Consider the following 60,948-nt stretch of genomic DNA (forward strand, 5'->3'; position numbering starts at 1 on the left):
TGCACAGTTACAGCATGTAAGGGAGCACTCCCTGTGCTCATTGTGTCATTGAATTCCACGTGCTTCCACGGAAGGTTGAAGGTTGCAGAGGACCCAGTTTGTCTCTGGAAGGTCCCCATCACTAACCTCCATCAGGGTTTCATACAGGCCACAGTAAACCTCATATGTTCACTCTTCAGGAGGATGGGGAACACCTTAAGGAAGGTCTCCAAATTAAGGGTTCCCCAAAAGTGGATGGGCTCTGGAACAGGCTCCCCAGGGCAGTGGGCACAACACCAAGGCTGACAAAGCTCCAGGAGTGTTTGGACCAATGCTCTCAGCACAGGGTGGGATTGTTGGGGTGTCTGGGCAGGGCTCAGCTGAAGCTCTCCATGACTTCACCAGTCTAGGATCTATCAAGACCTAGTATTAAATAGTATTTGTTTCCATTAAATCTGCCTTTCCTACATCTATCTGACTTTCAACACACAAGATAAATCAGGAGGACTGAATTTTATTCTGTTGCTGCAGTCCAGCAGCAGGAACAGCAAGCCAACCAACCAACCCCACCAATGCTGAAATTCTGGAAGAGTCCAGGGAGAGCTGTTTCTCCCGTGGCTGGCAAGAGCAAGCACTTAATCTTCTAATTTTCAATGCAAAGAACAACAGAGAATTAAACTCTGCAAGTTGATCAAGTTCCCACCAGAGTGGGTAAAACAAACTGCCAAGTGCCATAGAAACAGGATCCCTGCAAAGGAATGCAGGAGTTGAACTCCATGATCCTTGTGGGTCCTTACCAACTGGGATATTCTGTGATCCTGTGATTCTGTGAAAAGTCATCCTGTAGCCGAAGTTCCAGGCAGGACAGCCAACTTACAGACTGCGGAAAGAGCTGAAGAGGAGTTGTCTGCATCCCTCCTTTTTCTGGGAATTCAGATCCCACAGTCCCCCATCACCTGGAGGGACGGGAATTCCAGCAGTCAGAGGGGTGTTAGAGAGAGGGCTGTCACGGGCAGAGGTGCTCTAGGGAATGCTATTCCCACAGCAAATGCCTCATCCTGTCTGGTTGGTGTGGATAATGAGGGACAGGAGCTCCAGCCCCGTGAGGAGCAGGGAATACGGGGGCGGCAGGAGCACAGGGACCCCGGAGTTTTAGCACATTTTGTCCTCGGAGCTGGAGCCAGTCACTGCCTGCAGTTTTATATTTATGAACCTGTGCCAGGGGATTGCTTGAGAGGTCTTTAATTTCCTCTGGTTTGACTCTGAACATGCCTCTCCTGGGACAGCAGGAACATTTCCAGTGTTATTGGATATCGCTTCTGTGCAAACAGAGCAGAGGAAAAATTCTGACAATAACTGGAATATACACGGGGTAGTGGGACTCTGCCTGCTGATTTTTCTCTCATTCTTTTCCCTCAGATGAGAGTTTCAAGGTCAGCTGGCTCCAGAGACACAAACCCGCAGGAACAAACTGTGCAGATGCTCTGGAGCGCGGCACAGGCACGCTGGCACCGTAAACAGCCCTGGCTCCAGTCCAGCTCTGCCAGCCCGACATGCAGGGGGATCATAAAAAGCCACTTTATTACAGAAATATCAGGGTTTATCTTTTCTCTCTCTGCTGCATCATTAAACACAAGTTATCCTCATTTTTTTTGTGGAAAATCCTGGATTCAGCACAATCTCAACGTTTTATTTGGAGGCTGGGGAAGGGTTTTATTGTGAGGCAATATCTGAGCACATAACAGAGGTCCCTCAATGAGTGGTTGGAGTGAAAACAACAAAAAAAAGGTTCTTTTCCTAATTCTGCTGATGATTTATTGTGGAAACAGAGACAAATCTTTCACTGTCATTTTTGCAGTTTTTTATACACTCTCTCCATGCCCTCTTAGATATGTCTCTTTTTTCAGTTATTTGGTGTGAACTAAATATCACCAGCCAGGCAAAAGCTGGGAATATCTTCCTCCAGCAGTCTTAGACTTAAAATATTAATGCATTTATGATGTACTTATTTTTCGTAACTGTCAGTTGTTGCTACCAAGACAGGGAATTCCTTATAAATATTGATGCTGCTGCAAGGCCTGCAAATAAATTCTAGAAATGGTTTTCTCAAGCTCCCCAATGACTGAAAAGCTGCTGAAAATTTTACTAATTTTAGTAATTATGTGAATTCCAAGTTACGTAACTGTTTGTAGAGTTTTCGAATGAAGAGTGATAGTTTTTGAATTTAATGCAAATTATTCACTGAACACAGGACACTTTGGGGAGGAATGGAATGATTGGTTTTGTTCTTAAAACCTCCCTTGAAGGTGTAAATGCAGCTCAGAAATTGGCTTGAAGGTCTGTTGAGTGCAAAGGAATAAACTTACTAAAGAATAAACTGAATTGCAGAGATCCACTGCCCAGACCTAAGTGCTGAAAATGTGATGAGGCAAAAATTCCCCTGGTAGAGTATTTCCAACCCTTGCAGGGGAAAAGAGTGTGCAGGGTCTGCTGTGCCACGTGTGGCCACTGTGCTCCTGTGCTGTGGCAGCAGGAATTCCCAGTTCGGATGGGTGGATCATCCTTCTCCACTCAAAGGATCCCAGTGCAAGGTACAGTGGAGTCTCTTCCTAAAACTGAGCCGTCTATATTGTGAATTTAAGATAAAGATTTTCACCTTCAGCCCTCCAGTTCCAACCCAGCCCAGCTCACCTGGCTGGAGTGTTCAATTCCCAGTGACATCCACCAGGCCCAAAGGGATGAGGCGGGGATCTCCCACACTAATTGTGCCAGAGAAGCCAGGGTTATTGCTGGGGTTATTTCCAGCTCATCCTGCTGGTTCCCTCTCCAACAGGCCCCTCTGGCTCCAGAGCGGCTCTGGATGCACTGGGATGTAGGGAAAGGCAGCTGGGGAGAGTCTGCTCTGTACAGGGCCTGTTTGTGGCTGCAGAGAGGCCGTTGTGACCCAGGGCTGCTGCCACAGGGGATCAAACTGTAATAAAAGGCTGCCCCAGAGTCAGTGGAGGGCATTTTCTGCAGCCAGAGTAGAGCTGAGGAGAATCCTGAGTGATCTGGGAGCAATGGGGGTGTGAGGCCTGCTACAACAGAGGTTGAGTTGCTTTTATTTCCTAAAAGGTGGATTGCAAATAGGATTGAAATGTACCAGTTAAATAAACCATATGTGCTGACGTGCAGTGCCTCAAACTGATCTTCAGGGATCAACTGGTTAGCCCTGTAGATTGTGCTTTCTGCTAAGTGGCCACAGAATGTGTGTGCCAATAATGCCAAGGTCGTGGTTCCATCCCTGTACAGGCCATTCACTGAGGAACAGGACTCAAGGATCCTTGGGATCCCTCCCACTCAGAATATTCAGGAGTCTGGTGAACTGTTGTACACTCTTCCCAGTTGAAAAAATATGCTAGAAGAGGCTGGTTTGTGTTACTCTGCCCTGTGATGTTCAGTGGATGGTTGGTTCCCAGGGAGACTGGAAGGGAGCACACAGGGCTTTGGTTGCGCTCCCACTGCTGCCTCATGCTCATGCAGAAGCTTTGTGGAATCTTTGGAATCAACGTAAATTAACCCGACATAGTTAGATTATAGTTAGAGTAGATATCTTGATAGTCAGATGGAAGATCTTCCTAGTTAAATGAAGTAGTTGCTGGCTCGACCTCATCGTTCCTGGGAAAGCCACAAGCCTTTGGGGGAAAGGTGAGATCCTTTTCAACAAAGGGGTTAATTAGTGGCGGATTTAGACTGTACCTTTCTGGTTATAATCCTATATGCAAACCCATCCATCAAGAAAAGCTCCAAAGGGAAGGCCTGCCTGTTTTTGAGAGGGAAAATCAAGTGCAGTGAGATGCCCACCTGAAAGAACCCAAAGCCTTTGTGTCTGTCAAGAAACCCTTTTGATTGTGACAGCCTAGACAAGGAAATTGTCTCCATAAATTTGCCATCATTAGAGTGTGCTATGACTGGTAGATTTGGCTGTTTCTGAGCTCCCAGGCAGTGAACGAGCTGGAAGCTGGAGTGGTGGTTCATTCCCAGAGGAGATGGCACACGTGTGTCACTTCACACACAGGGTCCCTGGCCTGTGTTTTCCTGCCCTGCAGCTCCCGTGGGCCTCAGTGGGAAGTTTAGTCCCTGGGTGCCCTTCAGCCTTAGATTTTGCTGCTGCACCTGCAGCTTAATTAGTGTTAATTATAACAGCAGTTCAGTAAGAACCGGATTAACCCACTCGCGGGCAATCCAGAAGGGAAGGATCGGGATGTTGTTGGCTCGGGGAACCGGTGCCAGGCTCCAGCCCCGTGGAGCTGCGAGAGAGAGGAGCTGCCTCGTTCCCTGGGTGAGCATCAGCTCCTCATTATCACATCAAAGGCCGTGGCAGAGCTCACTCCTCCACACACCGAGCGGGGGAGTTTATTGCGGAAACTTCTCCTTCCCCTTGTCTGCCTCTGTGCCTACTCCCCAAGGTTCGTTTGGATTCGGAGGGATGAATAAGCCCCAAAACACAAAAGGAAGACGAGACAGAGTGGGTGACTGTCACATCAGGGCTCCCAGAGCCTCAGCTGAAGGCTCAGGGGAGGGTGGAGGTGGAGGAGACAATCTTAGACGCTGTTTCCAGCACTGCCTCTTACAACTCGGATTTCTTCTGGTGGGATGGTCGGTTAATGGTTGACAAACGGGAAGAGACATCTCTCATTCCAGAGATCAAATTGCACAACGAATTAAAACGCTCCCTGAAGGCACTGTTGCTCCCTCTGCTCTCAACACGAGCAGTGACTGCAGAGCAGGCACCCCCGGCCCTGGGCTCTCAGGGGTCACTGTCCTTTTGGGGAATGAGTTATTTGGGTAATAATGAACCCTAACACTGGCCCTGTGGGTAATGAGTGTCAGGCCATCTCTGGTCATCAGGGAGGGGCTCGTTTATGTCCCATGAAATGCCAGGAAAATGGAGGCAATTCCCTGTTTGGTTCATGGCAGCTCAAAAATTGGGCTGCCCTGTTTCATACTTCAGGAGCCTGCAGAAATTCAGACTGTTCATTTTATAAAACTTTTGATATACATTGTGATATAAATCACTCTCTGAGCCAGGTATAATTTGAAATTATAGCAAAATAAGATTAGAATTTGGTCTACCCCACATCTTGTTGTTCTGTTTGTGAATCCAGGAGTTGAGCACTCCACAGTTGCCATAATTCCCCCTGTAAACAGCCCTGTGTATCCTTTGAGCAGAGCAGCACTGCTGTCAGGGCTTGTGAGCATCCCCAGAACATTAAGATGTTGCACTGAAGTGAAATTTGTGTCTCCATGCTGCTGGAACAGATAATTCACCCACTCTAACATAACGGTCTAATTTAGCTGCCTTCGGATACTACCTGTCTCGGCATCAGTTAGAGGGAAATGGGTGTGGCTGTTTGGACTCAGCCCGTCATCCTAAATGGCACGCCTGTGCTGAATCCCATCCTGAACAGAACAGCAATCCCTCTGCATTTCCACGTTTTCCACAGAGTCCAAAGGCACACCAACTGTCCTACCATTTGGTGTTAAAATTCCACCCTCTCCAGGTAGCTGATACCTGCAGCTCTTTAACATTTCCAAACTTTAGAGGCCATTGACAACTTTTGCCCAGCTCAGCAAGGGCACAGTGATGTCACTGACTCCCTGAAGGATGGTTTCCAGCTGGAGAACTGTTTTTTAGGTCTGGCTTGTCTTTAAATCAGCACAGTTTGGAAGATGTCAGTTGAAATAATACATGAAACTAATTTACAGTGTAGGAATGAGGAAGTAAAGTACCAGCAGCCGAGACTCAGAGCCAGGGAGAAGGTGCTGCCTCCCTGGTGAGGCAGATAAATGGCTCCTAAAAGGCCTCTAATGCTGATTGATGTAGGCCTCTCAAGTGCCCTGGTTTTTGTGGCTTTGGAGGTGTCTGGGGCACCAGCCCCTGTGCCAGGGAGAACCACAGCACACAAAACGCCCTCACAGTGTGTGCTGGGTGTGATCTGTGGGTCAGGGCAAAATCGCTGAGCTGGCACTTGGGCAGAGGTGTGGGGCACAACTCTGTGTAATCCCAGAAGGTGGAGAAGGGTCGAATTATCCACCTGGCTCGTTGACAAACGTCCTTAGGGGAGAGGTCTCGTTTTCCAGCTGAAGGAACTGGTGGGAAGTTGGGGAAATGGACTTTCTGCAGCCTCAGGAGGTTAGAGGGGCTGTGAAAAATGCAGCCCCGGCTTTAAAAACCCCTCAGCACACCCCACTCATGTGTGTCTGCAGGGCTTGGTTGGGAGGGGCCGATGCCAGCAGATGGCAGTGCCTGTCAGTTCCACCGTCAGGAAACAGGGAATGTGCTCCAAAAAAAGGGTGTTAATTGGCGCTGCATGAGGCACGGAACCCAGTCCCACGCGGGAGCCGTGGGGCAAACACTGCCCGCAGCAGTGGCCACGCCGTGGAGCCCGCTCTGCTCCCCTGGACCCCTGTCCATGGCTTGACTCGGGATGTGTTGGATAAGTGTGTGTGGGATGTGGGAAGGAAGACTTCTCCTTGCCTTGACCATGACACCCAGCTCTGCAGCCTTCAGAGACTCTGTTCCTCCAGGGTTGCGGCTGGACAGCACGAAAAAGGTCGTTCCCATTTCCCTAAATTCATTCTAAATCTTATTAATGAGATGAAATGGAGGAGGAAGCTTGAGCTGAGGCCGTTCTGAAGGTGGCACTGTCCTTAGTGCTTGCTGGAGCATCATCCAGGGACCTGCTCTGAAAGACAACACTGTGATTTTAGGGGGAACTGACTCTCACAGTGGATGAATTACTGCTTAGAACTTTGTAAGGAAGTTTGAATGATTATTAAAATACCCAACTGTTAATGTACTTCCCCAATTGCACTTTTATAACATTATCATGGACACACGCCTAAAAGGTAAAACGTAATACTGGGCTGCAAAAGGCATCCGTGAGAGCTCGGAGCAGGCAGAAGATTAACATAATTTCAGTGGATTTAATCAGCAGTTTATTAACAGGCTTTTGCTTTCACTGCAAAATGGTTTCACTGCTGATTTGGGTTCAGTCCTTGGAGCTGTTTGCAGCTAATGCTACAACCAGGAGCCAGGCTGGCTGGGCTCATCTCACTGCCCACACCGTGCTGGAGTGGGAAAGACAACTAACAATGGAAAAGCAAAATTACATCTGCAAACCCAACTTTTTAATGGCTAAGCTGGCTCCAGATTCTTGTCCCAGCTGGTCAGATCCAACTTCTGTGGCTGGGGCTCCGTGAACTTGGATGTCATTTTCACCTTAATGATTTTCTGATTCTGTGATTCCACATAAAGATCAGAGAAGAACTCTGATAAAAGGTGTGTTTATGGAGATGGGCTTCTTAACCCAGCCCCTAGGCAATATGATTATTCATAATATTCAAATCTCCTGGTTATTTCCCTCTCTGTCTGTGCATTTCTCCAGTCTAGTTTCCATAATAAGGTGTTAATGTAGCCTAGAATTAACCTGATCAGGAACAGGTTTTATGATCTACAGGAAGCTCCACTAGTTCCATTTTTAACCTGTTCAAAAAAAAGGAATGTAATAATAGTTGCAAAATGTCCACGCAGTAAAACAAAAATGCCATTCCCTGCTGATGTATTTCATTAGTGATAGTGTAATTTAACAAAAAATAAATTGAAAATCATTCAAAGCAGAACGTGGGAAAATAGCTTTAAATTCCAGCTATACCGACACATTCCTTCAGTGCTTTGGGTTTTGAGAAGTTCTCTTTTCTTGACCAGATTAAATCTGTGAAAGCTTTCTGATGGGCTGTATGAATGTGGTCCCGGAGCAGAGATAGGGATGGCAGAGAGGACAGGATCAGGGGAACAGGACACAAAGCCTGGAGGCAAACTGCAGTCACCAGCAGGTCTGGCTCATATCTGCTGCTGGCCTGACATTTGCTTTTCAGAAAAGAAAATATTTTGACTAAGCTGAGGAGACAGTGTTGAGATAGTATCAATTGATAAAAAAAAAAAAAGGAGAAAAAAGAGAAAAAGATAAAAAAATACAGCAAAGCACTGAAGAACTTTGAGAACATTCCCTGGATGAATCCCAGGAAAACACCACAACTCCATCAGCAAACACCACGGCAGGAGCTTGATGGTTGACAGCAAGGGGAGCGTGCTAGAGGAATCATACTGGCCCTCTTTGTCCCCCACTTTCCCAAATTCCTTGGTCCAGCCTGGATGAGAGAGTCCCCCAGTGGCCGATGACTATGGACACACGCGGTCTCTGTGAAATGTGCGGCTTCTTCCTGATTTGGGAACTGCTTTCTGTTTGTGTGATTTTAAAAACACAAGAACACAGCCCCCACCCCCTCAAAACCGATTACCCCCCCAGTAAATCCGGGACAGGAGATCCCAGGAGAGAAGGGAACTCAGCGCTCGGGGGAGTGCGAGGGAGCGCAGCCCCCGCGGGTGGGACCCGAGGATTGCCGGAGGTCTTTCCCAGCCCCAAAGCTCCTGTGATCCCGAGCTCCAGGGCTCGGATTCGCCTCTCCCCCTCCGCACCAGCCCGCCCGCGCTCGGCAGCGCCCAAACCCCTCCTCGCCCTCCCTCCCCACCTCCGCTCCGCTCATTCACAACAGATAAGGCGCCGTCACACGCAGCCTCCCCTCCTCCCCCTCTGCCCCAGCCCTTAAAAGCTTATAATACCGCCAACAATCCCTTGGAACGGAGAGGCGGGAGCAGGGACAGGCAGCAGAGGAGAGGCAAAAGTATCTCCGCAGCAGCGGAGGGTTTGGAGCAGAGCAGTGGAAATCAGGATACCCGTGGACAGGGGCGTGGGCAGCCTCATCCTCAGTGCCACGTAAATGTTCTCTCCTGTCAGGGAAGGAGGCAGAGCAGCGCGGGGACCCGAGGACGAGCCCAGCTCGCCGGTGATGGCATGGACCGGCCCGCTGCTCCAGCCGCGCTTCCCACGCCCCGCTCCCGCCCGGCTGCCCCGAGGGCGCGACACTGATGCGGGAGCCGCTCGTAGCGAGTAAGTCACCGCATTTCCTTTGTTATCCCAGCTCCCTCCTGCGCTCCTCTGGCTGCCAAGGACCGGGAGCACAGCAGGCAGGAGGACTGAGGTGAGGTGTCGGGTCAACCGAGCGCCAGGGCTCCCCAAACCCGCCGGGGTGGGAGCTGGAGCTGTGTGCTGTCCAACTCCCCAGCGCCAGGGAACTCTGTGGGAAGCCAGGAATGGGATGTTGGTCTTGGGCAAAAGCACCGTCAGATCTCAGAAAGGGATTCTGCAGGAATACACGTTAAAAAATCCGACCTGCTCGGGGTAGTGGAGATCACTGGAATGCAAGGGCACCGGGAGACTGATCAGTCAGCAGCCCTGAAATGCATGGAGTGACTTCATAATCTTTATCTGGAGTCAGATTAAATTCTTTCATAATTAGGATACTTGCCCATGAGCTGAGAGTTTAAAGAGCCCTGGCAGCGCAGTCTCCAGCCGATGAAGGGGCATGTTCAGCCCTTGGAGGGGACAGAGAATGTATTGCACTGGGAATCCCTGGGGGGTTCATAGCTCTGGGAGGTAAAATATGACCGATTTTTTATCCATGTCCTGTTGCATCCCTCACAAAGATGCCTGGAGCCCTCCAGTTTGTGTCAGCACATGCTGGGTGGGAGCCCATGCTCACTTTTGTACAGCTCCCTTGGCTTTGACTGGAGAGTTTCAGGAGCCAGTGAAGAACTGGCAGAAAGTGGCCCTGTCCCAAAAAACTCACCATCTGATTTTGATGATTCTGGCATCACGCAGGTCCTTCCTCCTACCTACCTCGTTTAGGTAGACCTTGGTTTGTAGCAGAGCAGCTGAGAGGGAAACCAAAGTGGCTTCTCTCACTTGTGCTCTGACCAGCCCAAACCACCAGCATCTCCTGTGGCAGGTGGGAGAGTGTTTGTGCTGGGGGAATATTCCCATCTCTGGAAAATTTCCAGCCCAATTATTTGCCAAAAAAAAGGCAAACAGAGTTTGGAGTCATATTCTGAGGCAAATCTCCAGACTCTTTATATAAGTCACCCACTTTCTGTTGGTTTGAGGTCAGGAGAGGCCCTTGGACGTGTGGGGTGAGCACTGGCACTGCCCAGCAGTTTGTGTGAGGTTGGTTTGTCTCTCTGTGACCCTTGTCTGCAGTGGGTTGAAGGCCTTGGGGCAAAAAGAGCCTGTGTTTGGTCAGTTCATCTGTGAACTCTTTGGATGCAAGGTACTGGGGAAGTGTGAAGGGGTATAAACAATTTTATTGTATTTTTTTAAGGCAGCTGCCAATTACAGAGTGATTCTCAGGTGCTGTAAATGGTGAATTCCTAAACAGTGGAGAACAGAAATGTTTGTGCTCTTGAGGCAGAATTTGCCTTAAAATCGAGGTTCTGGTTTCCCCAATATTCACAATGTTTGCTGTGTGCAAACAGCAGGAGAGACAGGAGTGTCTTATCAGGACAAAGGTGTCTCTTTTTCTTTGTTCAGTGTTGGTGAAAGACAACAGTCACATTTTCAGTGATGCCATAAGGTGCCTCTAAAAATAGGGACTGGGGTGAGAGGCCAGAGATAGAGAGGCTGCAAAGTGCCTCAGGCATAGTCACCCCCTTGGAGGTGGAAGGATCAAATTGGTTTATTTTCAGGTTTTATTTGTTGGTAGAGAAAATATCTGTTCTAACTTAAGAAAAACACCTAGGAGCATAATAGTGTGATTGCATCCTTTGCACAGGGACTTTTTAATGCAGTGAAGTATAAGATAATTAACTGAGAGTTACCTGGATTTATCCTCCCATCCACCCTATGCAGTTGTGGCACAGCAAGTAGGAGATACCTTTTATCCTGTAGAAACTCCATGTTCTCCAGTCCTTGTGCTGTAACAAGTTGTTAAAGCCTGTACACTGGGATCATTATGACACTCAAAAGGCATTTTCTAATTTTCATCTCTTTTTTTCCGTAAAAAAACCCTACCCCAGTGCATCTTCTCATCATTGAGTTTCTCCAGTCTTTTCTGCATAGGTCTGAAGTTATTATATTTGAGGCAACTGTGAGCTTGTGTTATCTGTGGGATTTTTTATGCTTCAGTCCATAGGTGAGGGAAAAATCTATTTGAAATCTGTAGAGAGAACAGAAACTGTCTTTCTTGGCACTAGAAATAATCTTCCTAGTTATTCATGCTGATAGATCAGGCTGTGTAGGCTCTGCAGAGCAATCTTTAGATACACCTGAAGCAGGCAGGGACTGTATTCACTGCTGCTGGAGTGGGGAAAGGAGAAAAGAGTTTTGCAGTGATTACAGGAAGTCATTAGGGATTTGGAAATGCTAAATTTAATTCCCTGCCCTGCCACAGACTCCTAATATGAGTCTGGAAGAAGCATCTTTGTGACTGACTTCCCCATCTTGAAATATGGGATATAGAGCATTTCCTTATTCCACAGCTCTTGATAAATACATAAATAAAATTTGTAAGCCTGTGATACCTGTGTTGAATACTGGGAACACTTGGATACTCTGGGGTTGGAAGGGTCCCACTGGTACCTCAAAAATGACAATGAAAGGGCTCAGGGATATTAGAGCTGGGACTATCCAGCATTGCTGGGGAGAAGGATGGATTGGGAGGTAATTAGCAGGTAAAACTAAAGTACAAATGCCCATGGACTCTTTCTTTGTGTCATAATAGCTCCCTGGCCAGAGGGAGTTTGTTTGGAAAGACAGAACACCTTCTGTTTGGGTGTTTCTGAGCCAAATGGACTCTGGGTAGACAGGAGCCATCAGCAGCCCAGCTCTGTGACAAGCACAGAGTCCTCCTGCTCCATGAGGACCATCAGTCACCCAGTTTGGCTACTGGGGGGGGGTCTCCCCCAGCCTCAGAGGAACTCCTTTGTGTGATGAAAGCAGTGCCGAGACACCAAAAACCCAGAGGAAATGAGGGCCATCATCCCACCTCAGTGCTGAGTGAGGTTATGAACAGGAAATATTGGGCTGAGGAAGCTTTTGAACCCTGTTTATTAGTGAGTGCCCCAGGTCTCCTTTCCTGTGCAGTCTCTTTCAATCTTTTGCCCTGGTTTTGAACAGCAAACTCATTCTCAGCCTCTCCTCCACCTGTAGATCTCCAGGCACTTCCCAAAGAGACACCACCACAACCTCTGTTAATGTGAAGTCAGAAAACCAAAAGATTACATGATTTACACAAAATTTACCTGCCTTTCTTCTTGCATGTGTCAAAAGGTGTTGGTGGTGTTGACTGTTCTGTCTCAGTTATACACAGGCAGGAAATAAAAGTAAATGAAAGTAAATAAAAGGATAGAGGGAAAGGTGCCTTCCTCAGGGAAATCAAAGCCCCACCTAAGTCACTACCTGTCTAACAGTCATTTATCCTCAGGGTGTCAAAGGCCATTTTTTCCTAAGATTTCTTCTTCTTCCTTCATCTTTCCACCTCCACTCAGTGTTCAGCAGGCAACTCCTTTATTCTCTTTGTGTGCTGCTGCTTTCATTTGCTTTATTCTTCTGCCAGCTTTCCCATATTATCAGTGTCTGCCAATTAAGAACTTCATTCCCTTGCAGCAGTGTAACCCAAAGAAGAATTATGTGGCCCAGAGGAACCTGGGCACAGCAACCTTGTCTTTGTTTGATATGGTGTGGGCCAAAGGGCAGCAAACAACCAGGTCAGATTTTCCAGTAATATCTGTTTAGTATAATTGATTGTTTGTTGAGTAGTACAGGGCTCATTGTCTGGAAAAAAAAAAAGATGACAGAGTTAAGTAAAATTCTGTTTTGGGAAGGTGTGGGAGGTTTGCTAAAGAACAGTTGCTCAATTATTCTCACAATGAGAGAAAACACAGGCACCAGGTTTAAAAGAAACAAAAGAAGACTGTTTTTAATACAAAGTTGATGACAAATTCATGTCTTTAAACTCCTCCTGCCTCCAGTTTAGTCCTCTCCAGCAGCAAATCCTATCCCCAGTTAAACTGGTGTTCACTTCAGCGAGATCAGAGATGGTTAAAAGGGAAAAAGTCACCCCCGTCAGCAGGGAAAAAAAGTTTCTTGCAGACTTTTCATGTTTTACCTTCTGTGATGTCTTCAGCAAATTGCTGGAGCTGTCAGGAGGCACCTCAGCTCTGCCAGGCAGGGCTTGGAGCAGCTCTGCCAGAGGTTCTCCCCTAAGCCCAGCCTGACTCTCCTCAGCAGATCTGAGAGCCCTAAATGTCACCGCCGGCCCCACTCTGTCATCTGGGCAGCGGCTCAACAACAGGCAGGCTGATAAGAGCCTCTCTGCCAGGGTGATAATGCACTGACTCACAGCTCCTTGGGCAGCAGCCTGTCCTCAAGGAAGGCAGCTTTGTAAAAAGTGACATTTTTATTACCCTGGCCTCGTTTAACCAAAGATGGGAAATGCCAGAGGAACAGGACGGGGGGGGGGGGGTGTGACTGGAAAAGGCAATTTGGCCTCCTGGATCTCTGTGTTGAAGGGGCAGGGATTTATAGACTGCAGGCTGAGTCTTTGGGAGATGCTGGCACATATTTCTCATTTTGTGGGAAAGATGTTTATGCTTGGCAGCAGTGGTAGTTTATTACACGGGGAAGGAGTTAACCAAGTCCTTACAGTGCTCCTTTTGGAGCATCTTGTCCTGTGTGCTGAAGTTTCCAGGGCAGTTAAAATAATAATAAAGGAATGACAGCAAATTTCCTTGTGCCTGGGATCTCACAGACTGTTCATGCCCATATCACAAATTTACCATTGGGGAATTAAGGTAGAGGGAAAGCAGTGATTTGCGCAGAATTAGAGAGAAAATGCTTTTGGAGAAAATCATTAGAAACAGAGAGCTGGCTGGTGTGCAGCCACCCAAAGCTGTGCTCAAACTGCTGACCAAGATCATTCTTTTTAAAGAATCTAATGCAAAAATTCAGCTGCTCAATTATTTCCAGTAACCACGTACTGAGGTTACACTTCTCGTACGATGGGAGAGTTTAAGATTCAACATCAGCAGGAATTGTGTTGCCACTGAAGCCGCCAGCGAAGTTCTTACCCAGCAGGAATGTTTCCTGCTTTAATGGATCACTTGTAAGGTGTTCCTGAAGGTTTCCAGAAAGATTTCAGTTGCCCTGTTGCTGGAGATCAGTAGCACTGCAAAAGGGATGTTGCCAGTCCTTTGGACTTTTTAGTCAAAGCAGGTTTCTCTGTACGTTCATTAAGGGGCAGTTCCTCTTGCCTGCTCCACCAGAGTGATATTTCCAGGGATTTAGGCTTTTGGACTGTTTTTATTCTGTTCTTTTAATATGTTTTCAGATCCTTTTGGTCTCTTTGGTATGAACACAGAAGATGAAACCTTACACTAGATTAATGTCTTGAAACTGCTTTTTTCTGTCTTAGTGTCAGTGAAACTCAGCTTCAAACATAACTTTTATAATTAAATTATCTTTAAAGCAGTCCTTTTAAAATTGAAAACATGCTGCACTTGCCTGGTTTTATATTTGGATTGATTAAAAGCTTTTTATCCAAAAGGAGTAATTTTAGATTAATCAATCAATGCAAACATATATCAAGACGGATCTTCACAAGAGGAAAGCAAAGAGGTTCTTCACTACCTGATTCCCTTTCAGGCAGAGGATGGAAGGCTTCTTTTCCTATTAAAGAGGGGTAAAAAAGTGTGTGATTGTTCTGCCACGTGAAGTGAGAGTCAATGTCATTATTGATACTAATTATTTGACAGGTAGTTATTATTTGACAGATAGTTACTGTTTGACAGCCTCTGGCAGGCACTTTACACCTGTGTGGGGACAAACACCGCCATGCAGAGGGGCCAGGAGATTCCCATTGCAACAGGTAGTGAAAAAAGATGTGTCTAAATCCCCCATGAGCCAACTCTGGGGAGTCCTGCCTTCAGGAGGGATGGAAACAGAGGTGGGGGTGAATACTCTGTCCAAATCCTCGGTGTTGCTGTAGGAGAAAGGGAACACCCAGCACTGGGGTTATCCGGGATCACTGCAGTGGGGTGGCAACCTAATCCCTCTTAACTGACCATCCCAGCACCACCGATTCCTATTGTTTCCCCCCTTCCTGTGGCTGCAGAGGCTCAGCCCTGGACCAAAACCTTCTGAGCAGGCAAATGTGCCAGCGGGCAGCAGCTCTGGGGCTGGGCTGGGACAGATGGTTGGGCTCCTGCGAGCAGGGCCAGCGGGGATGGTTCCAGCAACCGGCTCCGGCTGCTTCCTTGGAGTCACGATTGATGGTGACTTATCCAAGGGCTCAGAGTAACTCCTTGCTGTTAACCAGACTTGGCTGCAGCAGAATGGAAGTGGAAATTTGTTGCCTCATTTATTCATCCTGCCTCTGCTTCCTTCCCGCCCACCCTTCGCGCTTTTTAATACCGAAAAGATGAAGCTGCTTTGCTCGGTCTTAAATTGTCTTTCCCAAGATACTCTTAATTGTAGCTCTACACCTTTTCTCATTCACAGGAGCATAAGAAGATTAAAGATAGAGGGAGCAGTAATAGATTTAGTTAGGTTTTAATAGGATTTGCAGAGGACAATGCAGAGAATGAACGCCATAGAAAATATTGCTGCTCTATCTTTGATATCCCTAAGGCTGCTTAGAGAGTCTTTGATGGAGATTTTGTCTGTGCCCTGCATCCAGAGTCAAGATTCTCATTTTTTAAAGGAGTACCTAATCCTCTTAGTAAACAGGATGTTACATTATAACCTGCAAAAATCATTGCAGCCATCATTTTGTGTTATTTATTTGTGTCTCTGCAAGCAGAATTCTGCATGTGGGCAGTGGGATTTTAATAAGTGCCTGTTGATTCTGTGCAATGTCAGGAGTGAGTTCTGAGAGATCCCACTAACAGCAGGCCTGGATCCATCACACCTGCCCATGTGGAATTCCAGATGCTCCATTCAAGGTCTGGTTCACATTTGAAGCCCCGGCTCACAGAATAAACTTTAGAAATCTGAATTATCCCTGGAGACACCTTTCTCTGCTGACTCTGAGGGAAACCTTCATGCATAATTTAGACTTGTGCTGAGGTTTAGGATGACAGTGGTGCTCAGCATTTTCTGTTCATTCCTAAGGTTTCTCTTGATATGCACCCAAAACCTGAGGCATCAAAAAACTCCAGTCCCTCTTGAACAGACATGTTGATGTATCTTGACTTTGTTCCTAGTTCTGATCTCAAGCAAAGTTTGTGTGCAAAAAAAAACCTAAGGACAAAAAAATATCCCAAAAAAAATGTTACAAGGTTTAACTATTTCCTGACTCCCAACCTTGCCCATCACCAGGTTCTCTGAGGTTCCAGGAGTGACTGGCAGCTCATTGATGTTTGAAGAGCCTGTGGATAATAAATCACTATTTAACTTCACGGCATTGTATTGATTTAGATTTAGATTTATTATATTTCACAGAATCAGAGAATATCACAGAATATTCTCTGTTGGATCCACAAGGATCATGAAATCCAGCTCTTAAGTGAATTACACACCCAGGGGAATGAACCCTTGACCTTGGTGTTATTACCACCAAGTTTTAACCCACAAAGCTCATCTCAGGGTCATTATTTATATCCTTACATATATTTATTATATCTGTATATTTGTTATATTCTTTATATAATTATTTATATATTTATATATTTGTCATATTATTTATGTATCATTGTTTATATTTTATATATTCATTATATTTATATATATGTTGTATTATTTATGTAATTATTTGTATATAATTATATATAATTAATTACACATAATACAATTATATATATTATCTATAGATATTATAGATATGATAGATATATATTATCTATATATAATTTATAATCCATATTATAGATAATTATTTTATATAATATAATTATTTGTGTATTTATTATATTTATATATTTGCTGTCTTATTTATTTACATTTATTATATTTAACTTAGCAGCATTATATTTAACTAGTGGCTGTAGGGGGAGAAGAGCTGAACCCTCTCAAAGTGTTTCCCAGAACAAGGTCTAATGGTTCACAAAATGGGGTTTGTCTCAGCAAGTTTCCTTCCATCTTAGACCGCATTTCTTTGTCCTGCAGCCCAGCCATGGCTGGAGATTCCAGGATCTTCATGAACCAGGACATGGACATCGGGGTGACCTCCAGGGAGCCCAAGAAGATTCCCAAGCAGGCTCGGGACGATGTCCCCATCGCCACCGACCGGACCGCCGCCTCATCTCGGCCGAGGGGAAGAAGCCCCGGCAGCGGTACATGGAGAAGAGCGGCAAGTGCAACGTCCACCACGGCAACGTGCAGGAGACCTACCGCTACCTCAGCGACCTCTTCACCACACTCGTGGACCTCAAGTGGCGTTTCAACCTCCTGGTCTTCACCATGGTCTACACCATCACCTGGTTGTTCTTTGGGTTCATATGGTGGCTCATTGCCTACATCCGGGGAGACCTGGACCACCTGGAAGATGAGAACTGGATCCCCTGCGTGGAAAACCTCAGCGGGTTTGTGTCCGCGTTTCTGTTCTCCATCGAGACGGAGACGACGATCGGTTACGGCTACAGGGTGATCACGGAGAAGTGCCCCGAGGGCATCGTGCTGCTCCTCATCCAGGCCATCCTGGGCTCCATTGTCAACGCCTTCATGGTGGGCTGCATGTTCGTCAAGATCAGCCAACCAAAGAAAAGGGCTGAAACCCTCATGTTTTCCAACAACGCCGTGATCTCCATGAGGGACGAGAAGCTCTGTCTCATGTTCCGGGTTGGAGACCTCCGCAATTCCCACATTGTCGAGGCTTCCATTAGAGCCAAACTGATTAAGTCCAAACAGACCAAAGAAGGAGAGTTTATTCCCCTGAACCAAACGGACATCAACGTGGGATTTGACACTGGAGACGACAGGTTGTTCCTGGTGTCCCCTCTGATCATCTCACACGAAATCAATGAGAAAAGCCCCTTCTGGGAGATGTCTCGTACGCAGCTGGAGAAGGAGGAGTTTGAAATTGTGGTCATTCTGGAAGGAATGGTGGAAGCAACAGGTAAGGATCTGTCAACAATCAGTCACAGTTTTGAGGGGGGAAGGGGTAAAAACGAGGTGCAGTTTGGCAGAAAGATTTTACTGCCAGTGTCACCTGGACTGAGAACAGAGTCCTTTGTCCTTCTCAGGTGGGATGTTGTGCTCTGAGATAACCCGTACTGAAAGATGGGTCCTCCAGCTCCTGTTGTAGTGTTTCACACTCCTTTTGTAAGCCTGGGATTCAAGCAAAGGAATCAGTTGTGGAGCTGCCCATAATCACTTAGAATTGATCCATGGGAAAAAGTAATGGATTAAAGGAATTCCTGAGGTCTCTCGTGGTCCTGTTTCCTGTGATCAAAATTCATGGCACAAATCTTTTCCCGTTTCTCCTCTGTATTAATATTGGCTGTAACTGTGCTATTTTAGGTATTGCTGTGGTGTTGCTTTTTAATGGAGGCTGTGAAGTGTCCAAGTCTTACTGTGTCCCATAAACCAGCACGTGCTGGAGCTGAATGACTTGCACGTGGTGCAGGACACATATTCGCAAAAGGAGCTCAAAGAGGAAAAATACAGCAACTGCTGTTGTGCCTCTTGCAGCCCAACAGCTGTTTAACAGCTTAACCAGAGCTGTGTAATGGGCAGATCAGATCTCCTCAGCCCATTCCCAGTTTCCTCCTAGGGGGGTGCTTGTGGCAGGTGATGAAAGAAGGCTGTGTCCATGTACAATAAATCTGGAAAAGCGCTGGGCCTCAGCTTTCCAGAGTGTAGAAAGGTGGGTGAGTGCATGGATGGCCACAGGGGCCTCCAGGCTTCTTCCCACAGGGACCTCCCAAGCTCTGGGGTGGGAGGAGGGTGACTCTAAAAGTCCTGGCATCATGAGGTCATTTCACCTCTTGCAGCCCATTCCTTTGTTCCGGGAGTGAGGAGGAGCTGGCAGCTCTTCCTGCTGCTCTTCCAGCATGGGGAAGGTATTTAAACACCCTGAGATCCTTCAGGGAGTACTTCCAAGCCCGGGGTGCCTCGGTGGAATCAGGGGCTAGAAGGGGAATGTCAGGCAGCTCTGAGGAGGGAAGTGCTGTCTAAAGATGGGGAAACATAAAATCAACAATCAGTCCCAGTTTTGAGGAGAAAAGAGGTAAAATGAGGGCAGTTTGGCAGCGAGATTTTACTGTCCATGTCACCTGGACTGAGAACCTCTTGGGACAACATCCTGTGACTGAGTCAGGTAGGAAGTTGTGGTCTGAGGTAACCAGCAGTGGTAGATGGGTCCGTTAGCTCCTGGGGCAGTGTTTCAAACTCCTTGTACAAGTCTGAGATTCAGGCAAAGGAGTTGGTCATGGAGCTGCCCATAGTCACTTAGAACTGATCCAGGGAAAAAAAAGGAAGCTGCAAAAAGCTTTCATAAGCTGTTTTCCCCCTTGGTGCTTGAGTATTTTAGTTTTGAGGTGGCCCTGTGAACCCAAGGTGGTGCTTGGATTTTTTTTTCCATCTCGATGAGATTCCCTCTGAATGACTAGCAAGGGTTTTCAGCTTGGTACAAGTACTTGGAGGTGTCAGCACCTTGTCTCACAAATTCTGGCCTTTGCTTACTATGAATATTATTCTCTTCTTGAGATTTGTCCTTGTTAGGGTCCTAACAGCCTCAGGAAGGGGAGTCTCTCAAATTCCTGCATCCCAGACTTTGCTTTTAAAGACAGAGAGAGATAATTCAGTGTCCCAGTATCTGGCTTTAGTTAGGAGGTGATTAGGACTTTTCCAGAGAGAGCTGTTGGGAGATGATACAGAGGTTACCCTGCACCAGGGCTGGAGTTTGCTCTGCAGAAATGGAATTTATCTGGCACTGCCAGGCAAATGTTCTCCCCCAGCAGAGCACTGGCAAAAGAAGGGGTGGGTGGAAAAGACTGTCAAAGGCAAAGATTTGTAATGGCAGCTTATCTGGGAGCCTGAACATTTACTAGAGACCAGAACCTCCTAATCTGAGCATGGAATGTTGCTGGTTTGTCCAAAGCCTCTTTCCTCATCACACAGTGACACCATAAATTCTGTTTGAAGCCCTTTGCTCTCAGTGAAGCTCAGCCTGTGTGAGAGGAAGTCATTATCAATAACAACCTCAGAGTTAAAAGCATGGCATAGGAATAACATTGCCTTACAAATGGGCTCCTGTCCCAGAGGGATTGCACATATCTCTGCAAATGAGTTATGCTGGGCTCAGCCAGGCTGGGGAAGGAAAAATTGGAGCTGGAAGAGGCAGTTTGCACTGAACCCAGAGCTGGGTGGACCTCAGGTGATCCCGTGAGCCAGTTCTGAGGCTGGGACGGGCTCTGAGGGCCATATGGCAGCTGGGCAGGGGGGGTTGTCACAAGGAGAGTCTCTTGCAGAGACTGTTTGTGCCTTCTTGCTTCATCCTCACACTTGGGAATACTGATAAAGCACTTTGGGGGATATTAATCCCGACTTTTATACCTTAAAATCTGCTCCAGCAAAATTCTTAGGTTCTTCCCTTCCCATGTCACTGTGCCAGCCCCATCTGCTCCGAGGGATGGTGTCATGTACTCACAGCAGGACTGCTGTTAAATCATGACACTCTTACAGCCTGGGCTGGGTCAGGGCAGTATAAAAATACAGCAGATCATTTGTTTCCTTGGTAACCCCTATGGAAAATCGGGATCCACCACCACAGGGTTCCCTGGTCAGGATATCCAGCTCCATTCATGGGGCACGAGGGGCTGTGAGTCCTGTGTGCTCAGCTCTGCACTTGTGGGCAGGAGTAAAATTAATGGAAACTCAGTCCATGTGTACAGACAACAGCAAATCCCACCATAAATGCAGCCAGTGCTGGGGGCAAACACAGCTGTATTTTTTATAAGGTGTTTTGGAAGCAGGTAAAAATGGTGATTGGCAACATGTAAACGACAAGAAATTTAAGTGTGATGTCTTGACTAAAAGTGTGAATACTTTTCACTGATAATTCGGGACAGCAATTTTATAACTGTTTTCAATAGATTCAACCAACCACACACATATTACAAATGAAATGTATCATCTCTTCTCAAACGAGTAGCTCTATTTACTGACATTTAAGTTTAATTCTGATCCAGTGGAAAGCAAAGACAGTAAATAGTTTCAAATGAAAAGTGTAGAGTAAATTCTGAGGAGTTCACACCCTTCAAGTAATTGGTCTTTTTGTTTGTTTTTTTTACAAAACAAAACATTGTGGTTTAAAAGAATGTTTTTGTTTTCAAGTTGACTTGAATTTTCAAAAACCTGAATAACAACACACTAACAGCAGCACAACAGCCAGGCTAAAATGTGATGTTGTTATTTTGCTGGAAAACACAATAAACATTGTGTTATTGTAGTGAGAGTTCTCCAGGGACACAGGGCTGCTCCCACACAACCAGCTGTGGCACAAAGCCCATGGATGTGGGTCTTTCCCACCAGTATTTGAGTCTGGGTGAGGCATTGGGAGTCCCCAGGAGGATATAAAAGGTCAAAGGGGGGGATAGTTTCTGGGCAGATCTATTGGGATCAGTGCCCAGTAAAAGGGGCACTGTAAAGACAAGCTCAACATCAGTGACCAGTGTTCTGATCCCAGTGCTGCTCCTGGGCAGCAGCACCACTCCCAGAGAATCCTTAATGGGCTGGGCCAGGGATGACTCCAGGGAATTCATTCCCTTTGCCCTGAGCAGAAAGGGACACTTGGCCAGCTCAGCTGCCCCAAATCTGCCCTGCAGTAAAAGGGAGTGAATGGACTCCTGTTGCCACTGCCTGCAAACAAAATCTTGGAGCCATCCTGTGGAAGGAGCAGCTCCAGGTGCTGTCAGCCAGAGCTCTGCCCTTCCCACCTGATCCCAAATGGGACAGGGTGTGCAAAGCAAAGCTGCTGGGACAGGTAAGAGCAGGAGAGATTCAGACCCCCCTCCCTGTGATGCAGAGTCAGCTGGGTTGTGATGGGGAATTTGGCTCATCCAAATAGAGAGTCCAAGTTTTTAGTTATTGTTTTTTTCTATAAGTCATCATGCCATGTGATGACATGCTCTGCAGATCCTACAAGACCTTCCCTTCCCTTCCCAAACCTTCCCTTCCCTTCCCTTCCCTTCCCTTCCCTTCCCTTCCCTTCCCTTCCCTTCCCTTCCCTTCCCTTCCCTTCCCTTCCCTTCCCTTCCCTTCCCTTCCCTTCCCTTCCCTTCCCTTCCCTTCCCAAACCTTCCCTTCCCAAACCTTCCCTTCCCAAACCTTCCCTTCCCAAACCTTCCCTTCCCTTCCCTTCCCTTCCCTTCCCTTCCCTTCCCTTCCCTTCCCTTCCCTTCCCTTCCCTTCCCTTCCCTTCCCTTCCCTTCCCTTCCCTTCCCTTCCCTTCCCTTCCCTTCCCTTCCCAAACCTTCCCTTCCCTTCCCTTCCCTTCCCTTCCCAAACCTTCCCTTCCTTCCCTTCCCTTCCCAAACCTTCCCTTCCCAAACCTTCCCTTCCCTTCCCTTCCCTTCCTTCCCAAACCTTCCCTTCCCTTCCCTTCCCTTCCCAAACCTTCCCTTCCCTTCCCTTCCCAAACCTTCCCTTCCCTTCCCTTCCCTTCCCAAACCTTCCCTTCCCTTCCCAAACCTTCCCTTCCCTTCCCAAACCTTCCCTTCCCAAACCTTCCCTTCCCAAACCTTCCCAAACCTTCCCTTCCCTTCCCTTCCCTTCCCTTCCCTTCCCTTCCCTTCCCTTCCCTTCCCTTCCCTTCCCTTCCCTTCCCTTCCCTTCCCTTCCCTTTCCTTCCCAAACCTTCCCTTCCCAAACCTTCCCTTCCCAAACCTTCCCTTCCCAAACCTTCCCAAACCTTCCCTTTCCTTCCCTTCCTTTCCCTTCCCTTCCCTTCCCTTCCCTTCCCTTCCCTTCCTTCCTTCCCTTCCCTTCCCTTCCCTTCCCTTCCCTTCCCTTCCCTTCCCTTCCCTTCCCTTCCCTTCCCTTCCCTTCCCTTCCCTTCCCTTCCCTTCCCTTCCCTTCCCTTCCCTTCCCTTCCCTTCCCTTCCCTTCCCAAACCTTCCCAAACCTTCCCAAACCTTCCCTTCCCTTCCCAAACCTTCCCTTCCCAAACCTTCCCTTCCCAAACCTTCCCTTCCCAAACCTTCCCTTCCCTTCCCTTCCCAAACCTTCCCTTCCCAACCTTCCCTTCCCTTCCCTTCCCTTCCCTTCCCAAACCTTCCCTTCCCAAACCTTCCCTTCCCTTCCCAAACCTTCCCTTCCCTTCCCTTCCCTTCCCAAACCTTCCCTTCCCTTCCCAAACCTTCCCTTCCCAAACCTTCCCTTCCCTTCCCTTCCCAAACCTTCCCTTCCCTTCCCTTCCCAAACCTTCCCTTCCCAAACCTTCCCTTCCCAAACCTTCCCAAACCTTCCCAAACCTTCCCAAACCTTCCCAAACCTTCCCAAACCTTCCCAAACCTTCCCTTCCCAAACCTTCCCAAACCTTCCCTTCCCTTCCCAAACCTTCCCTTCCCTTCCCAAACCTTCCCTTCCCTTCCCTTCCCTTCCCAAACCTTCCCAAACCTTCCCAAACCTTCCCTTCCCTTCCCTTCCCTTCCCAAACCTTCCCAAACCTTCCCTTCCCTTCCCAAACCTTCCCTTCCCAAACCTTCCCTTCCCAAACCTTCCCAAACCTTCCCTTCCCTTCCCTTCCCTTCCCTTCCCTTCCCTTCCCTTCCCTTCCCTTCCCTTCCCAAACCTTCCCTTCCCAAACCTTCCCTTCCCAAACCTTCCCAAACCTTCCCTTCCCTTCCCAAACCTTCCCAAACCTTCCCAAACCTTCCCAAACCTTCCCTTCCCTTCCCAAACCTTCCCAAACCTTCCCAAACCTTCCCTTCCCAAACCTTCCCTTCCCAAACCTTACCTTCCCTTCCCAAACCTTCCCTTCCCAAACCTTCCCTTCCCTTCCCTTCCCTTCCCAAACCTTCCCAAACCTTCCCAAACCTTCCCTTCCCAAACCTTCCCTTCCCAAACCTTCCCTTCCCAAACCTTCCCTTCCCAAACCTTCCCAAACCTTCCCTTCCCAAACCTTCCCTTCCCAAACCTTCCCTTCCTAAACCTTCCCAAACCTTCCCTTCCCAAACCTTCCCTTCCCAAACCTTCCCTTCCCAAACCTTCCCTTTCCAAACCTTCCCAAACCGTCCCTTCCCAAACCTTCCCAAACCTTCCCTTCCCAAACCTTCCCAAACCTTCCCTTCCCAAACCTTCCCTTCCCAAACCTTCCCAAACCTTCCCTTCCCAAACCTTCCCTTCCCTTCCCAAACCTTCCCAAACCTTCCCTTCCCAAACCTTCCCTTCCCTTCCCTTCCCTTCCCTCCCTTCCCTTCCCTTCCCTTCCCTTCCCTTCCCTTCCCTTCCCTTCCCTTCCCTTCCCTTCCCTTCCCAAACCTTCCCTTCCCAACCTTCCCTTCCCTTCCCAAACCTTCCCTTCCCAAACCTTCCCTTCCCAAACCTTCCCAAACCTTCCCTTCCCTTCCCTTCCCAAACCTCCCTTCCCTTCCCTTCCCTTCCCTTCCCTTCCCTTCCCTTCCCTTCCCTTCCCTTCCCTTCCCTTCCCAAACCTTCCCTTCCCAAACCTTCCCTTCCCAAACCTTCCCTTCCCAAACCTTCCCAAACCTTCCCAAACCTTCCCTTTCCTTCCCTTCCTTTCCCTTCCCAAACCTTCCCTTCCTTTCCTTCCCTTCCCTTCCCTTCCCTTCCCTTCCCTTCCCAACCTTCCCTTCCCAAACCTTCCCTTCCCAAACCTTCCCTTCCCAAACCTTCCCTTCCCTTCCCAAACCTTCCCTTCCCAAACCTTCCCTTCCCAAACCTTCCCTTCCCAAACCTTCCCTTCCCAAACCTTCCCAAACCTTCCCTTCCCAAACCTTCCCAAACCTTCCCTTCCCAAACCTTCCCTTCCCTTCCCAAACCTTCCCTTCCCTTCCCTTCCCTTCCCAAACCTTCCCTTCCCTTCCCAAACCTTCCCTTCCCTTCCCAAACCTTCCCTTCCCAAACCTTCCCTTCCCTTCCCTTCCCAAACCTTCCCTTCCCAAACCTTCCCAAACCTTCCCTTCCCTTCCCTTCCCTTCCCTTCCCTTCCTTCCCTTCCCTTCCCTTCCCTTCCCTTCCCAAACCTTCCCTTCCCAAACCTTCCCTTCCCAAACCTTCCCTTCCCAAACCTTCCCTTCCCAAACCTTCCCAAACCTTCCCTTCCCTTCCCAAACCTTCCCTTCCCTTCCCAAACCTTCCCTTCCCTTCCCTTCCCTTCCCTTCCCTTCCCTTCCCTTCCCTTCCCTTCCCTTCCCTTCCCTTCCCAAACCTTCCCTTCCCTTCCCTTCCCAAACCTTCCCTTCCCTTCCCAAACCTTCCCAAACCTTCCCAAACCTTCCCAAACCTTCCCTTCCCTTCCCAAACCTTCCCAAACCTTCCCAACCTTCCCTTCCCAAACCTTCCCTTCCCAAACCTTACCTTCCCTTCCCAAACCTTCCCTTCCCAAACCTTCCCTTCCCTTCCCAAACCTTCCCTTCCCTTCCCTTCCCTTCCCAAACCTTCCCAAACCTTCCCTTCCCAAACCTTCCCTTCCCAAACCTTCCCTTCCCAACCTTCCCTTCCCAAACCTTCCCTTCCCAAACCTTCCCAAACCTTCCCTTCCCAAACCTTCCCTTCCCAAACCTTCCCTTCCTAAACCTTCCCAAACCTTCCCTTCCCAAACCTTCCCTTCCCAAACCTTCCCTTCCCAAACCTTCCCTTTCCAAACCTTCCCAAACCTTCCCTTCCCAAACCTTCCCAAACCTTCCCTTCCCAAACCTTCCCAAACCTTCCCTTCCCAAACCTTCCCTTCCCAAACCTTCCCAAACCTTCCCTTCCCAAACCTTCCCTTCCCTTCCCAAACCTTCCCAAACCTTCCCTTCCCAAACCTTCCCTTCCCAAACCTTCCCTTCCCTTCCCAAACCTTCCCTTCCCAAACCTTCCCTTCCCAAACCTTCCCAAACCTTCCCTTCCCTTCCCAAAACTTCCCTTCCCAAACCTTCCCTTCCCAAACCTTCCCAAACCTTCCCTTCCCTTCCCTTCCCTTCCCTTCCCTTCCCAAACCTTCCCTTCCCAAACCTTCCCAAACCTTCCCTTCCCTTCCCTTCCCTTCCCTTCCTTTCCCTTCCCTTCCCAAACCTTCCCAAACCTTCCCTTCCCAAACCTTCCCAAACCTTCCCAAACCTTCCCAAACCTTCCCTTCCCAAACCTTCCCTTCCCAAACCTTCCCTTCCCTTCCCTTCCCAAACCTTCCCAAACCTTCCCTTCCCAAACCTTCCCAAACCTTCCCAAACCTTCCCTTCCCAAACCTTCCCTTCCCAAACCTTCCCTTCCCAAACCCTCCCTTCCCAAACCCTCCCTTCCCAAACCCTCCCTTCCCAAACCCTCCCTTCCCAAACCTTCCCTTCCCAAACCTTCCCAAACCTTCCCAAACCTTCCCAAACCTTCCCTTCCCAAACCTTCCCAAACCTTTCCAAACCTTCCCAAACCTTCCCAAACCTTCCCTTCCCTTCCCAAACCTTCCCTTCCCAAACCTTCCCTTCCCAAACCCTCCCTTCCCAAATCTTCCCAATCCTTCCCAAACCCTCCCTTCCCAAACCTTCCCAAACCTTCCCTTCCCAAACCTTCCCTTCCCAAACCTTCCCAATCCTTCCCTTCCCTTCCCAAACCTTCCCTTCCCTTCCCTTCCCAAACCTTCCCTTCCCAAACCTTCCCTTCCCAAACCTTCCCTTCCCAAACCTTCCCAAACCTTCCCAAACCTTCCTAAACCTTCCCTTCCCAAACCTTCCTAAACCTTCCCTTCCCAAACCTTCCTAAACCTTCCCTTCCCAAACCTTCCCAAACCTTCCCAAACCTTCCCTTCCCTTCCTAAACCTTCCCAAACCTTCCCAAACCTTCCCAAACCCTCCCTTCCCAAACCTTCCCTTCCCAAACCTTCCCAAACCTTCCCTTCCCAAACCTTCCCAAACCTTCCAAAATCTTCCCTTCCCAAACCTTCTAAAATCTTCCCTTCCCAAACCTTCCCAAACCTTCCCAAACCTTCCCAAACCTTCCCAAACCCTCCCTTCCCAAACCTTCCCAAACCTTCCCTTCCTAAACCTTCCCAAACCTTCTCAAACCTTCCCTTCCCAAACCTTCCCTTCCCAAACCTTCCCTTCTCAAACCTTCCCTTCCCAAACCTTCCCAAACCTTCCCAAACCTTCCCAAACCTTCCCAAACCTTCCCAAAACTTCCCAAACCTTCCCTTCCCAAACCTTCCCTTCCCAAACCTTCCCTTCCCAAACCTTCCCTTCCCAAACCTTCCCAAACCTAACCTTCCCTTCCCAAACCTTCCCAAACCTAACCTTCCCTTCCCAAACCTTCCCAAACCTAACCTTCCCAAACCTAACCTTCCCAAACCTTCCCAAACCTTCCCAAACCTTCCCAAACCTTCCCAAACCTTCCCAAACCCTCCCTTCCCAAACCTTCCCTTCCCTTTCCAAACCTTCCCAAACCTTCCCTTTCCAAACCTTCCCAAACCTTCCCTTTCCAAACCTTCCCAAACCTTCCCTTCCCAAACCTTCCCAAACCTTCCCTTCCCAAACCTTCCCAAACCTTCCCAAACCTTCCCAAACCTTCCCAAACCTTCCCTTTCCCAAACCTAACCTTCCCAAACCTTCCCAAACCTTCCCAAACCTTCCCTTCCCAAACATTCCCTTCCCTTTCCAAACCTTCCCAAACCTTCCCTTTCCAAACCTTCCCAAACCTTCCCTTCCCAAACCTTCCCAAACCTTCCCTTCCCAAACCTTCCCTTCCCAAACCTTCCCAAACCTTTCCTTCCCTTCCCAAGCCTTCCCTTCCCAAACCTTCCCAAACCTTTCCTTCCCTTCCCAAACCTTTCCTTCCCTTCCCAAACCTTCCCTTCCCAAACCTTCCCAAACCTAATCTTCCCAAACCTTCCCTTCCCATTACCTCTTTTCCCCACCACAATTAAATAAGCCACCAGCGACACTCCAAGTGTCTGATTAGTCCAATCACTAAATAAAGTCTTAATAAACTCTTATGTAAGGAGAGGTATTTATTGTTCTGGCTTAGATCTGTGTGATAAAAGGTGATTTAATGATTAGCAGTAATTAACCCCTCCTGTCCCTGGGAGACTGTGGGCAAACAGCAGGTTTTCCATACCTCAATTTATCCACCTTTACAGAAGACAGAATACAATTTCCTGGCTGTAAATACAGGGCCAAATGGAGAAGTCACAACAGAAGATATGCTGATATTAATCATGATTTTCATGGGAGAACAAAGGAAGGGTGAAATTACTAAATGGAGTTTTTGTGCATTCATCATCTGGTTTAGGTTGTCTTGGATTGTTTTGCATTTTGCATATAAATATGTTTTCTGCAAGAAGGACCTTGCAGAACTGTTAGAGAAACTGCCTAAAACATTATAGGGAAAAGGGAGATGTCTCAAGTCATTCCTTCCACGAGCTGGATTGTCCTCCAGGGGCAGAGGTTTGCAGCCTGGTATCTCAGGAGCCTCTGCAGTCACTATAAACACCTTGTGAGGGGCCTAAAATCCCCTGGAGTGAGCTGGGGCTCCAGCTGTGCCTGGCACAGACACGGCACTTCAATCCAAGGTCTTTGCATCATAAGGTCCTTTTATTTTACTTTTTCCCAGTGCCTGGGAGCTTTGCATGCCTGGAGAGCATCCAGACAAATTAAAATCCTATTACTCTCCTCTGGCATAAAAATCAAAGTGAACGAAGCCCAGCCATGTCCTCTAAAGGAGACAAGCACAAATAATTGGAGGACCATGCTCCTACCTTCTAATATTCCTTTTCAAGTTGGAGGAATATTGACTTTTTGGAGGTTACAGTGTTCCTTGGTCTAATTAACGCAGAGGGGCTAATAAATTTTACAACTTACCATATGCTAATGCAAATTGACAGACATGTATTGCTTAATTACAGCCATAGAACTTAAAATTTGTACGACTTGTCCTATGACTTCCATCACTGTGACTGCACCTCTGAGAACACCAGCTCCCTGTGCTCCTGGGGCAGAACAGCTCCAGAGCAGCCAGTGCAAGGGGAAAAGTCACCCTGGATACAAGAGGGTGTGCAGCCAAGGGCAGAGCAGTGGGATCACTCCCAGCGATATCCGTGTCTGAAGTGCAGAGAGAGCAAGGCTGGCCAGCACACAGTCAGCACCCACATGACATTTTAGCAGCAGATAATCACTGAGCTCCCTGGCATTTAAATGAGCAGAGTTAATTTTAGGCTGATGAAAAATGTTGTCTTGACAGCCCCAGGGGTCGGGATGTCTCTGCCCACTGAGAAAGTTCAGGCCGTGGAGCAGAACTGAAGGTTCAACTCTGCCCTCGATGAGATCCAAATGAACTGTGGTGGCTTCTTGGGTTGGCAGAGCATCCAAGGCCAGGTTGGACGGGGCTTGGAGTGACCTGGGCTAGTGGAAGGTGTCCCTGCCCATGGCAGGGGATAGAATGAGCTGAACTTTAATGTCCTTTCCAGCCCAAACCACTCTGGGATTCTCTGTTCTTTTGGCCTGAAGTTTATTCCAATGAAACACCCAAGTGCCCAAACACCACTTCTCTATAACTGTACCTGCACCACTCAAATCCAAAATGGGGAGTTAGATGTACTCTAGGTAAAGGCATAACAGCCTTTAGGGCCATAAATCCCCTGGCTGAGGGCACTCCTGGGTTCCATCCCTGTATGGGCTGAAGGATTGGACTGGATGATCCTTGTGGGTCCCTTCCAACTCAGAATATCCTGGGAAATAACCTGGGAAATATCCTGTGGTGCCCTTGTGCTCTCCCATGAGACCTCCAGTGAAGGTCCTGGCTGGGATGGGATGTTTGCCATAGATAAGGATCCTCCAACAGCTGGGGAGAGCCTGGTTGTTCATCCCAGATAAGCAAACACCTGAAAACACCAGTAGATTTGGGATAACGGGGTTTGGCTTTAACTGGTATTTTTCCGGGGTGTACAAGCCCTGGGGATGAGGAGCAGTTCCCAGGGGGAGGCTCAGCTCTGCTCCAGTGGCATAGCCTGTGGCATTCCGGGCTCTGCAGCTCCGTGGGCACTCTGAGCACCTCCATTCCCATGCTGAGCCCCCCAGGATCCCAGTTTTGTCAGCAGCATCCACATCCCTGGGCTTTGGGAACACCAGAGCTGCCTGATCCAGCTGATTTTGATGACAGCAAAGGGCCTCATTATGTGCCAGAGTTCCCTGACATGATTTCACACACCGGTGTTTCCTCAGCAACTCTCTGTTCTCAGCTGTAATGAAACACCTGCTTTAATACACTGCCCAATATATTTTGTATCTTTGCATCTGCTGGGAAGCAGAAAGGAGCTATTTAGGAAGGATCTCTGGCTGCCTGAAACGGGAATGTGCCCAGCTCTGTTATTGATCTGTGACTTCAGCCCACAGACAAAAAAATCCCCTTCTTCTGCTATAATGAAATTATCATTAAAACTCTACGAAATGTTTATTGCAGAACCTGAAACCAGGAGACAGTCCCCTGGTCTCCAGCTAAAAAGCCTGGAACTGGTTCCAGCTTTATTGAAAACTTGATGCATCTGCTTATAACTTTGTACAAAAATTTTTTCTGGTTTCAATTAAAATTGAGTTTTGTTTGTAACCCAAAGCTGAGCTGCTGAATTAAGAGATGACAAAGCTGCGACCAGAACTTGACAGCTGAAGATTTCACAAACCATTTCCATTTTCCAAAATTGACAGATTATACACATTTTTTTAAACTAGATTGTTTAGGAGAAAATGAAACTTCTAACGGCCTTGCAATCCAGAAAACATGATACTCTTGAAAAATATAAATCTTTGTGACTTTAAGTTTAAGTAAGTTTTAAAGAAAATCTACTTAGACTAACAAAGGGAAAATGAGGATATAGGGCCATGGAGATGCTCCAAGAGCTGGAGTCCCTCTGCTCTGGAGCCAGGCTGGGAGAGCTGGGAATGTCCAGGCTGGGAGAGCTGGGAATGTCCAGCCTTGAGGAGAGGCGGCTCCAGGAAGACCTGAGAGCCCCTTCCAGGGCCTAAAGGAGGGAGAAGAGCTCTCCAGGAGAGCTGGAGAGGGATTTGGGACAAGGGATGGAGGGACAAGACATAGGGAATGGCTTCCCACTGCCAGAGGGCAGGGTTAGATGGGATATTGGGAAGGAATTGTTCCCTGTGAGGGTGGTGGGGCCCTGGCACAGGTTGCCCAGAGAAGCTGTGGCTGCCCCATCCCTGGAAGTGTCCAAGGCCAGGTTGGATGGGGCTTGGAGCAACCTGGGCTAGTGGAAGGTGTCCCTGCCCATGGCAGGGGGTGGCACTGGATGAGCTTTAATGTCCCTCCCAACCCAAAACCACTCTGGGATTCTGTTTTCTTTTGGCATGAAGCTTATTTAAATGAAACACCCAGGTCACCAAATGCCTCTTCTCTATAACTCTGTGTGTTATGGAGGTAGTTAAATCCACTTTGAGAAAGGATTAACAGCCTTTACCAGGGCCATAAATCCTGTGATTAACTTTGCAAAAAATCTGGGCAGTTTGCAATCTCTCTTGATTTCTCATGCTCCCCAAGGTGTCAGTGCCTCAGGGTTGCACAGGTGCCACTGCAGAGATGTAGACCAGCAGTGTCAAAGTTTTTGTGGTACCCAGGTGTAGTCCTGTTTGCAGCCAGGAGCTGGACTCCACGATCCTTGTGGGTCTCTTCCAGTTCGGGATGGTCTGTGATTCTGCTTTCTATGAAAAGTGACTTCTTACGCCCCAGACACCCCATGGACTCAGATAAATGAGGCTTCTGAAATTAAGCAGGTGATTTTTGCAGAGACACACAGCCAGGTATGAGAGAGCTCAGTTGAGGGAATTGCTGTGCCCCTCTGGAAGCTGGAACTGGGATGTTCTGAGCACGGAGGGCACGGTGCACGTCGTGTGCCAGTGCCAAGTGGCTGCAGCCATGTGTTCTCAATAAAAATAAGGTTTATTGTTTCCACACTTCTTCTGTCATCTTTTTGCAGTTACAGAGGCAATAATTAGCTGGGGACATTACAGATGCATTAATTAACCAGGCTGGAGAGCACAGGGCAGCCTGCAAAGCAGGCACTTATTGGAATTTGAAGCAGAGACAATGCTGTTGTTTATTGGGGAATGTAGGAGTTGCCAAGCACTGTGTCCCCACGCAATTAAAACACCACTGCACATGTGCTAAAAAGGAATATTTGAATGGGATTATGGAGCAATTACAAGTTGTCTTATTGTGCTGGCTCAGTGTACCCCTGGGGTTACAGAAAGCAGCTACTGGAGGAAGCTGGCAGTGTGCAGGATTTGGTCGCTGAAAGCTTTCTATTGTTCCTGCTTTAATTGAATACTTACAGCAGGAGAACTGGGATCGTGTCCCTGGAGCTCAGGTTCACTGTCAGGTACCCCCCCAGGGAATGAGCTATTTCAGGCTGGGATTATAAGGCAGGAGTTTCCTTAGAGTGCCTCAGGCCTCCACATTCACAGGGACACCCCACCTTGGCCTTGGGGATTTCTCCAGGACACTTTGATGCAGCACTTGGAAGGCTGTGATAAGAATGAGCTGGTTCATTCACAGCACTAATCCTGGAGCCTCTGTGGTCTCCTCTCCTGCTTTGCTGGGTTTGGAGAAGACACCTGGAGGTGTTTGGGATTTCTAATGCAAAACCAGCTCTGTTTGAAGGAGAAAGGGTTGGTTTGTTTTAACCATCTCCTCACTGCACATGCATGTGCTGCTGGTTTCCAACCTTCTGGCCTCCCAGCACGAGGCAGCATCAGGAAATGGGATTATCCCTGCAGCCCTGCATCACTGCCCATGCAAACAGCCTGGGAGAAAAGCCCTTGCCCAGGGAGCTCAACAGGGTCAGTGGCACAGATCTCCTGAGAAAACCTGCAGCAGGACTCTGAGATCAGGAGGACACAGAGACCAACAGGACTCAGAGACCAACAGGACTCAGAGCTCAGCAGGACTCCGAGATCCTCAGGACTCCCTGGGCTGCCTGAGTGTTGAGCAGACCCAAAGGAGTGAGGGGTTTAACCTCTTCCTCTCGAGGGCTGAGGAGTCCAGGCAGGAGAGGCTGCACGTTGTGGTGCCACCGCGTCAGGAGTGGGCCCACTCTGGTCTTTAGTTCTAGAGCAACAGCTGAGAGCTCCCTGAAAAGCTTCTGGAAGAGTTTCTCCTTAAGGCAGCACCACCTGGGGTGGTTTTTTTCTCCCCTGATTTTATGTTTCAGAGCAGCCTCTGCACTTCCCGGTTCCTTCCGGCCCAGGAAGCAGAACACTGTGACTAACACTGCACTTGTTGTTCCTGCCCAGAAGCAAATCCTCCTGCAGATCCTGGGGGGGGGAATTGGCTTTTCAGTCTGTGATACAGAGCTGGAGATTTCTCAGTGTGCCACTGTCCCCCTTTTCCCCTTTCAAGAACCAAAAGCAACTAATACATCCTGGCCTGGGAGCTTTAAACTGAGGGAAGCAGTCAGAGACAAGTCAAGCTTTGCAGAGCACTTGCTTGTGTGGGTGTCTTTTAATGGACTGTAGCAATTATGAGAACAAAATATTCATCTTTTTGCCAAGGTGCTTTGTTTTTTTTTAAAGGAAAGGAATTTTCTGATTACTCCGAGATTTCAGTCACTCAGCTGAGCTCACATGGGGGGAATAGATGATCTATTCTGCCCTGAAATATCTGACACTAACATTTTGGTCCCTTTACTTCCCTTTACTTTAGATTTCTGTCTGTGTGCTTGGGGCTGCAGGAATTAAACTTGGAAGTATTGGCCAGGAACTGGGTCAAGTACATGTTTTGAATGTATTCCAGTCAGGCCAATCTCTTACTCTCCACAAGAGAACAGTGGGAAGACTTTGTCAGGTCAGGTTTTCCAAATTTCACCAGAATTAATTCCAAAATCATAACATAATTAGGACAAACCCAAGAAAAGTGTTTGGAAGAAAAGTCAGCCTTGACATTGGCAGGTAATTCCAAGAGGATTTGTTCACAGTTACACTTATCCCTGCTCTGCAAAGCTTCTCTTTAAACTTTTCCAAAGTGAATAAACTCTGATCCCTGGGGCTGAGAAGCAGCTTAACAAGTATCAGTTTCCTGTTGCCCACTGTTCACTCAGCCCAAAATCCATTAAAACCTGGGATTGAACCCTCCAGAGGTATTTAAAAGTCAGTTTGTCCCATCAGTCATGAGGAATTGGAGCCCTGTCAGTTTGGGGCTGAACATCCGGGTGTCTCCACCTGCCATGAACAATTTGGCTCATCCAATTACAGTCCAGTTTTTAAATTATTATTTTTTCTATAAGCCATCACTCCACGTGATGACACGCTCTGCAGATCCTACCAGATCTTCCCTTCCCTTCCCAAACCTTCCCAAACCTTCCCTTCCCAAACCTTCCCTTCCCAAACCTTCCCAAACCTTCCCTTCCCAAACCTTCCCTTCCCAAACCTTCCCTTCCCAAACCTTCCCTTCCCTTCCCTTCCCAAACCTTCCCTTCCCTTCCCTTCCCAAACCTTCCCTTCCCTTCCCTTCCCAAACCTTCCCTTCCCTTCCCAAACCTTCCCTTCCCTTCCCAAACCTTCCCAAACCTTCCCAAACCTTCCCAAACCTTCCCAAACCTTCCCTTCCCAAACCTTCCCTTCCCAAACCTTCCCTTCCCTTCCCAAACCTTCCCTTCCCTTCCCAAACCTTCCCTTCCCTTCCCAAACCTTCCCTTCCCAAACCTTCCCAAACCTTCCCAAACCTTCCCTTCCCAAACCTTCCCTTCCCAAACCTTCCCTTCCCAAACCTTCCCTTCCCAAACCTTCCCAAACCTTCCCTTCCCAAACCTTCCCAAACCTTCCCAAACCTTCCCAAACCTTCCCAAACCTTCCCTTCCCAAACCTTCCCAAACCTTCCCTTCCCAAACCTTCCCTTCCCAAACCTTCCCAAACCTTCCCTAACCTTCCCAAACCTTCCCTTCCCAAACCTTCCCAAACCTTCCCTTCCCAAACCTTCCCAAGCCTTCTGAAGCCTTCCCTTCCCAAACCTCTCCTCCCTCCCCTACCCTCTCCAAACCTTCCCAGACCTTCCCTTCCCAGGGAATTCTGGCCCTGCTGGAGCTGGGGAGGGATGGGGTCGGACCCAGGGGAGGGCAGGGAAGTGGCTCCCCCTGCTCAGGGCTCTGTGGGTCAGGGTTGGGGTGCCCTGGCCGGGCCGGGGGTTGTTCCCGTGCCATTCCCATTCCCATTCCCATTCTCATTCCCATTCCCATTCCCATTCCCTGGCGGTGCCGGCAGCAAAGCACGAGGAGCAGGGAGCGGAGGGCACGGCGAGGAATCCCAGGAATCCGTCCCTTTCCCTGGGCGTGCTCAGCTGTTCGTGGCGGAGGCTTTTTGAGGCTCGTTAAGCGAAGCCGTTCGTGGGTCCCAGAGCAACCAGGGCTGGAAACGACACGAAAGTGCTTTTAGGGGAGCACAGCGGTCGGGCGAGCGCTGAGCCAGCGCTGCATTAACATCCCTCTCTCTCTGCCCAGGGATGACTTGCCAGGCTCGCAGCTCCTACATGGACACCGAGGTGCTGTGGGGACACCGCTTCACCCCCGTGCTCACCCTGGAGAAGGACTTTTACGAGGTGGACTATAACAGCTTCCACAGCACCTACGAGACCAACACCCCCGTGTGCTGTGCCAAGGAACTGGCCGAGTCCCGCCGGGAAGGGCAGCTCCTGGGCCACCTCTGCGGTGCCACCCTGCTCAGCGGGGGCAGGGAGGCAAAGACAGCCCGGGAGGAGGAGGAGGAGGAGGAAGGCAGGGAGCCGGCAGGATTGGATGGAGCCAATGGCACAACAGGAGAGATGCCTGTATAACACCCGACCCACCCACACCCAGTGGGAGACTGGTGTGGAGAGCCGGGAACTGACCGGGAGCCAGAGACTGGGATTGGTGTCCTGAGCTCTGCTCCTGCCGCGCGATCCTGGCGAGCCCAGCACAGCGGTGCCTCGGTTCCCCTCCCTTTCCTCTGTACAGCGAGGTTTTGCTCTCCCCTGCAGAGCTCTCTGATCCTTCTGGACAAGGCTTTGCTCTCCCCTGCAGAGCTTTCTGATCTCTCTGGACGAGGCTTTGCTCTCCCCTGCAAAGCACTTGGATCCCTCTGGACCAGGCTTTGCTCTCCCCTGCAAAGCTCTTTGATCCCTGTGGACGAGGCTCACTCCATCTCACCGCTGGTAAAACTGAAATTCCCACCACTGGTTGTTTCAAAAGGTGTTCGTTGGACATTCAGAACTCTTCTCCTTCCCGGGGGGGGTTCAAAAAGTCCAGAATGGCCCATCTCAGTTTGAAGAATGTGATTTCATACCTTCACTTAATTTGTCAGTCAATGTATTGTAGACATTGTTACAGATAAATTAAAAAAAAAAAAAAAGGGAAAAAAAAGTCTTCTTGTATATAGTGAAGTATTTTGCCTTCATGAATTTTACAAATAGATTTCAGTGTTTTCCTCCAGGATCACAGGCATTGTGATTTATTTGCTGCAAAATCTGATATGAACAGGGCAGCTTTCCCTGCAAACCTTTAGCATATTTATCCAACATTTTGTCTTTTTGCCTTCTCCAACTGAAGTGCTTTGTGTCATCTCTTCACGGAATCTCTGACACCTTTCACAGGCTGCCCATGATCCGAGTAAATTTAGATCTTGCCCCAGTGAAAGTTTTTTTCTGGCCTGGATGTTCCAGTTGCAGTTCCAAGTGATGATTTCAAACAAAGGAAGTAGCTATCTGGGACTTGAAATGTTTTGGACTTTCAGAGTCCCTGGAGTAGTTCGGAAAATTCTTTGCTCTTCTGCAAAGTATGTATTTAAAAAAAAGGTTGAGATACTGATGTTCCTGTAATGGGAACACACACTGACACAACTGAAGCCACCAGTTTTGATCTTTAGAAGGGGCAGAGAACCAGATTTCCCAAAGAGGATTGTCCTGTCCAGAAAAGGAATGAGGAAAAATAGTCTGTGAGATGAAAGATTTCCACAAATTCCAACAACACAGGAAAAAACTGGCCTTGTTGGGGAAAATCTTATCTCTCAAACTTTGGTGGAAAAAATAAGACACCTGCAGAACCAGTTCTTTATTAAATGGAATGAAGAATATATAATATGGAAGAGTTATTTTCCATATAGGAGTGGACTGAAATAAATGTGCATTGTAGTAGGGACGGACTGAGTTGCACACTCGGGATCTGAAATATGGTTTTGCCTCTTGATATTAATGCAAAGTCAAGATAAACTGGAAATATGTCTTATTGACATGGAAACAAAGGGGAGAATATTATCTATAGGGACCAGAGATACTTTAGAAATGGATTGTTAGAATGTAGATAAAAGAGAAATTTGAGTTTATTCTTTTTTTCTGAGGAGGTGAAAGAATGAACACGACATGATTCTGTTGTACTTAATCCCATGTTAAGAACCAGCAGCCAGTTTGGCCTCCAGGATACAGGAATTACCATTATGTTACACAGGAACTTTCCAAGTGAAGTAACTTCATTTGAAACACTAGTCAGTTCTAGAAAGCATCTTGCAGACTGGGAGAGAACAGTGTTTTTCCAAAGATCTCATCTTAGTTTTTCTGCTCAGCTTCCTCTTTTTCCATCCTAAGCCTCAGAGGAACAGGGGGCAAAAAATAGGGAGAAAAAACAGATTCTTAGAAGGGTTTGTTCTTTTTCTGATCTCTTCTCTTCTCCCCCTACCTCTGCAAGATAATTATGTGTCAAAAGCGGTTTTCAGAATTTTTTCACTCCGTAGCTGCAGTGAACTAACGGAGGAGATGGGAGTGGAAAGTTAAACTGCAAAGGATGTGTGCAAGGCAGAGGCAGTTGGAACCCTCAGAGGGATGTTATGTAAGCCCTGCCCAACGAGCTGCCTTGTCCAGCTCAGTGGAAAAGGAGAGGGTTTGATGGGTCCCTCCTGGGAGAGCCTGCAAAGGGCCCTAGATTCCCTCCATACCTTCCCTTTCCTGGCTGGAACCAGAGAGAAGGAGCCACCTCCAAACATCCAAACCCCTCTTTCCTCTGCTCATTGCCCTCGAGACTTCATCACACAAAACTGCTCCTTCCTGGCACTGTCAGCTCTGGGAATTCACAGCCCTGCGCGCCGGGAATTCCGGCTGTGCCACATGGGACACTGCTGGCTGGAGAATTGCTGAGGGCTGGGTTGGGGAGCAAAGTGAAATCCATCCCAGTGCAGGGGATGGGAGACAAGGAGGGTGTTTCTCCCCTCTCAAACAAAGCCCTGGAGCAGCTCTGTGCTCTGATGGCTTCATGGCCTCGTTCTGTGCTTGGAATCTGCAAATCTGGCCAAGTTAAATCAGTGCTTCCAACAGTGGGAGCAGCAGCCACAGAACTTCTCTGGGTCTCTACAATTGGAGACACAGCTCATTCCTCAATGAGCTGGGCAGATCTGGAGGAGGGTGTCCCCCAGAGCTGGGTGCACCCCATGTTTTGTATATTTTTTAAACCATATTTTCAAGTTGTGCAGCCTGGCCATGAGTTTTTTGGGTTTGGTGACGTGATCCAGTCGTATACCCTTTCCAAAGCATGGCAGGTAGGCTCCAGGGTTGTCCTTCTCCTGAAATCTATCCCAAAGAGAGATTTAGGGGGCATATTGAACTTTTCTGAAAGAAAGGGATAGCACCTCTTCCAGAATTGTCATCTCTGGAAATTATATCACTTTATTATATCAGTTTCCCCACTGTTCCAAAGGGACAATAAACCACGGGAATAAAAACATAATAGACCCACTCTCTGCTTTAATGAACATTTAAATACAAGTCTGCATCTCTTATGTGAGTTCAAATAGCTCACACAGATATGTCCACCCACATAAATATCCAATATAAACTAGACCGTCATCAGTGTACTTTAAAAAAATATTAACTAATACTCCACAAGAAACATTAATAACCTGTAAACAAACTATTCATGCACAAATAGCCATTCACACTTCCATAATGCACCCAGTAAACAAGCTAAAAATACATATTCAAAAGACTGAATAATTACATCTGCTTTATGAATGTATCACTGATAAGCCAAATTCACAACAGAATCCATCCACAACTTCTGTAGGAGCCACTTATGCATTTGTACAGAACAGCAGCTCTCAGAGCTGCCTCTGTTGTGTGTGTACACAGAATATACTCCCAAACACAAACATTCCTCCCTGAATCCTGCATTTTAACATACCCCCTGAGGGCTTTATTATTCCTCACGAGTCCAGGTGCCTCCACATACATATAAATTGTCTTCCCAACAGGCAGAACTACACGTTGAGATGATTTTCCAACAGCCCAGAGCTAAACCCCGCCTGGCACACACAGCATGTGTCAGAGTCGGGGCTGGAGGCAGAATAGGATCCCAGGTGTGTTTGTGTCCTGCAGGCATTAATGAGAGGTTTGGAGCAACCAAAAGCTGCGTTTCTGGTGCTTTATTTTCCTCCCTGTGGCAGGAGCTGGAAACACCTCTGTAGCAGGAGAGCTGATGAGCAGGCTCTGCTCCCAGCAAGGCTTCGTGTTCCCCTTGCTTCCATGGGAGGGCTTGGGAATGCAGTGGGAGGGGATCCCTGCACATCCACTGGGTTTATTCCATCCTTTGCTTTCCCAGGCCCAGTATTTGAGCTGTTCTGGTCTTGGGCAGTGCCACTGGTGCTCCTGGATGGCCAAGCTGACCTGTGTGCTATGTGTGCTTCTTTCTCCCAGATGAGTTTTCATATTTATGCTTATTGAGACTCCTTATTTTGACTAAAGGATATTTTTTAGACTGATCTGAAGATATCAGTGCTCTCAGGCACATGGTGTGACTTTTAGAGTGTCCTGTGCAGGGCTGAGGGTTGGACTTGATGATCCTTGTGGGCCCCTTCCAACTCAGCATATTCTGGGATTCTGTGATATCATGAAAAAATCCGTCCCTTCCTTGGCAGTTGGTTCCAGTGGTTAATCAAAGTGGCTGTTTGCACATTTACTTCTCATTTTATTTTGCCTGGAATTAACTTTCACTCATTGCGAGACTCGTCACTCATTTTAGGCTTAAATTTACTGCCTCATTGTTTTGTCTCTCTCGTTATTACAAATATATTTCCATGAGAAAGAGCAGATCATGAAGCTGAGAGAAGAAGGAATGTTATTTATGCTCAAGTAATTAATACCCCATGATAAGCTCTGCTTGTTGCCAGCCATATCTGCTGCAATATATGAGGGGCAGGTTGCCAGGATGTGTTATGCAGCAGTTTGGCAGATGATGGAGAAGATGCTTAATTAAGGTACTGGGAAAGCAGGCAAGCTTTGAGTCCATGCAGAAAAGGGTTTCCATTTCAAGGCTGGTGGAACAGTGATTATCTACTGAAAGTCTGCTTTGAGTGACACTTCATATCCAGAGGTGCCTGGTCATCTAGAAGGCTGTGAGAAGCAGCAGAACTAACTGCTGGCATTTTATTCCGTGAAGAAGTCAAGGCCATATTCTGATTTCATTTTGGGTGATCATTCTCTCTCATAGAAATGTGGAGATGCTTTAGGGAACGGAGGGGAAAGTTGCATTTTCAGATGCTCTTGTGCATAAGAAAACACACACAAAGGCTGTGCTGAACGACTGGGGCTGGTGAATCCCTTCAGCTAAAAAATAAATCCTGACTCTGCAGCTTTGATGGAGGAAGTTTGTTATTTGCCTTGTAGGACTGTTGTGTTGTCCTGCTTAGGGTAGAACCAGGTAGAACAAACATGCAACTACTTTCCCAGGAAGCATGAGATCTAAAGTTCCACTGAAATCTATATTTCATGTGCTGATCTGAATGCAATTCTAGAGCTACTTCAGTTTAACAAGCATTGAATGTCACTGTACAAGCAAGTAGAGGATCCATCTCAGTGGGCTGATCTGAATGAGGGAAAAACCCAACAGCCTGGTTTAATTAACTCCAGTAAAACCAGGAGTAACTCCTCGGAATCAATTCTATATTTTGGTTGGATTAGTGAGATCAGAACCAGGTCATGAAGTATATTCACAAAGTATTTGCCTCCTAGTCCCTCTCTGAGTAGGACAGAGGAGGAACTCAGTGCCCTCTCTGTACCTGGGTGTACAAAGGAGCTCAGCAGTGGTGTTTGCTGCTCCCTTGGTTATCTCTTCAATCCCAAAAGAATAAGAATGGCTTTGTGCTGTTTGCTGCAGTGCCACTATTCCTGATGCAGAGGGGGGCAGGTGTAGCACTGCACAGCAAAAAGCTGAACCTTTAATTTAACACTCAAATACTGTAAATAACAACGAGGAGGGGAAGTGCCTTGAGGCATCTGAACAGGGGGGTTCTGCCCAAGGGGACGACAAGGGGAATGGTTGCCCAAGGGGATGGCTGGTCTATCCCAAGCAGCAAAGGGGCACAGGGAGGTGTTTCCATCTCATGAGGCTCCATCCTTACCCAGTGCATGTGGAGGGGCTGTTGGATTTAACTGAGTCTCATTTCATACCAAATAGGCCAAGTTATTTAAGGAAGGGTGATTCAAAATTGAAACAACTCCATCCTTTCAAGCTTCATCTTGTAATTGAAATATTCATAAAGCTCCTCATTCAGCATAAGACCATTGCAGCAGTATTTTAAGGATTTCATGCCTTTTGCAGTTACAATGTGCAAATTCAGCAACACCAGCCTGCATTTTAGGAGTGCAAATGCATCATATTTTTGACCATCATTCTTTCAATATATTTTCCTTTGTGGGATTTTCATCAGAATAAATGAAACTGGGTTTTTATAGTATACATGAACAGCAACTATGGACTAGGCTGAGAAACCACTGTCCTGGTTGATGAATGTTTTGGGGGTTGATGTCAAAAAATCCTAATCTTGAAATAGGTTCTTCATTAATTTTACCCTGGTCCACAAATCCTGTGTGGGTTTAGAGATGAAAACTGAATGCAAATAGAGCCAAAGGTTAATAAAATAAGTGTTTTCATCCCACAGAGGAAGCAAATGCTTCCACAATTCTACGTTCGTTCCCCAAATACTCAGCAGTGCCTCACATCCCTGTGTGCAGCTCCCTGACCAGGGAAACAGAAACGTCTGTTCCTGCTGCCCAAAAGTGAAAAAAATGCCCTGCAGGAATTCTGAGCCACCTGTCACATAAAACACCTGAGGACAATCGGGATGACAACTCTAACCCTCCACGTTTATGCAGATTTATCCCTGAATGAGAAGAAAAACTCACGGTAAGAGGGAAAATTAATGCCAATAAAAGCTCCTCAGTGTTCACCCCCTACGTTTTCTCCGGGTTGTTCCCTCTTTGTCCATCATTTTCATGCCAAACAAACGAGCACGGAATCCATGTCCCATCTGCTGCCAGGGCCGGAGCAGAGCTCAGCTGTGTCCCTTCCTCCCAGAATAGAACGGGCACAGACAGATGCCAGGTGCAGGCACAGAGAGCCTTCCCTGCTGGACCCTTCCAGGGAGCCCAGGAGGGGTTTGTCCTTCCCCAGATAAACTGTTCTTGCTGCCAAGACAAATAAAGGGACAAACGGTAGCTCAAACAGCCCTTGGAAAAGGAGAGGGAGCAGTGCCAGGACCCCCCATTCTCTGGGGTAGCTGGGACAAGGCTCTGAGTACCTTCGGATAGCAAAGAAAAGCCATTTTTTCCACAGTGAATGTCACAACGTCAGGTTCTGTTGGCTCAGGGCTGTGTTTGCCCTGCACTTCACCCGCCTGGTTTCCCTCCCCATCTGCTGCCCTGAGACATCAGCTCTGTGTTGTGTCTGCGGCTCCTCCTGCAACACCCCCCAAATCACTGAGACCCCAGTGAGTAACTGCACATCACTGTGAGCCCAGTGAGTAACTGCACAGTCCCTGACACCCCAGTGAGTAACTGCACAGTCCCTGAGCCCCCAGTGGCAGCTGGGCCCTGCTGTGCAGACAAGCAGCCAGCCCAGACCCAAGTGCCTGGTTCCTCCCAATGTGGGGAAGGTGTTGGAATTGTGGCTGGGGCAGGGGCTGGCTCAGAGCTCCTTTTGTCCCTGACTTCCCTGCCTCCTGCACAACTCAGGGCTTACACGTGTGGCTTTGTCTGGGGGGTCCGTTCAGCTCTGGTTCAGAAAGACCCACGGGCATGGCCTGAATTTTAAGCTGGTTGGTTTTTAGGGCTGAGGATTTATGACTGTGATTTAGCTGAGGCTGGAGCTGGTTCTTTTTCTGGGTTCATACAAGAGTGAAGTGGGGCACTGTCACAGGGACATCATACAGGCCTTTCAAATTAAGGGTAGGGCATCTTCCCTGGGCTGTGCTCTGATCAGAATGGTCATGGATGTGGAGGATAAGAACCAAGCTTGACTGGGAGAAACTGTGTCCACATGGGGGATCAAACTGGAGGGGAGACTCAGGGGAGGGGGAATCCAAATAGCAGACCATGCAATCATGCGAACTTGGGACATTTCTGACCTTCAAAACCTGCAGGTACACCTGCTTTCCCACGGGGAAGGTGGGGTCCAAAAACCGAATCTACAGTGGGATTTGGGACGTGTCTCCTGACACAAGTGGGAATTGCTCTTCACTCAGGACTGAGCAGTGTCCCTGCACAGTGCAGTCTGCACAAGGGATGGGATCAATTTAAAGCTTGTTTTGGTGGGTGACAGGGGAGTGTGTGGTGTTCAAAGCAAGGACAGTTTCTGTACCTGGAACAACAATTGCTCCATTTACATAAAACAATTCCCATTAATTGCCTGGGTGTCTGTGCTCTACCGACGAGCTCCCTGCCTCCCCAGATCTTGCCTGCTCCAGGCTTTATTTATAGGTTCCCCTGACCTTTTCACCACTCTGAGTCTCTCATGGATCCTGTCCTCTCTATGTTACCACATCACTTTCCCTTGTCCCATTTGACATTTAATTTTTATTAACTGTGGTGTTAGGTAAAGCTGTTTTTCTTTGTTTTCCACTCTGTGTTCTTCTCCTGTTCTCTAGGCCATAGAAAGTCATTCCAGAATCACTGGGGATAATTTTCTTGCTTGACATTTTGAGGTTTTCCAGCAGGACATGGAAAATTAAAACTGGGTTTAAAGTTAATAATGTCTCCTTGAGCCAATGGGAGCTGTAAAGTGGGGACATGAACATGAATCTTACTGCTGACCTAAGTGTGAGGGTCAGTATCTTGTAGCACACCAGGTGTCCACTGGTCACTGGAAACCTCTTAGTTCCCTTGTGCAAAAAGTGGGAGCACATAGTGAGAATTTGGGTCTGATGGAGACACGTCGATATTTTCCATCCATGCTTAACATTTGCCCCACCCCTTGATGACGAATCTCTTGTTGCTACTCATTTAACTGAATAATCACATTAACTCAAACAGTTTAAGCAGAAAACATCCCAGACAGCGGGAATATTTGGGAGATTCTTACTAATTAACAGCAGCTTTCATTCACTCTTAGAAGATGTGTTGTCTCCTGCACTTTACTGACTAATTAAAAAATCCTCCTCTCAAAAAGATGAAATTCTCTCCATCTTTTTGGTGACTCACTGTGGGTGTTTCACTGGGAAGTGACTTCCACTGAATTTATAGTCTCCATTAATCTGTATCCAAACATATTTATACAAACAGTTATTGAAATGGATGCATAGCTCATTTCTGACACTAATGGACAGTAGAGAAGCCCGAGCTAATGCCAAATCTCACTAAAATTAAATACTTTAATTCTGTTCAATAGAGCAACTAAATTTCCAAATGCCAGGAGATCACATCTCAAATGCAGTCACTGAGAAAGTGGCTCCAGTGCCAGCAGGTTCCACAGCTCTAGTGGGGTGCAGTGAGGGGTTCCTGTCCCCAGGGACCCTCAGGGCAGTGCAGGGAGCTGCCAGGAGCCCCCAGCTCGTGTCCCAGCTGGCAGAGCCAGGAGAAGTGGTGGCCATGTCCCCCCAGCTATAAATAAACCCCTGAGGAGCCTCTCACTGCTCTGCCTCAGCAGTGAGGAGGGAAAGGCTTTGGATGGTGTCTGCTTAGACTTTAGTAAAGCTTTTGACACCACTTCCCACAGACTTCTCCTGGGGACAATGGCTGCTCATGGTTCTTTGCTGGGTAAAAAACTGGCTGGATGGCCAGGAGCAGAGAATGCTGAGGACTGAAGTTAAATCCAACTGGGGTTGGGCACCAGTGGTGTTCCCCAAGGCTCAGTACTGGGACCAGTCCTGCTTTAAATCTTTATCAGTGATCTGGATGAGGGGATCAGTGCAGCCTCAGTTTGCAGATGACACCAAGTTGGGTGGGAGTGTGGATCTGCTGGAGGGTAGGAAGGCTCTGCAGAGGGATCTGGGCAGGCTGGATCCATGGGCTGAGGACAATGGGATGAGGTTCCACAAGGCCTAGTGCCAGGTCCTGCTCTCAGGTCACAACAACCTCATAGAACACTCCAGGCTGGGGGAAGAAGGGCTGGAAAGCTGGAAAAGGTCCTGGGGGTGCTGGTGACAGGGGGTGGGCATGAGCCAGGGGGGCAAGAAGCCCGAGGGCACCTGGGTTGTGTCAGCAATGGTGTGGCCACAGCCCCAGGGCAGGGACTGTCCCTGTGCTGAGGGACCTCCAGTCCTGGGGATGGCTCTGGGCCCCTCACAAGAAGAAAGACATGGAGAGGCTGGAGCGTGTCCAGGGAAGGGAATGGAGCTGGGAAGGGGCTGGAGCAGGAGGGGCTGAGGGAGCTGGGGGGGGCTCAGCCTGGAGAAAAGGAGGCTCAGGGGGGACCTTCTGGCTCTGCAACTCCCTGACAGGAGGGGGGAGCCGGGGAAATCGGGCTCTGCTCCCAGGGAACAAGGGACAGGAGGAGAGGGAACAGCCTCAGGCTGTGCCAGGGGAGGGTCAGGTTGGATATTGGAGGAAATTCTCCACTGGAAGGGTTGTCCAGCCCTTCACAGGCTGCCCAGGGCAGTGCTGGAGTCCCTGGAGAGATTTAAAGGTCATGTGAATGTGGCACTTGGGGACATGGGCTCGTGGTGGCCTTGGCAGTGCTGGGGAATGTTGGACTCATTGATATCAGAGGGCTTTTCCAATTCTATGATTCTGAATACAAGTTTTCTATGTGAATATTGATATAGTCTATGTTCCAAAATAATGGAATATTTCACACTCCTTTTAGATTGAAAGTTGAGAACAGATCTCTGAATTTCTCATGGGACACTGGTAATATTTACAGAGCAATAATATTTTGCTACTGTGTGTACAAGGGAATATCAGATTTCTGGAAGGACTAATGAATATTCAAGGAGTTCTGCTTTGCAAGGAGCTTCAGCTGAGAGCTGTGTTCATTCACATACATTTAAGTAAAGCTTAGATTTGCTCGTTTTTCATAAATCTTCTTTTGAAGGGAGGAAAACAATCAGGCTGTGCTTTTATAGAGTGAATTTAAAATTGAAATCAGACATTTAGGTGTCATTTCAGTTGTAAAGTAGCCCTTAGTCCTGATGGTGGGAGCAGGGATTCCAATTATGTTTAATTTGTATGCACAGGGCTTGGTTAGACAAAGTATTAAGGGTTCTTACTTGTTCATAATATTTCTATCGTGTGCAGGGTTTTCAGCACCCTCACTAAATTAGTTCTTGGAAGCCCTTGTTCACTATATTAACAGAATATATCCCACACATAGTAAAACAAACTGGCCTTTCAAATGAGAGGACCCCAATCTTAATAAATATTGAATCATAGAATCCCTGCGTGGGGAACACAAGGTAATCCTTCCCTTTTTTCACCAGCTGGGAGCTGCTCTGTGTGATGTGTGGCACAAACTCACGGGAAAGAGGAGCAAATTGAAACCACCACTCCTGTGGGTTCCCTTATTAGACTTGAAGGGACTGTGAAATTTGCAGGACACAGCTCATTAAAACAGGGCTGCCAGTCTGTGACCTCTGGAGTAGGAAGAGAAGATCCATGCTGGAAAACAGGCTGTTGCTTTGATTGTGGGGTCACTCAGCTAAGGAGGAGAAAAATGTGTGTAGCTGCTTTTTAACCCACTCGGCAACATCGATCCTCACAAAGTGCATCTGCAGGAGGATGGGGAAGCAGTGCCCAGGTTGTCCAGGCCCGGGTGGAAATGAAGGGATGGGATGCCTGAGAGCTGTTGGTGTTCCCCATCACAGCTCCCACCTTCTCAGGGGTGTTGTGCTTCTTGGACACCTCAATGGTCTGGTACATGAGGCACAAGGCAGTGAAAATGTCAGTGGTATCATCCAGTGAAGTGAAACTCAGCACACTACAGGACTGTGACCAGACAGTTGGGTTTTCACTACTAAGATGTTTAAATGGAATTAATTTTAATGGTAATTACAGTGACTCCCCTGACCCTGGTGAGTGTATGAAGAGGAACAAAGTTTCCCAGAATCACAGAATGAGTCAGGCTGGAAGGGACCACAGTGTCCATCTGGTCCCACCTCCCTGCTCCAGCAGGGTCATCCCCTGGCACAGGATTGTGTCCAGAGGGTTCTGGAATATCTCCAGAGAGAAGACTCCACCCCCTCTCTGGTCTCTGTTCAGTGCTGGGTCACTGCCCAGCAAAGAAGTTCTTCCTCCTGTCCAGGGGGAACTTCCTGGGCATCAGTTCCTGCCCGTTCCTGCTGTGCCATTGCTGGGCCCCTGAGCAGAGCCTGGGCCATCCTCTGCCCCCTCCCTGCAGCCTGGGGAGGGCCCCTCTCAGGCTCTGCTCTGGAGGCTGAACAGCCCCAGCTCCCTCAGCCTTTGCTGCTCCCAGAGCTGCTCCATCCCTTGGGCATCTCCGCAGCCTGCGCTGGCCCCGCTGCAGGAGCTCCCTGGCCCTGCTGTGCTGAGGAGCCCGAGCTGGGCCCAGCCCTGCAGATGTGCCTGCCCAGGGCTGGGCAGAGGGGCAGGATCCCCTCCCTGCCCTGCTCCAATGTTCTCCCAGGACACCACTGGCCTTCTTGGCCCCCAGGGCACAGGGCTGGGCAGGGACAGCTTTGTGATATCCTGGGCTCTCCCATGGAATAACAACCTCGGAGCACCTGGTGTTGAATTCCATCCTTTTGGCAGCTCAGCCTTCAGAGCGCTGTGCTTTGTATGTGGCAAACTTCAGCTGCAGGAGGGATTGTCCTGGCTCTGTAAATCAGCACAGCTCCAGAGCTGTCTGCAGCCAGACAGGCCCAGTCTGCAGCAGCCAATCTGACTTGCCCTCAGGCATAAGTCCTTAAAATTCCTGCGACTGTGTTCACTACCTCGGGTGCTTTCAGACCTGCTCTGGTACAGTTTGGTGCTGCATATTCAGTTATAGATTGTTTGCACTGAAGAAAAGAACAGGATAATTTACCACAAACTTAGTCCAGGCTCTAATAAATCCCATTTTCGTGCCACCAGAACCCAGGGAAGAAATAAGGCAAGAATGTGAATGTTTTCTGCTTGAAAAAGCAGCTCTTTTAGTAGTTAAGTTCAATCCCTTAAGTGATCATCTAATTCTAGTCTGACATTTTCTGTAAGTGAATAAACCTGCATCTTAATTCTCTCCCTGTCAAAGATTAAATAATGCAACATCAGCTTTTAACGTGATTGATCCAAATAAAGAGCATGAAAAATGTAGCCTGGTTGGAAACATTCAGTGAAATAATACATTTTGGAGAGGGTTCCCCCCCATCACTGCTGATGTGAAAGAGCTGGATTGTGGGAAAAGAAAAGCTGAGATGAGAACACTTAAACTGATATTGCTCTGCATGAGGGAGAGGAGGGGCTGAATTCAAAAGGGGCTCAATAATTCTGAGATGCATGTTCTGGTGAGCTGGGAAACCCTGTTCTGATGGCTTTGGGAGAGCAAGTCCCCTTGAGCCAGGCCCAGCTGGAACTCCACAATGACCTCGCAGTTACAGAGGAAAATTTGGCTCATCATGGCAGAGGAAGGAACTAAACCCCTTATTTTGGACACTGGTAACTTTGCCTTGGACTTGGACTTTAGGAAGAAGGGGAAGTGGGAGGGCAAGAAACAGGAGTCTTATAAATTTCCCATGCCTTTTGTACCAATCTTACTGTTCTTCTTAGGGAGAATGAAAGATGTAGAGACGTCTGACTTAAAGTAATGGCAAGGAAAGGGCTTTATGATGTTGAACTTCACACTATTGTGGTAGTTGTCCATCATCTGTCTCTGAGTGTCCTGTAGTCTCTGAGCCATTGGGATTTTTATTAGTATTTCAATTGAAAATAGATTCTAAATTCATCCTATTGTAATTCTGACATAAAGAAGCAGCTTTTTCCTCATCCAAATCAATTCAGTGATTCACTTCTTACAGTCTGGTGATTGCTACAAGGATGAAATTACAGTCTTTGTAAATGGTTGCAAAACAGAGGCCTGGCTCCAAAATGTTTGATTCTCATATCAGTGATTTCAGTAAGTGAACTTAAAAGTCCTATAGTTTACCTCATGTGCTGGGAGGCTGGAAAGGAGAGGCCTTTTGGAATATTTGATCTGCACAAAGCACAGAAAAGAAGATTGCTGGAGAGGTGGGTAGAAGGAAAGGGAAGAAAGAAAACAAACAGAGAAAGAAAAGAAAGAAAGGAAGAAAGCCAGGAAAGCAAAGGTTTATTTTTAGGAAGTGTTTATTCTTAGCAGTGGTAAATCACAGCCAGGCTGGATTCAGCAAAGCATTTGCACACAATGTTCTGATCTGCAGGCACCCAGATACCCGTCAAGAGCCCAACACACAGGGCACAGGGGGCCAACCCCCCCAGCCTGGTTCATCCCAGGAGAAGTGTCTGATTGCCTTTGCACCTCTGCTATTAATAACTGAGGGGGAAGGGGCAAACTGAGAGGTTTTAAACACTAGGATCATTCTTCAAAGTCCAATTATATTGGGCATACACATTTGTTCCCATCCCAATTAAATTCACTACCCTGCTTCTTTAAATAGTGCACGTTCCATAGATTAAGTAGGAATTTACTGGAAAAACTCTAAACTGATAACAAAGGATTCATATTTCTTACCTAACTGTCACTGAGATGGATGTTTTGGGAATATTTCCAAGGCTACACTTGGGTTAGGATCCACACTTTGAGCACATCTTATTGAAGCCATAGCAAGTGGTGTAGGGCAGGAGTGGTGCATGTCCTGCCTGGCAATCCTAAAGGGATGGGCTGACTCAGCCTGGCCCCTGTGATCCCATTGATTACACAGGGAATCTTTAGCATATCTGGAAAGTTTGTTCAATAATTAAATCACTAATTTGGGACTGTGAGTCTTAAACTTCCTCAGTAGTTGGTCGTGTATCCGTTGGACCTCTTACTTGGAAGGCTGTGCTCCCACAGGGAAAATTGCAGGGAAGTTACAGCTTGGATGGAATAAACCCAAAAGATACAGGCCCTGGCTGAGAGGATGCTCTTCTTGATGGCTCCCACTCCAAACTGGCTACAAGGAGAGAAGGGATAAACCGGGCAGCAGTGCTGAAGGAGGGGAGATACCCTCCCTTGCCCTTTTCTCTCCTGTCGCCCCTCAGAGCCACAGGTGCTGACAGCAACTCTGCTTCCTATTTGTTTTCCCCCTTCCTATCGGGGCACATGGCTGTGCAAGGAGGGATCCTTTCACACCCATCTGCCAGGTCCTTGAGGGGTGTTAAGAGTAAACTAGGTGTGAACAACACCTCAAGTGGGCACACACAGGGAAGCTGAGCCGTGAAAGCATTTGCTCAGTATAAATAGAACTGGGCTGTTGGCAGAAAGAGGTGTCTGTGACACACAAACCCAGCGGCCAGGAGTTGTTTTATTAATGCATCACTCTGAGACTCCTGACCTTATGAGGCAGCAGGGAGTTGGGCAGGACAGGTGAGCTTGTAATTTGTTCTTTAACACTGAAAGCAATGCACCTCTCCTGGCTCCACACTGAACAGCCAGTACCAGTTTTCACCCGTGATTATCACATCACCTGCTCAATTGGAAAGGAGAACACAGGAGGGATTACCAGCTATTGATGATCCATTCCATGGGAAAGCATCAGCTCTACTCTGGTTTCATTTTGATGGGCTTTATTGTGGAGGAGCTGCAGCTCCTGAGTCCCTCTGGAGCCCCCAGCACCCATCCAGCCAATTCTTGGATCATCCTTGGGCACTGCCAAGCTTGTCTGTGTGCCTGGATTTAGAGGGAGTGTTCTTCTCAGGTGACATATATCAAGGGCTGTATTTTTGACTAAACAATGAGTTGCAGTGTGGGTTTGATATGAACATCCCTCATTGTATAACAGCCAGACCACAGATTGCAAAACTGCCTTCAATCCACAGATCTCATCCATTCCCATCCCACAGAGATCAGCATATTACAAACAGAAAGTGATTTACCAGACAAGTCTCAGTTCCTGTCTGTGTTATCCTGTGATTTATGGCACATCTGATGTGAATGTAGCTCAAGTGCAGTAGAGAAGCCTGTTTTGCAACACAGAGTATCAGACTCACAGATCTGATGCTGAGCAGAGGGATATCTCGCTGGATTGCAGCTCTTTGGCCTGCTGTTTATTGTGCTGCTCTACCCTGGCTGCTTTGCTGCCAGAAAGGCAGAAAATGGAATTACAAGTATCAACAACTGCATGTTGTGTCACTCAGACACACAGAGCAGTCACCAGATGGGCTACCAAAGATGGGGAGGGACAGCAGAAGTGAGCCCAGCACTGGGACTGTTGGAATCAGTGGGATTTTTCCCACTGGCTCCAGTGCTTCAGATTTGGCCCAATGGGAGCAACCACTGTGAATGAAATCTCAGACACTCCGTGGCTTTTAAACACATTAATGGAGCACCTAAATTTAGAGCACTGCACTTTGGTTTCATTAAGAATTCTACTTTAGATCCAGATAGACTGCACAGAATCTGCCCCCAGAACAGCCCCTCCTGCCTGATGCACAGCAAACCAGGAGCTTTTATACCTGAACTGGCCTCATCTCACCCACAGCTGCTCAGAACTTGGTTTCTTCTCCACATTCATTCTCATTCTGGGAACTTGAACGTCTGCCACCCCCTATACTTTATATATCAGGGGGCAAATGTTGCTCAGATGAAACCACTAAAAAAAAAGAGCTGATTCCAGCTTAAAACAGAATGATGAGTCTTTGTATGAATGTCTGCAGAGAAAGGAATCACATTCTGGTTTGCAAACATTACTTGTGTTTGAATTTCCCTTCTCTGTCATCTTTGGGTGAGCTGTTAGATGGATTCACGTGTTTCTCATAGAAACTGAGACTCCAAGATGCTGAAAATCAGTTTTCAAATAAACAGCACTGCTAAAAGCCCAAATCAGGCATCCTCCTTCTGAACAGCTTTACAGCTTTAGGCACTGAGCATCTCACTTGGAGGACTTCAGGTGCTCTCAGGTGTCCTGCTGCTGGATCGTGTTATCCGAGGGCTCTGGGGGAAATGACATGAAACATCAGGAAAGACAGGTCCTCATGTGACAGCTGGGACCTTGGCCCAGGCCTCAGAAATAATGGGAACAGAGAAATGTCACCAGGAAGAAGCAAGATCAAATGCTTTAAATCACAATATATTATATTCCCCCAAAGCATTCTTAATGCCTTTTATACAGTCTTAATGTCTCTTTTTGCCTTTTTTTGTGAAGAATACCTCAGTGTGGACCTATCTAAACAACTTGGAAATTTTTTAGCACTTGATTTTTCTAAAATACAGATGGACTTGAAATCCTTGTTTTGCTTCTTGATGATTTTTCTTTCTGGCCTCATTTATTAAAGCTAGTGGGATTGTTAGACCAGAGGCATTTCTGTCATCTCTCGGGAGATGGTGCATGTGACTTTCTGTTTTCCATGGAAACCAGAGCAGGAAACAGTTAACAAAGAGCTCCCCAGCTCTGCAGTGTGAGAGAGCAGGTTAAGAGGGTTGGGGAAAAAGAGCATCACTGCCAGCAGCCCCAAACCTTGGGGCAGAGCATGTTCCTGGCTCAGTCAGTCTCACTCTCTGCTCTCCAGAGCCTTGTGTGGTGTGAGGGCTTCACAGACCCTTCCTCACACCCACACAGATGGAAAATCCTCATCCCAGGAGCTCGGACCAACATGGGGACATGATTTGGTGTAAAGCTTGTGAAAGCACTCATCCATCTGGCCTCCTCAAAGCAAGAGAGCTCTGTGCTCCCTGTTGCAGAAGTGATTAATTCAGGACTGTTTGGAGCCTGAGCCACCCCTCTTTAATTGAGATTTGCTGCAAAATCAGGGTCTTTGGTCATCAGCTTGTGGGCCTGACCCACCAAACAGCTGGTGCATGGGGTTGGAAAGTAGCAGAGAGGCCTGAGGCCTGTGCTTCAGCCAGGAATATGCACTTGAAAACTAACCTAGTACAGCTTCCTGGCAGATAAGTGTCCACTTGTGATGTTTGTTGGGAAATATTTCCATATATCTGGACCTTCTCCCCCTCGTGCCTCAGTTCCTCCCTTGGTGTGGGGTGGGATATCTCCCTCTCAGCTCTGCTGTGGCTTTACTGAGCTGATAGAATGTTGATGCTCCTGGGGAGGCATTCCTGGGGGTTTGTTCTTGGTTGAGCTTTCTCCTCATGCCCTGGACTGTGGAGGAGAATCTCCTTAGGCTGCTCCCCCTTGGGGTTTTTCAAAGCTGGTCACGTCCCCTCTGCTCAACAGCTTTTCCGTGGGGAACTTCCAACCTCTGCTTTTCCCCTGGCAGGCCATACAGGAGAGAAGGGCTGTGATTTCAGAGCAGAGCAAAGCACTCAGAGCCAACAGACACCCAGAGATCCAGTGCCACCCCCCCTGGTTCCCAGGGCACTGCAGAGTCTCAGCAGGCTCCTTCTAAAATACAGGTATGCCTGGAAAGAACCTGTCTGAGCATTGTACAGCACAGGGCAGACTTTCAAATCCTTTTTTCTTCCTTTTGTCCCTCTATTCAAGGTCTTTCTCCCTTTGATTTATGGATTTGGAGCCCATCCTTAATTATCTCCCCTGAACAGCTGCCTGGGGCTGTGCTCACAGGAGTCACACAGAGGCAGAGTGCAGCCCTCCTGGGCTGGCACAGCAGCACGCCCTGGGAATGGCCATTAATGCACTGGGAAGGGCACAGCCTCCTGCTCCGGGGTTGTTTGGGGTGTGGACGTGCTCAGATCTGCTCCTGCAGGCACACAGACTCAGCACATCCACGCTTGGGCAGGTCACCCCCCCGCTCCACAGCCAGGGCACCACAGGCACTGTCACAGGGGCCACACTAGACTCAACATTTTCCAGCCAGGGAAATCACTCTGGATGTGATGCCTAAGGGCATTTTCAGTGCTGGGAAATAAGAGCTCACTTATTTCCTTTAAAATTGATGCTCAGAGAGGAATAGAATTGAGGAAAATCTGTCCCAGTACAGGCAGGGCTGCTCAGTCCTGCAGGTCCACTCGGGCTCTGGGCAAGCAGTTTTCTCTGACTTAAGGTGCTCTGTAAGTCTCTGTCTTGATGGTACTTCCACCTCACTCAAGATAAACAGTTGTCTGAGCAGTCCACACTGAAACCTGAACCTCTACTGCTTCACACCAGCAGCAAGATTAGAGCTCTCCTGTGCCTGCACAGACTGGGAGACTCAGAGAAGAAGACCCTGGAGGTGTCCAAGGCCAGGCTGGATGGGGCTTGGAGCAACCTGGGACAGTGGAAGGTGTCCCTGCCCATACCAGGGGGTGGAACGAGATGAGCTTTAAGGTCTCTTCCAACCCAACCCATTCCATGGTTCTATGAGTCCATATATGATTCTCTTCCCCACTCACTGTAAGGATCATCCCCCACTGTCCATATTGGATGCAAAACTGGACCTTCTTCCTCTATGGGTAAATCCTATTTCATCTCCCTTAAATAATTTCACGCCAAAAATGCCTGCAAGAGCTTTCCTCTGAAAACAGGGAGATTGTTGTCAAAGCCTCAGGAAACCCCTTTGCTGTGGGGCAGAGCACTGGGAGAGATGGAAATGAGGTGCTGGGAGGGAGCTGAGCAGTGGTGCAGCTGAGGGAGCAGCAGTGGCAGGAACCATGGTCAGCTCTGGCTGAGAGACCTGCAAGGTGAGGAAATGGCTCATTAAAAACTTAGAGACCTTCAGCGCTCTGGGGACCTGGCTCTGGACAGAATTTCTGGACTTGCAAATTTATGGAAATGTTTTTTGGTGGGTAACTGAGGGAGCAAACATGCATTCAATTATCAAATCATATTCCTGTGTCTACCTGACTGCAAAGCCTGCAGGGCTCCAAGGAGCCCCTTTGTCCCTGTTAACCTGCCTGTTTAAATTGTGAATTCTTTGGGGCAGGAACTCTGCCCTTCTCTTCTTGCATAGCTCAGAATAGAAAGGGATGTCAGTCTTGGGTGGAGCACATTGATATGATGGTTATAAATACAATGGCAGGGACAGAACCTCTGGTGAGGTGGCTTTGTGCCAACCAGGCAAGGGAGGACTCCAACTGAAGCTAAAGAAGGAACGACCCAGACCTGTGGATCACAGAGAGCTGTCCTGCTCATTAACATTCAGCACTGCCTCCCCTGTGCTGCCATCACAGGCACCTCGGTGGCCATTCCTGCAAGGACACACGTGGCAGGGCTGCTTTAGGGATCTGCTCCAATCCATTTCCCAGCTGGAGACAGGCAGGGAGGGCCAGCGCCTGTCCCTGGGACGTGTCACCCACTGCAGCTCCACAGCTGATTCATTACCCACTTCCTGATAGGGAACCTGACCCTCCCCATATTTCATCTCTCCCAGAAATGCTCCTGCTGCTCTTGGTTTCCAGGGCCAACGGGTACAGTGCTGGATCCAGCTGCTGCAAATCCTGTGCTCCGGAGGCAACGTGACCCTGCTGTGACAGCAAGAGCCTGTCATGGGAATTCTGTTAGTTATGGGATGGAGAATGCTTTAATTACCATCTCCAGCATCTGTCTAGACAAAAACTCTGCCTGATAGTGGCTTCTGAGAGAACAGAAACATGCTGAATGCATTCCCCATCCAAATTCCTCTCTGGTACAGCTCTGCTGGAATTACAACAGGCAGGACCTGTTCTGAATAAGGCACAAAGGCAGAGCTGAGCTTTGACCTGGGCTAAGCCCTGAAAGTCTAACTGTAAATCACAAATACAGATTATGTGCCAGATGGATTTTTTTTTCCTTTTCCTAACTGGTAACTTAAAAGTACTGTCAGGAATTTTTTCTGCTGCAAGTGTGGACACTGGGGAGGATAACAAACCTTGTGTGGCTGGGGTTGCTACTGAATAACTTAAGAAGAGACTCCAGCTTCTTATTAAAAAGTACCATTTTACCTTTTTATTGTTTTTTAATGAAACCGTTTCTTCCCAGAAAAGAAGAGAATTGCCTTTTTCCTAAGTGGACACTTTCATGAAAAAATAATTCCCAAGTTTTCATTACAGTCTGGAGCGAGAACTTGAAAATAAAATCTGCTTGTTTGCTCCCCTGGCATCCTGTGAAAGGAAAAAAGAGGAGGAAAAGAGAGCAAATGTGAATTCTCAACACACTTTTTTTGTGGACCAAGGAGTTGGGGAGGTATTGCTCACACCTGCTCCCGGATTTATGTGGGGCCCACTGGCTTTCCATGACCTGGCTGGGAGGGGGAAACTGAGGCACGGAGCTCCTGGATCATCTGCAGGGCTTCAAACCCCCTGCTTGTGAAAGCAGGGAACCGTGGGCTGCAAACTGCAGCACTTCTGGAGGAAGATGCTGGAGGCAGAGCGGGTCCTTCTCCTGTTTGGGATTAAAGTGGCTCGGGGGGTTTCTCCTCCTCCTTGGCACCAAAAGGGCAGCTCCTTCCCGAGGCTTTGCCTCCTTGTCCCATTGGATTCTCTGGACACTCAGAAGCAGCTGTCTCTTCTCTTCCCTCCCAAATTCAGTACAAAGCTGCCTTTCATGCTGCCTGAGACTCCTGACACAGGAGAATTTCCACCCTGCTGGGATCATTAACCTTTCTGCCTTTCCAGTATTTGCAGCTAATAGGTACTTTCTTTGTTGTTGTTCTGGGGCTTGTTTTGGGGTTTTTTCAATTCTTATTTATTCATGGAGGCCCTGTGACTGCCACTTCACTGTCCTGGTTCACAGGCACAGCCCTCCCCGTCCCTCAGCAGGGCTCTGAGAGCATCAAGTGTTGCCACCACAGGAACCACACCAGTGCCACTGAATCCTCCCTGTCAGGAACTTGCAGGCAGGAAAAATGTGACAGTCCTAACCCAGGCCAAGGAGGAAAGAGGTTCCCCACACCATTTAAAGGGAGGAGGGACAGGGAGGCTGCCAGGCTGGCATACTGGGATGCTCCTCCAGCCCAGGGGAGGGGAGGTGTGGGGTTTAGGATGGACCCAAGATACATCACTGGGTGGTGGTTTCTGCAGCACCACTGAGTGATCCCTAAGTAGGTCAAGCACAGGCTTCCAGCAAGGGCCAGAAGTGTACCTGTGGAAGGCAGAGGAAGAGCTGCTTTAATCGGTTGATCGTGTTCTTTCTCCTCACAATTCACCGGGGCTGAAGTGCCTTTGGGAGCCTTTTCCTCTGGCCCCAACGTGAGATCATTCTTGTATTCAGGAAGCACCAAACCCCTCTCCCAAAAACAGGGACACTCAGAATCAGCAGGAACAGGCAATCCAGCCTGCCCTGGGATCTTGAGCACAGAGCTCACAGCAGAGTTGCTCTGCCATGAGGTTGTGCTGGGTGAGATCATCCAGCGCTGCTCACAGTGCATTGTGGAGGGTTTCCAGTCATGGAGAGGAACTGAGTTCCCACTATATGGAGATTAATTTGCTGCCTCAGCCACTTATTGGGTGCCAAAGCAGGTGAGGATGCAGCAGTCCAGCTGTTCTTGTGTTTCTTAGGAAGCTGGGAACACACAGGAAGCTGGGAGTGGTGGCTTCTATTTCTTTGCAGATGGTACAGAACACACAAGCAGGATCTAAGAATATGGAGCACCTGGAAAAACCAAGGGAAAAGCCCATGTCTCCCTAAAAGCAGGTCTTGGGGTTGCAGGACATGATGTTGGGTGTCTGTCATGTAAACACCCAATGCTAAAGGCTCTGTTAAAGCTGCCCAGTGGTGCTGTGGAGCTCCTCGTGTACATAAAGAAGATGCCTCTTCTTTATCTATTTCCAGACCTCTTATTGCTGGCCAGGTTTCTCCTCACAGATTAATCATCTGTATTTCTTATCCTGGAGGGAATTGGACCACTCTGTTTCCCTGGTTTCCCTTGCTTGTGTTGCCTGAATTCTCCAGTCCCCACTCTGACTCTGTTGTAGTCCTGCTCGTGCCCCATTTCCTTCTCCTTGGCTCTCTGCTCAGGTGTTCCAAGTTTCCTCCCTTTCCTCCTTGGGTTCTGCAGCTTCTCATCAAATCCTACTGTTCCTTGTATTCCACCCCCAGAGGCTTCTCCTGTTCTCTCTCTGGGATGTCCCTTCCCCCTCCCTCCCCCCCCCCCGCCCCGCCCCGTGCTCCCATCAGATCTAAGCTGAATGGGGCCCAGCAGGGAGATTGCAGGACTGGGGTGTTCCCTGTTATCTCTTCCAGGGGTTGGCACTGCTGTTCCTAAAGGGAGGAATTTGATGCTCTTTTGGAACCTGGCAAGAGCTTAAAGGCAAATCCTACTCAAAGATGCATTTCTTTGGCTGGGCACTGCAGACATGTCTGGATGCAATTGGAATCTGGAGGATGTTGTTCCATTTTGCCCAAGAAAGGTGATGGATTTTTGGCCAAGGACTGAGGCTTTGCTGGAGAACCCTGGACAGGCTGGGCAATATTTTCTGTGTCTCCACAGTTCAGTTTTTATGGAAGCCTCATTCTGTTTAATGTAGCTGTAGTTGAGTTATAAATTAATAATCCCTGCTGCTGGGACTGCTGTGTAGCAAGATGGCTTTTCTGAATGTATGTGTAAATAATTCATGCCATTAAATTAGTTGTGTTCCCTGTCCACAGCTCGTTTACCTGCTGTGACTACAAATATTCCTCTCCCCCCTTAGAGGAGGTGCTGGAACACACTGAGTGTGAGAGGTTCGTGTCTGTGGGAAGGAGCCTTTCCCTGGTTCAGTGGATCAGAAACTCCTCTGACAGGGAAGTCTGGGTTGTTGAACATGACACCCTTTGCATGACACACCTGCTCAGGCAAAGCTCTCACCTTGGCTTTGAGAGCACGGCAAGGTTCAGGCTGTGTGAGATGGGCTTTCCTGGTGCATCCTATTCCAGACATCAGCAGGAATTTCTTCATGGAAAGGGCAGTCAGGCATTGGAAGGGGCTGCCCAGGTAGGTTTCGAGTCCCCACCCCTGGGGGTGTCCACAGAACTCAGTACTCTGGGCTGGGGGATGAGGTGGTGATTGCTCACAGGTTGGACTCCATGGGCTGGGAGGGCTTTTCCAACCTCAGGGATTCTGGGATCACAGCTCTGCATTCTTTCCAAGCTCTCCAAGCTCCTCCGGAATGATTTCAGTGATCTGTGCCTCAGTTTCCCTACCTGTACACAAGGAACAATAGGAATTCTTCCCAGCTTCACATGCAAAGTCTGTGGAGTTTCCAGTGTACTATTTTTATTTAAATTCCCCCCATCACAGAACTGTAAATAGTCCTTTTCAGCCTCAGGCATCAGCCATTCTGTGCTGCAGTGAGCAGAGTATGTTAATGACACAAGTCCTCCACAGAAAAGGGTAAAAAGAGTACAAAAGAAAATAAGAAAAACAAGATTATTGAGACTAAAAGCTATTTTTCACTGTTGTAACACACAGTCTCTAAAATCTTTGCATCTTTTTGGCACTACCTGATGTTTCCAAGGCTTTGATGCTGTTTTATTGCTTCTGTATTAGCAGAGTGTTTTAGACCCCACTAGTAAAGCTTTTGCTGGTCTAATGTTGTCAGTTCTGGTTTGTTTCCCCCCAGCCTTGCTGCAGCTCTGCATGTGATGATCCAGGGCAGAACTTGAGGGAATCCAGGGCAGACTGGGCTGTAATAACTTCCATCTTCTCCCCACGTACCAGAAACTTGATCCTCTGACAGTAAGTCGTATTTATGTGCTTTTAAACATAATACATAACCTGTAAAATTGTTTTACCGTTGAGTTATCATCATATATTATCTGGAAGCAACTTAAAAAGGTTGGTTTACCTTTTTTATATAAATATTGATGAGAAATCTGAAGCATGTTTTTCTGTAGAAAATACTTGCATTTATATCAGGCTCAAATATATCTGGAAAAGACGTTTTTCCTTATGTTCCTGCTGAAGTCTGTTTAGAAGAGCAAGGAGGTGTCTGTATAAACAACAAGGACTATTAGTTTGGGACCAATTTATTCACTGAAAAGGCTTCTGAAGAAACACATCAGCATATTGCAAATCACTGCAAAGGTTTTGGTGATGTTTATTGGGGCTGAAGACAAATGTTTTGGTTGGAAGGAAAACAAGAAAGAAGAAGTCACGGAGTTGCAAGAGCTGAAGAAAATGAGACAAGTGCTTGTTAACTTTGAAATAACTCTGAGTTCTTAGAGTTTGTTGGGAAGGAAGTTTCCTTGCTGTCAGTTTTGGTTAAAAGGCAGGTTTCTGGTAGCCTGGGAAAAGGGGTTTTAAATAGAGAAGGAACTGGTAACGTTGTGACCCAGAGTTTGGCACCCAGCAATTCAGCTGTTTGTTCTGGGTAAGCTTTATAGCGGCATTTGCAAGGGATGTCCAGCAAATGTCCAGCAAATGTCCAGCCTGCCTTGCCAGTGGTTCTGGATAAAGTGGAAAAGCAGAGCAGTGGCCACTGCGGGTTGTACTGGGAAGGCACATCTGTCCCAGTCAGCTGGAGGCTGAGCTGGGAGAGGTGATGGATGGATGGAGTGGTTACTCCTAGAAAGGAGAACGGACGCTGTAGTGTCTCCTTTTAAAGGAGCTGCAAACCTGCTGGGGAATGTTTGGTTGCAACACTAACAGATGTCAGTAATTCCTCAAACACCAGTCCCTGCCTTGCTCCGAAGGGCAGACAGTTGTGGGATGGTTGGGTGGTGGTTTTGGAGGCTCCAGTCCAGCAGTTCGTGTGCTGCTGTTTGCACTAAAC

The 60,948-nt window shown here is 48.0% G+C and overlaps 1 protein-coding gene across 1 annotated transcript; it reads left to right on the forward strand.

The window, feature by feature from the left end:
- Window positions 1-8,962: 8,962 nt before the first annotated feature.
- On the forward strand, window positions 8,963-37,055 carry LOC116797767 (G protein-activated inward rectifier potassium channel 4-like). Its single transcript, XM_032709597.1, is given in 5 exon segments — window positions 8,963-8,972; window positions 17,019-17,145; window positions 17,148-17,967; window positions 35,494-35,989; window positions 36,119-37,055. Coding segments are annotated over 3 exon segments (1,272 nt in total). The 5' UTR covers window positions 8,963-8,972; window positions 17,019-17,025; the 3' UTR covers window positions 35,826-35,989; window positions 36,119-37,055.
- The last annotated feature ends 23,893 nt before the right edge of the window (window positions 37,056-60,948 follow it).

The sequence above is a fragment of the Chiroxiphia lanceolata genome, chromosome 23, assembly GCF_009829145.1.
Source record: "Chiroxiphia lanceolata isolate bChiLan1 chromosome 23, bChiLan1.pri, whole genome shotgun sequence".
NCBI lineage: Eukaryota > Metazoa > Chordata > Aves > Passeriformes > Pipridae > Chiroxiphia > Chiroxiphia lanceolata.